The following is a 72,089-nucleotide window of genomic DNA, read 5'->3' as shown; positions in this document are numbered from 1 at the left end:
TCACAAAATTCAACACCCCTTCATAACAAAAGTCCTGGAAAGATCAGGAATACAAGGCCCATATCTAAACATAGTAAAAGCCATATACAACAAACCAGCTGCTAACATCAAACTAAATGGAGAGAAATTGAAGTAATTTCACTAAAATCAGGGACTAGACAAGGCTGCCCACTCTCTCCCTACTTATTCAATATAGTACTCGAAGTCCTAGACAGAGTAATCAGACAACGAAAGGAGGTCAAAGGGATACAAATTGGAAGGGAAGAAATCAAAATATCACTATTCCTAGATGATATGATAGTGTACTTAAGTGACCCCAAAAGTTCCACCAGAAAACTACTTAACCTGATAAACAACTTCAGCAAAGTGTAAGGGTATAAAATTAACTCAAGCAAATCAGTAGCCTTCCTCTACTCAAAGGATAAACAGGCAGAGAAAGAAATTAGGGAAATGACATCCTTCACAATAGTCCCAAATAATACAAAATATCTGGGTGTGACTTAAACCAAGCAAGTGAAAGATCTGTATGACAGGAACTTCAAGTCTTTGAAGAAAGAAATTGAGGAAGATCTCAGGAGATGGAAAGATCTCCCATGATCATGGATTGGCAGGATTAATATAGTAAAGATGGCCATTTTGCCAAAAGCAATCTACAGATTCAATACAATCCCCATCAAAATACCAATCCAATTCTTCAGAGAGTTGGAAAGAAAAATTTGCAAATTCATCTAGAATAACAAAAAACCCAGGATAGCTAACAACTATCCTCAACAATAAAAGGACTTCTGGGGGAATCACTATCCCTGAACTCAAGCAGTATTACAGAGCAATAGTGATAAAAACTGCATGGTATTGGTACAGAGACAGACAGATCAGTGGAACAGAATTGAAGACCCAGAAATGAACCCACACACCTATGGTCACTTGATCTTTGACAAAGGAGCCAAAACCATCCAATGGAAAAAAGATAGCAGTTTCAGCAAATGGTGCTGGTTCAACTGGAGGTCAGTATGTAGAAGAATGCAAGTCCATTCTTATCACCCTGTACAAAGCTTAAGATCAAGTGGATCACAGACCTCCACACCAAACCAGATACACTCAAACTAATAGAAGAAAAATTGGGGAAGAGTCTCAAAAACATGAACACTGGGGAAAATTTCCTGAACAAAACACCAATACCTTAAGCTATGAGATCAAGAATTGACAAATGGTACCTCATAAAACTGCAAAGCTTCTAAGGCAAAAAACACTGTCATTAGGACAAAACGGCAACCAACAGATTGAGAAAAGATCTTTATCAATCCTACAACTGATAGAGGGCTAATATCCAAAATATACAAAGAACTCAAAATGTTAGACTCCAGAGAACCATAAAACCCCATTAAAAATGGGATATAGAACTAAACCAAACATTCTCAGCTAAGGAATATCAAATGGCCCAAAAGCACCTAAAGAAATGTTCAACATCCTTAGTCATCAATGAAATGCAAATCAAAACAACCCTGAGATTTCACCTCACACCAGTGAGAATGGCTAAAATAAAAACTCAGGTGACAGCAGATGCTGGTGAGGATGTGGAGAAAGAAGAACACTCCTCCATTGTTGGTGGGATTGCAAACTGGTACAACCACTCTGGAAATCAGTCTGGAGGTTTGTCAGAAAATTGGACATTCCACTACCTGAGGATCCAGCTATACCTCTTCTGGGCATATACCCAAAAGATGCTCCAACGTACAACAAAGACACATGCTCCACTATGTTCACAGCAGCCTTATTTATAATAGCCAGAAGCTGGAAAGAACCCAGATGCCCTTCAACAGAGGAATGGATACAGAAAATGTGGTACATCTACACAATGGAATACTACTCAGCTATCAAAAACAATGACTTCATGAAATTCATAGGCAAATGGATGGAGCTAGAAAATATCACCCTGAGTGAGGTAACCCAATCACAGAAAAACATACATGGTATGTACTGACTGATAAGTGGTTAGTAGTCCAAAACCTCGGATTACCAAAGATACAATGCACTGACTACATGAAGCTCAAGGATGACCTTCTTGAAGTGAGGATGCTTCGATTCTTCTTATAAGGGGGAGCAAAAATATTAATAGGAGGAAATATGGAGACAAAGTTCAGAGCAGAGACTGAAGGAATGGCCATTCAGAGACTGCCCTAACTGGGGACCCAGCCCATACACATACAGCCACCAATCCCAGACAATATTGCTGATGTCAAGAAATGCATGCTGACAAGAGCTTGATATAGCTGTCACTTGAGAGGCTCTGCCAGAGCATGACAAATACAGAGACAGATGCTTACACCCAACCATTGAACTAAGAATAGGGTCCCCATTGAAGGAGTTAGAGAAAGGATTGAAGGAGCTGAAGGGGCTTGCAACCCCATAAGAACAACAATGCCAACCAAATAGAGTTCCCAGGGAGTAAACCACCGTCCAAAGAGTACAGAGGGACAGACCCACTGCTCCAGCTGCATATGCAGCAGAGGATGGCCTTGTTGGGCACCAGTGGGGGGAAGAAACCCTTTGTGCTGCCAAGGCTGGTCCCCCTCCCCACTGTAGGGAAATGTCAGGGTGGGGAGGGGGAACAGGAGGGTAGATGGACTGGGGAATACCCTCATAGAAGAAGCAGAGAGGGAATGGGATAGGAGGTTTATGGAGGGAAAACCAGGAAAGGGGATGACATTTGAAATGTAAATTTAAAAAAATCCAAGAAAAAAAATAAAAGAAAAAATTGTTACCTGCCCCATACCAGTAGACCCTTAGAAATTTCACTGAGGTAGAAGATTCTTGAATTTTGATTTGATTTGTTTCCCCATCCTTTGTCATGCAATGAATCCAGAGTAGATAAGAGTGCTTGCTATGCAAGTATGAGAACCTTAGTTCAAATCTTCAGTGACAATATTTAGGAAAACAATACACAAATTATAGCCATACATGCCTGTAATTCAAGAACTGTGGGGGACAGAGAGAGGAAGGGCTCATTAGTTGCCAGGTTACTGAAAAAACCTCACAGGAAAGTAAAGCAGAGAGTAATGCTGTAGAGCACCCAACATTCTCCTCTGGCCTCTGAGTGTATGTATGTCATGCCCACACATGTATTTGTAATATACATTCAATTAAAATGTAATAATAACATTTAAATGTATCTGATTAACATTTATATATAAATTCTGCCTTCCTCTATAGGACAGGTTACCTGAATTTCATCTGGATATTAAGAAAACTGATAAATAAGGCTTCTGCCCTCCTCCAGGGGCCTCACTTTACCACAGCTGATGCTCCTTTGTAGATTCTGTTGAAGACCTAAAATGCAGGAGTCAGAGGCAAGGTCTCCAGACATTGGTTAGTTTTCTTTATCGCTTCTTTTTTCCTAGTTCCTTAGCTACAATATTTAATTAAGGTCTTTTTTTCTACACCTTTATTAAATTGGGTATTTCTTATGAAATTACAATTGTTATTCCCTTTCCCAGTTTCCAGGCCAACATCCCTCCAAACCTTCCCCTCCCCTTCTATATGGGTGTTCCCCTCCCCATTCTCCCCCCATTACCATCCTCCCCCCAACAACCCCGTTGGACGGGTGTTCAGTCTTGGCAGGACCAAGGGCTTCCCTTGCCACTGGTGCTCTTACTAGGCTATTCATTGCTACCTATGCAGTTGGAGCCCAGGGTCAGTCCATGTATATAGTCTTTGGGTAATTTACATGATAACGGTTAATTAGATACATTTAAACATTATTATTAAATTTTAATTGAATGTATATTACAAATACATGTGTGGGCATGACATACATACATTCAGAGGCCAGAGGAGAATGTTGGGTACTCTACAGCATTACTCTTTGCTTTATTTTCCTATGAGGATTTTTCAGTAACCTGGCAACTAATGAGCCCTTTCTCTCTCTCTGCCTCCCACAGTTCTTTTTTTTTTTCTGATCAAATACCTTTACTTTTTTTCTTTTTCTCCATCATTATTAAATTGGTTATTTCTTATTTACATTTCAATTGTTATTACCTTTCCCAGTTTCCAAGCAAACATCCCTCTAACACCTCCCCCTCCCCTTCTATATGTGTGTTCCCTTCCCCATCCTCCCCCTCTTACCGCCCTCCGCCCAACAATCCCATTTACTGGGGGTGCAGCCTTGGCAGAACCAAGGGCTTCCCCTTCCACTGGTGCTCTTACTAGGCTATTCGTTGCTACCTATGAGGTTGGAGCCCAGAGTCAGTCCATGTACAGTCTTTGGGTAGTGGCTTAATCCCTGGAAGCTCTGGTTGGGTGCATTGTTGTTCATATGGGGTCTGGAGCCCCTTCAAGCTCTTCCAGTCCTTTCTCTGATTCCTTCAACAGGGGTCCCGTTCTCAGTTCAGTGGTTTGCTGCTGGCATTCGCGATGTATTTGCTGTATTCTGGGTGTGTCTCTCAGGAGAGATCTACATCCTGTTCCTGTCAGCCTGCACTTCTTTGTTTCATCATCTTATCTAGTTTGGTGGCTGAATATGTATGGGCCACAGGTGGGGCAGGCTCTGAATTGGCATTCTGTATATTTAAGGTAATTGGATCATTTGGGCTAATATCAACTTATCAATGAGTGCATACCTTGTGTGTTTTTCTGTGATTGGGTTACCTCACTCAGGATGATATTTTCTAGCTCCATCCATTTGCCTATGAATTTCATGAAGTCATTGTTTTTGAAAGCAGAGTAGTATTCCACTGTGTAGATGTACCATATTTTCTGTGTCCATCTAGGTTGTTTCCGCTTCTGGCTATTATAAATAAGGCTGCTATGAACATAGTGGAGCATGTATCTTTGTTATATGTTGGGGCATCTTTTGGGTACATGCCCAAGAGAGGTAGAGCTGGGTCCTCAGGTAGTTCAATATCAAATTTCTGAGGAATCTCCAGACTGATTTCCAGAATGGTTGTACCAGTCTGCAATCCCACCAACAATGGAGGAGTGTTCGTCTTTCTCCACATCCTCACCAGCGTCTGCTGTTGCAGTAGTTTTTGATCTTAGCCATTCTGACTGGTCTGAGGTGGAATCTCAAGGTTGTTTTGATTTGCATTTCTCTTATGACTAAAGATGTTGAATATTTCTTTAGGAGTTTCTCAGCCATTCGGCATTCCTCAGCTGTGAATTCTTTGTTTAGTTCTGAACCCCATTTTTTTTAGGTTTCTATTTCTTTTTTATTGTATTTTTTTAATTTACATTTCAAATGTTATCCCCTTTCCTCCACCCAACCACCCACCCCTTTCCACCTCCCTGCCCTGACATTCCCCTACACTAGGGGTTCTACTTTGGTGCCCAACAAGGCCATCCTCTGCTACATATGCAGCTGGAGCCATAGATCTGTCCATGTGTACTCTTTGGATGGTGGTTTAGTCCCTGGGAACTCTGTTTGGTTGATATTGTTGTTCTTATGGGGTTGCAAGCCCTTTCAGCTCCTTCTAGATTTCTGTTTCTAAAGATAGAAACTCACTTTTGCATTCCCTAACTGCAAATACCTTTGAGAAGCCCTGACTGTACCTCAGGTGCCTCAGCCCAATGTCACTTGATGAGTAGTCACATTATTTTGCATGAACCCCATTTTTTAATAGGATTATTTGTCTCCCTGCAGTCTAACATTTTGAGTTATTTGTATATTTTGGATATAAGCCCTCTATCAGTAGTAGGATTGGTAAAGATCTTTTCCCAATCTGTTGGTTGCTGTTTTGTCCTAACAACAGTGTCTTTTGCCTTATAGAAGCTTTGTAGCTTTATGAGATCCCATTTGTCGACTCTTGATCTTATACAATAAGCCATTGGTGTTTTGTTCAGGAAATTTCCCCAGTGTTCATGTGTTTGAGATTCTTCCATATTTTTTCTTCTATTAGTTTGAGTGTATCTGGTTTGATGTGGAGGTCCTTGATCCACTTGGACTTAAGCTTTGTACAGGGTGATAAGAATGGACCTATCTGCATTCTTCTACATGTTGACCTCCAGATGAACCAGCACCTTTTGCTGAAAATGCTATCTTTTTTCCATTGGATGGTTTTGGCTCCTTTGTCAAAAATCAAGTGCCCATAGGTGTGTGGGTTCATTTCTGGGTCTTCAATTCAGTTCCACTGATCTATTTGCCTGTCTCTGTACCAGTGTCATACAGTTTTTTATCACTATTGCTCTTTAATACTGCTTGAGTTCAAGGATAGTGATTCCCCCAGAAGTCCTTTTATTGTTGAGGATAGTTTTAGCTATCTTCGGTGTTTTCTTATTCCAGATGTATTTGCAAATTGTTCTGTCTAACTCTATAAAGAATTGGATTGGAATTTTGATGGGGAATGCATTGAATCTGTAGATCGTTTTTGGTAAAATGGCGATTTTCTATATTAATCCTGCCAATTCGTGAGCATGGGAGATCTTTCCATCTTCTGAGATCTTCTTCAATTTCTTTCTTCAGAGTTTTGAAGTTCTTATGATACAGATCTTTCACTTGCTTGGTTAAAGTCACACCGATGTATTTTATATTACTTGGGACTATTATGAAGTGTGCTGTTTCCCTAATTTCTTTCTCGGCTTATTTCTCTTTTGTGTAGAGGAAGGCTACTGATTTATTTGAGTTAATTTTATACCCAGCCACTTTGCTGAAGGCGTTTATTAGGTTTAGTAGCTTTCTGGTGGAACTTTTGGGATCACTTATATATACTATCATATCATCTGCAAATAGTGATATTTTGACTTCTTCTTTTCCAATCTGTATCCCTTTGATCTCCTTTCGCAGTCTGATTGCTCTGGCTAGAACTTCAAGAACTATATTGAATAAGTAGGGAGAGAGTGGGCAGCTTTGTCTAGTCCCTGATTTTAATGGGATTGCTTCAAGTTTCTCTCCATTTAGTTTAATATTAACTACTGGTTTGCTGTATATGGCTTTTACTATCTTTAGGTATGGGGATTGAATTCCTATTCTTTCCAGGACTTTTATCATGAAAGGGTGTTGAATATTGTCAAGAAGATGATGTTCCAGTTACATCTGCACCACCCAAAATGACTGTTATCAATGGGTGTGGAACCGAGATACAACAAAATGAGCCTTGGACATGTTCTTGATGATACCAATCTCACTGTCTGGGTTAACACCGGCCATCAAGCTGAAGATGTGTGATAGCATCACAAGGATGTCACTCACTCAGGCCAAGAGTAAAACTGTCACGCAACTCACTTATCGAAGACAGCATGTATCCATCTCTCCCACCCTCACCTCCCATACATACCCCTGATTTTCCAAAAGCCTGGACTTATACCTGCTGGGCATAGTAGAACCCAGGAGAGTTCAAGGCAAGTCTGAGCAACACAGTGAAAACTGGAGCTCCCCTCTCTGTCACAACAATACAACTGTTCTTCTTTCTTTTTGCCCTGCTTCTTCTGGGGTTCTGTCACCCTGACAGCACTTTCTTGATCTGGCCTTGTGGGAATGCTAGACATAGGTCCCTCCTGTGCTCTCACTGGGAGCTTCCAAAAAGCTTGTGAAGAAGAAAAGGAGACATGGAATGGAATGCAAAGGGAAGCATCTGGAGATGCATTTCTTCAGCAAAGTATGGTGGCTCACACAAGCAATCTCAGCACTGAAGAGGTAGAAGCAGGAAGATCACCAGAGTTTGAGGTCCGGTCTATATAGAGCCTCTCAAGTCAGTCTGGGTTATAGACGGCAGCCCCTGTTTTTTACCTTGTTTCAAACCACCATCTCCCCAGAGAAGAGCAACTCATTGTTTTCTGAGCACCGAAAGCTGAATGGGAATACAGCAACTCCTGAGGAGCTAGTGTCTCTGTGGTGCTGAGCCTCGTCTTCTTTCCTGTCTCTTGCTTGTGATAGGGAAGGATAAGGCCTTACAAGGCAGGAATGTGAGCCTATTCATCAGGTCTAGAGATCCAACGTCAACGACCTTCTGTACCATCTTATGGGAGGGTGATATCTTTGTTCCCAGGAGTTACTCTTCTTGAGAAACTTTGAGTTGTGTTCTGATTCTAAAAGCCCAACTTCAAGCATTCCTTATTTAATTATAATCAGTTCTTTATTGATTTGGAGTTGACTAATCATTTGCATGACTAGACTGTAAGGGGACAAAGTCTAAGAATATTGTTTTTAATTGACCAACTCCTGGCCTTCTCACTATGTTTTCTAACTGCATCCCATTGATAAAAATCTACCTCTGTTTGAAAAACAAGTTATCAGGATGTACTCCTTAGCCAAACTATCTGCTCTGAAGAATTTCAGAGCTTGAGCCCGTGGGTTTCTTCCATTTATTGTTTTACTTTAATAGTAAAACAATACAAATGCAAAACACAAATGCAAAGATTTGAATTATGAAGCACTGTGGGCAGAATACCCTAATGACTGTGAGGAGACTACTGAACTTCCTTGAGCCTCGATCTCCACATCTGTAAAATGGAAGTGACGTCACCACCTATTCCTGTAAGATTACTGGAGAATTCAACTCAGTGGATAAAGGTTCTTTATCCTGGGGCTGAAGACCTGAGTTCAATCCCTATGACTCACCTAGCTTAAAGAAACAACACACCTCCACAAGTTGTCTTCAGACACACACAAATCCCTACACCCACACACATAATTTTTAAAAAGTTTATTGGGGACATTAATTACAGCAAATATTAAGGACATAACAAACATGAATAGTCATTCCAAAAACATTATTTCAATAGCCATTTTAAGTACAACGATGTCAGTAATATCACTTTTTTCTCTGTTTTAACTGAAGCTAGATTATTCTTTCTCATTTCCAGTATTGTTTCCCTTCAGTTTACTTGTGTTTTCTCCCTTATCCCCACCCATGAATTTTTAGGCAGGTACCTGGTATTATGGCAGCTTTCCAGTTCAAGCAAAGGAGTGGAGAAATTTGCAGAAGTCATCCAGAGAGCAAATGACAATACTGTTTGAGTCCAGAGTCCTCGCAGCTAACCCAGACTTCACTCTTCATCCTGCCTCAGGCCCCTAACCCTACTGCTTCCCTTCCTGCCCCAGTATCACATATGCTTTAAGACCCAACTCAAGATCCTCCCTTGCCCTGATTTCAGCTTTTGGGCTGCAGTCCAGAACCCTCATGTACTGTCTTCTTATAATGTGAGCTATTCATACAACAAACATGTGGTGTCATTTGTATTTCTTTCTAGTCCTGTTGTTTGTCATGTTGTCTTGTACTAAACCCTAGAAGAAAAAAGTTTATGGTGATGGTAAGTTTTTAGTCAACTTGACATGACCTAAGGTCATCTGAGAAGAGGAACCTCAACTGAGCAAATGCCTCCATCAGAATGTCTGTAAGCAAATCTTAGTCACTTTCTTGAACAATAATTGATATGAGAGGCTCCACCCCAAAATGAAGGGTGAAACTTCTGGGAAAATAGTTCTTTTCTTTTTTTCTAATTCACTTTACATACACTCACTGCCCCCATTCCCAGCTACTCCGTCCCACAATCCCTTGAACCTTCACCTGAGTATCTGGTCACTCCTTCCAACTGGTTGTATGCCATTAACTCCTGACTGCATGAAGGCTCAAGGTTTTCTGGGGAAACTAGTGTAGAAGGCTAAAAGCTAAAAGTATAAGGAGGGAACTCATGCACCAGGGGGAAAGCAGTTATGTATTCTGAGTAAAGACTCCAGATATTCTCTAACACCCCCTTAGGAAAGATGTCTTTCAACAAATGGTAAATTAGTTACTGTTATGTCTCATGTTATTTTATTTTTTGTAATTTGTCTTTTTTATTTTATTGATTTTTTTATGAATTTCATATCATGCACCCCAATCCATTTATCTCCCCCTCCATCTATATCCACCCTCTACCCTTGGAACATTCCTCACGAAAGAAAACAAAAATTTGACAAATAAAGAACAAAACAAATTTTACTGTGGAAGCTGTAGTATATTATATGATATGTCCTTTTGCCCAAACAGCTTTGCATGCAAAGGAATGTTGCTTGCACTGAGTCACTGATCTGTCTTGAAGCCTCTGGCTTCTGCTGCACCATCAATAGAGAGTCCTCACTGGGACTCTTCTAAGATAACCTGCTGTTGTGTCATGAAGATCACTTCACAAGCTCCAACAGTTCATAGACGGACTAGATGTTGAGGTGGGCCAACTCAAAGCCCTGGATCTCAGCCTGGGTAGTAACTGAGCTGATCAGCTCACCAACTCTCCTGAGCCCTTGCCAACAGAGCTGGCTCTCTTACTTTGCCCAGGTGAGGGGCACGGCTTTCTCTCCTGTGTTCTTGTCACTCCATCATTGCCAGCTCTCACGCATCCATGGCACCAGGGACAGCTCTACTATGCTGTCCAGATGAGGTTCCTGGTGGCTATTCTAAATAACAAAGCCAATAAGGGACAGGGCCAGCTCTGTCCAGGTGTGGTGGAGGGTGGGGCCTTTTTAGTGCTCTGCCTGCTCACCTAGTTAAATTTTTTAATAAAAAAGATTTATGTAAAAATTAAGGGGATTGGGGATTTAGCTCAATAGTAGAGCACTTGCCTAGCAAGCTCAAGGCCCTGGGTTCGGTCCCCAGCTCCGGAAAAATAAGAAAAAAAATTAAGATGCTAAATAATTACAAGTGTTTAACTTTTTGACTTCTTTCTTGGTTCATTCATATATATATATATATATACATATACATATATATATAATAAAATGTTCTCCCTTTAAAGGCCATGGATATCTAAAGCTATTGCTAAAATGTAAACTATCTTTCTCTCAGTATCTGTAAGACCATTGCTTGGGAAAAGTGGGTACAGCATAGAACAGAGGACCTGTAAAATTCCAAGCCAAAACAGCTACTATAAAATTTGTAACAAAAAGGTTAAAATCTATACATTGGTAATCTTAATTTGCTGCTACATGCTTATATGTAAATTGAAATAACTCTCCTGTTATCTCATTTTAAGACTAATGTGACAACTATAGGTCTATAAGATATTTTGGATTTAGGGTAGGTTTTGAAATGAAAATGTTTATCCTAAAACTAAATATTATTTTAAAAAATCAAAAAAATGTCTAATAAATAAAATATATTTCATAAATAAGGCTTGTAAATTCCTGAGGTCACTCAGGTTAACAATAGTTGATTTAAAGATATATGTCTACTCTTTGCCTTTGTTAAGCTTTAGCTATTTGAATAAACTAAGCTACAAAAGCCTGTAATAATTTGTAATGGTACACTATAATGTTGTCAGTCTCTCTGTGGGCTGCATTTATAGTTTTTGTAAGGATCAAAGTCAGCCTATGGAATACAGTAATGTGTATTGATGGTAATGTGGGTTGATGTCTATATGCAGGTGAGGGTGGGCACAAGACAAGTCAAGGCCTGTGACTGGGCAGTGTGCTGAGATTCTTAGAGACTGGACATAGAGTACAGACGGAGGAGAAGGAAGGATGATGAAGAGAAGGACAACCCAGATCTGTGTGGCTTAAATAGTCACAGATAGCTATGGATAACTTATAAGAGGTGGATAATTACAGGACAATTTTTCTATCTAGATGGGCAGTTTATATCAATACCAATTGGCTCTGAGTTTATTGTGTGGACATTTTGTGGGGTGAGAATTTACTCATATATATCTGATTGATAAATTACAAGCCCCTAGACTTTTGATTTTGCCTGGTTGCAGGGATGAGTGACAACTAAACATGAGATGGTCTGTTGATGCATGGGGCTGGTGAGGCAGTGACCTGCCAAGGGAACTTAGCGAGGCAGGTGGAGATGTTGTGAGAGCTCAGGGCTAGAGAGTCTGCCGAGTCTGGCTTGGAATGTGAGCAGAGTCTGTATCAAGAGAGCCATGATCATTGGTGGTCTCTACATGGAGCTAGCCATAAAGGCAGGAAGATCAATGGGGCCAGAGAGTAACCAGCATTAGCATGGGATGGAAAAAATCCTTTTTGATTATTTAATGCTACAGGTGGTGCCCAATGTGGGGCAAGAAGCCATTATAAATTTAAGATTATCAGCCTAAAAGTTAGAGTTTTATCTTCTAAGTGAGAGAAAGGTGGAGCCCGGATGAGTCACGTGGACTCAGGCACGGGTACCATAAAACAAAGAAACACAGGGCTCAGCTCACAGCTCTGAGTCAGAGAACTGGAAAATGGAAGCTGCCTACCTCCTTGACAGATGTTGATTAGAGTATGATTAATGCAAAGTCTAGTTTATTTGCTTTTAGAATAGACTTATATAGAAATTTTGACTGAATCACATGGGGAATTTTGACCTTGGTTCAAAATTAACACAGGAAAAATAGAAGTCTGTAACTACAGGTAGAGAGCATAACAGATAGATGGTATATTATAGTCTGCAGGAAACTCATATTCTCTGTTGGTGACACCACAGGAATTTTGGGTTAATTTCCTGACATGACAGAATAGAAAAAGCCTAAGAATCAGATCCTACAGTATTTTAGTTTACTTCATTTGTTTTAGATTGTTTTAATTTTCAAACTGGGTGTGATGTTGAGTTTTGTGGTTACATTATTTCTCTGGGAGAGAATACAAGATACAAACTTGTCTGTTTGCTGACTATAGGATATGCTCATTTGGGAAGAAGGGTGTGTCTTTGTATTTTAGAAAAGGTGATTAGGCTCTGGACATCTTCCAGAGTTATATAGATCAGATTTGATAGAGGGAGACTCCCGGAAGAACTAGATTCCAGAGAATGAGAAAAAAAACCCAGATATCTTGATAATACTAACAAAAAATTTTGAGATTTATATATTACAGAATGTATAGCTTTGGTGAATCTCATCGTCAGACATGCCGAACTGACCTGCTTGAACTCCTGATTTCAGCAACTTTCAGCCAGATCCAGTCAAGACAGATACCAGAGTCTACAACAATTGGTGTGGCCTTCTTAAAGCCAAACAACTCCACTATTCCCCTCCCCAACCAAGGGATCTCAACACCTATGTTAAGCTTGAAGAAGTTATAAAGAGTCCTCTACACAATTACCTAAATTTTGGGAGGCTGGAGGTGGTTATTCTAAGGTTGTTTTTATGGGGAAATTAGAAATGGTCATAATTTAACAGGGAAAAATTAGCTAGAATTGATTGTACAGCCATAATCTTATTTGGTACAAATTTTTATAATTGTAAGTAAGTTGAAAATCCAAATGCTTCACTCCTTCTTTAAAAGAGGAACAAGAATACACTTGGCAGGGAATGGGGAGGCAAAGTTTAGAACAGAGGCAGACAGAACACCCATTCAGAGCCTGCCCCACATGTGGCCCATACATATACAGCCACCCGATTAGACAAGATGGATGAAGCAAAGAAGTGCAGGCCAACAGGCACCGGATGTAGATCTCTCCTGAGAGACACACCCAGAATACAGTAATACATAGGCCAGCAGCAAACCACTGAACTGAGAAAGGGACCCCCGTTGAAGGAATCAGAGAAAGGACTGGAAGAGCTTGAAGGGGCTCGAGACCCCATATGAACAACAATGCCAACCAACCAGAGCTTCCAGGGACTAAGCCACTACCTAAAGACTATACATGGACTGACCCTGGACTCTGACCTCATAGGTAGCAATGAATATCCTAGTAAGAGCACCAGTGGAAGGGGAAGCCCTTGGTCCTGCTAAGACTGAACCCCCAGTGAAGGTGGTTGTTGGGGGGAGGGTGGTAATGGGGGGAGGATGGAGAGGGGAAGCCCATATAGAAGAGGAGGAGGAGGGCTTAGGGGGATGTTGGCCCGGAAACTGGGAAGGGGAATAACAATCAAAATGTAAATAAGAAATACTCAAGTTAAGAAAGATTAAAAAAGAGTGTACATGGTTCCATCAAGTCTGAACTTTAGAGTTTACCTTAATCAGAACAAGGACTTCCAGTCTGTACCCCTGAACAAACTCCAGCCCAAATGCCTCTAACCCTGCCCTTCTGAGACTAGGTAGGACAGGAGTTGGGCATATGCAGGGTAGAGTGCCAGGTACCACTGCAGAAAATAAAACGTGTCTATGGTAGACGTATGCAAAAAGTATTCATCTTCATCTACCTGATTAGGAACAAAATATCTTAAATCAAATGACATTTAAACAATAGAAATATAGTCCTCACATTTCTGAAGGCTGAGGAGTCCCAGATGAGAGCAGCAGAGTTTGATGTTGGTGGACCCCCTTCCATACACATGCCCATCACCCACCAACAGGCAGAAGGACAACGTGTTTCCTGGTTCTTTCATCAGGGCATGGATCCCATTCATGAGAACTCCACCCACATGACCTAACCACACTCTAAATTCTCACCTCTATTACTAACATCTCCTGGACAGGATTTCTCTTTTTTTTTTTTTTTTAGTATCTTTTTTTTTTTTTTATTAACTTGAGTATTTCTTATATACATTTCGAGTGTTATTCCCTTTCCCGGTTTCCAGGCAAACATCCCCCTCCCCCCTCCCCTTCCTTATGGGTGTCCCCCTCCCAACTCTCCCCCCATTGCCGCCCTCCCCCCATAGACTAGTTCACTGGGGGTTCAGTCTTAGCAGGACCCAGGGCTTCCCCTTCCACTGGTGCTCTTACTAGGATATTCATTGCTACCTATGGGGTCAGAGTCCAGGGTCAGTCCATGTATAGTCTTTAGGTAGTGGCTTAGTCCCTGGAAGCTCTGGTTGCTTGGCATTGTTGTACTTTTGGGGTCTCGAGCCCCTTCAAGCTCTTCCAATTCTTTCTCTGATTCCTTCAATAGGGGACCTATTCTCAGTTCAGTGGTTTGCTGCTGGCATTCGCCTCTGTATTTGCTGTATTCTGGCTGTGTCTCTCATGAGCGATCTACATCCGGCTCCTGTCGGTCTGCACTTCTTTGCTTCATCCATCTTGTCTAATTGGGTGGCTGTATATGTATGGGCCACATGTGGGGCAGGCTCTGAATGGGTGTTCCTTCAGTCTCTGTTTTAATCTTTGCCTCTCCCTTCCCTGCCAAGGGTATTCTTTTTCCTCATTTAAAGAAGGAGTGAAGCATTCACATTTTGATCATCCGTCTTGAGTTTCGTTTGTTCTAGGGATCTAGGGTAATTCAAGCATTTGGGCTAATAGCCACTTATCAATGAGTGCATACCATGTATGTCTTTCTGTGATTGGGTTAGCTCACTCAGGATGATATTTTCCAGTTCCAACCATTTGCCTACGAATTTCATAAACTCGTTGTTTTTGATAGCTGAGTAATATTCCATTGTGTAGATGTACCACATTTTCTGTATCCATTCCTCTGTTGAAGGGCATCTGGGTTCTTTCCATTTTCTGGCTATTATAAATAAGGCTGCGATGAACATAGTGGAGCACGTGTCTCTTTTATATGTTGAGGCATCTTTTGGGTATATGCCCAAGAGAGGTATAGCTGGATCCTCAGGCAGTTCAATGTCCAATTTTCTGAGGAACCTCCAGACTGCTTTCCAGAATGGCTTTACCAGTCTGCAATCCCACCAACAATGGAGGAGTGTTCCTCTTTCTCCACATCCTCGCCAGCATCTGCTGTCACCTGAGTTTTTGATCTTAGCCAATCGCACTGGTGTGCGGTGAAATCTCAGGGTTGTTTTGATTTGCATTTCCCTTATGACTAAAGATGTTGAACATTTCTTTAGGTGTTTCTCAGCCATTCGGCATTCCTCAGCTGTGAATTCTTTGTTTAGCTCTGAACCCCATTTTTTTAATAGGGTTATTTGTTTCCCTGCGGTCTAACTTCTTGAGTTCTTTGTATATTTTGAATATAAGGCCTCTATCTGTTGTAGGATTGGTAAAGATCTTTTCCCAATCTGTTGGTTGCCGTTTTGTCCTAACCACAGTGTCCTTTGCCTTACAGAAGCTTTGCAGTTTTTTGAGATCCCATTTGTCGATTCTTGATCTTAGAGCATAAGCCATTGGTGTTTTGTTCAGGAAATTTTTTCCAGTGCCCATGTGTTCCAGATGCTTCCCTAGTTTTTCTTCTATTAGTTTGAGTGTGTCTGGTTTGATGTGGAGGTCCTTGATCCACTTGGACTTAAGCTTTGTACAGGGTGATAAGCATGGATCGATCTGCATTCTTCTACATGTTGACCTCCAGTTGAACCAGCACCATTTGCTGAAAATGCTATCTTTTTTCCATTGGATGGTTTTGGCTCCTTTGTCAAAAATCAAGTGACCATAGGTGTGTGGATTCATTTCTGGGTCTTCAATTCTATTCCATTGGTCTATCTGTCTGTCTCTGTACCAATACCATGCGGTTTTTATCACTATTGCTCTGTAATACTGCTTGAGTTCAGGGATAGTGATTCCCCCTGAAGTCCTTTTATTGTTGAGGATAGCTTTAGCTATCCTGGGTTTTTTGTTATTCCAGATGAATTTGCAAATTGTTCTGTCTAACTCTTTGAAGAATTGGATTGGTATTTTGATGGGGATTGCATTGAATCTGTAGATTGCTTTTGGTAAAATGGCCATTTTTACTATATTAATCCTGCCAATCCATGAGCATGGGAGATCTTTCCATCTTCTGAGGTCTTCTTCAATTTCTTTCCTCAGTGTCTTGAAGTTCTTATTGTACAGATCTTTTACTTGCTTGGTTAAAGTCACACCGAGGTACTTTATATTATTTGGGTCTATTATGAAGGGTGTCGTTTCCCTAATTTCTTTCTCGGCTTGTTTCTCTTTTGTATAGAGGAAGGCAACTGATTTATTTGAGTTAATTTTATACCCAGCCACTTTGCTGAAGTTGTTTATCAGCTTTACTAGTTCTCTGGTGGAACTTTTGGGATCACTTAAATATACTATCATGTCATCTGCAAATAGTGATATTTTGACCTCTTCTTTTCCGATCTGTATCCCTTTGATCTCCTTTTGTTGTCTGATTGCTCTGGCTAGAACTTCAAGAACTATATTGAATAAGTAGGGAGAGAGTGGGCAGCCTTGTCTAGTCCCTGATTTTAGTGGGATTGCTTCAAGTTTCTCTCCATTTAGTTTAATGTTAGCAACTGGTTTGCTGTATATGGCTTTTACTATGTTTAGGTATGGGCCTTGAATTCCTATTCTTTCCAGGACTTTTATCATGAAGGGGTGTTGAATTTTGTCAAATGCTTTCTCAGCATCTAATGAAATGATCATGTGGTTCTGTTCTTTCAGTTTGTTTATATAATGGATCACGTTGATGGTTTTCCGTATATTAAACCATCCCTGCATGCCTGGGATGAAGCCTACTTGATCATGGTGGATGATTGTTTTGATGTGCTCTTGAATTCGGTTTGCCAGAATTTTATTGAGTATTTTTGCATCGATATTCATAAGGGAAATTGGTCTGAAGTTCTCTTTCTTTGTTGTGTCTTTGTGTGGTTTAGGTATAAGAGTAATTGTGGCTTCGTAGAAGGAATTCGGTAGGGCTCCATCTGTTTCAATTTTGTGGAATAGTTTGGATAATATTGGTATGAGGTCTTCTATGAAGGTTTGATAGAATTCTGCACTAAACCCGTCTGGACCTGGGCTCTTTTTGGTTGGGAGACCTTTAATGACTGCTTCTATTTCCTTAGGAGTTATGGGGTTGTTTAACTGGTTTATCTGTTCCTGATTTAACTTCGATACCTGGTATCTGTCTAGGAAATTGTCCATTTCCTGAAGATTTTCAAATTTTGTTGAATATAGGTTTTTATAGTAAGATCTGATGATTTTTTGAATTTCGTCTGAATCTGTAGTTATGTCTCCCTTTTCATTTCTGATTTTGTTAATTTGGACGCACTCTCTGTGTCCTCTCGTTAGTCTGGCTAAGGGTTTATCTATCTTGTTGATTTTCTCAAAGAACCAACTTTTGGTTCTGTTGATTCTTTCTATGGTCCTTTTTGTTTCTACTTGGTTGATTTCAGCTCTGAGTTTGATTATTTCCTGCCTTCTGCTCCTCCTGGGTGTATTTGCTTCTTTTTGTTCTAGAGCTTTTAGGTGTGCTGTCAAGCTGCTGACATATGCTCTTTCCTGTTTCTTTCTGCAGGCACTCAGCGCTATGAGTTTTCCTCTTAGCACAGCTTTCATTGTGTCCCATAAGTTTGAGTATGTTGTATCTTCATTTTCATTAAATTCTAAAAAGTTTTTAATTTCTTTCTTTATTTCTTCCTTGACCAGGTTATCATTGAGTAGAGCATTGTTCAATTTCCACGTATATGTGGGCATTCTTCCCTTATTGTTATTGAAGACCAGTTTTAGGCCGTGGTGGTCCGATAGCACGCATGGGATTATTTCTATCTTTCTGTACCTGTTGAGGCCCGTTTTTTGACCAATTATATGGTCAATTTTGGAGAAAGTACCATGAGGAGCTGAGAAGAAGGTATATCCTTTTGCTTTAGGATAGAATGTTCTATAAATATCCGTTAAGTCCATTTGGCTCATGACTTCTCTTAGTCTGTCGACATCACTGTTTAATTTCTGTTTCCATGATCTGTCCATTGATGAGAGTGGGGTGTTGAAATCTCCCACTATTATTGTGTGAGGTGCAATGTGTGTTTTGAGCTTTAGTAAGGTTTCTTTTACATATGTAGGTGCCCTTGTATTTGGGGCATAGATATTTAGGATTGAGAGTTCATCTTGGTGGATTTTTCCTTTGATGAATATGAAGTGTCCTTCCTTATCTTTTTTGATGAATTTTAGTTGGAAATTGATTTTATTTGATATTAGAATGGCTACGCCAGCTTGCTTCTTCTGACCATTTGCTTGGAAAGTTGTTTTCCAGCCTTTCACTCTGAGGTAGTGTCTGTCTTTGTCTCTGAGGTGTGTTTCCTGTAGGCAGCAGAATGCAGGGTCCTCGTTGCGTATCCAGTTTGTTAATATATGTCTTTTTATTGGGGAGTTGAGGCCATTGATATTGAGAGATATTAAGCAATAGTGATTATTGTTTCCCTTTATATTCATATTTGGATGTGAGGTTATGTTTGTGTGCTTTCATTCTCTTTGTTTTGTTGCCAAGACGATTAGTTTCTTGCTTCTTCTAGGGTATAGCTTGCCTCCTTATGTTGGGCTTTACCATTTATTATCCTTTGTAGTGCTGGATTTGTAGAAAGATATTGTGTAAATTTGGTTTTGTCATGGAATATCTTGGTTTCTCCATCTATGTTAATTGAGAGTTTTGCTGGATACAGTAACCTGGGCTGGCATTTGTGTTCTCTTAGGGTCTGTATGACATCAGTCCAGGATCTTCTGGCCTTCATAGTTTCTGGCGAGAAGTCTGGTGTGATTCTGATAGGTCTCCCTTTATATGTTACTTGACCTTTTTCCCTTACTGCTTTTAATATTCTTTCTTTATTTTGTGCGTTTGGTGTTTTGACAATTATGTGACGGGAGGTGTTTCTTTTCTGGTCCAATCTATTTGGAGTTCTGTAGGCTTCTTGTATGTCTATGGGTATCTCTTTTTTTAGGTTAGGGAAGTTTTCTTCTATGATTTTGTTGAAGATATTTACTGGTCCTTTGAGCTGGGAGTCTTCACTCTCTTCTATACCTATTATCCTTAGGTTTGATCTTCTCATTGAGTCCTGGACTTCCTGTATGTTTTGGACCAGTAGCTTTTTCCGCTTTACATTATCTTTGACAGTTGAGTCAATGATTTCTATGGAATCTTCTGCTCCTGAGATTCTCTCTTCCATCTCTTGTATTCTGTTGGTGAAGCTTGTATCTACAGCTCCTTGTCTCTTCTTTTGGTTTTCTATATCCAGGGTTGTTTCCATGTGTTCTTTCTTGATTGCTTCTATTTCCATTTTTAATTCCTTCAACTGTTTGATTGTGTTTTCCTGGAATTCTTTCAGGGATTTTTGCGATTCCTCTCTGTAGGCTTCTACTTGTTTATTAATGTTTTCCTGTGTTTCCCTAAGTGTGTTCATGTCTTTCTTGAAGTCCTCCAGCATCATGATCAAATATGATTTTGAAACTAGATCTTGCTTTTCTGGTGTGTTTGGATATTCCATGTTTGTTTTGATGGGAGAATTGGGCTCCGATGATGGCATGTAGTCTTGGTTTCTGTTGCTTGGTTTCCTGCGCTTGCCTCTCGCCATCAGATTATCTCTAGTGTTACTTTGTTCTGCTATTTCTGACAGTGGCTAGACTGTCCTATAAGCCTGTGTGTCAGGAGTGCTGTAGAACTGTTTTCTTGTTTTCTTTCAGCCAGTTATGGGGACAGAGTGTTCTGCTTTCGGGCGTGTAGTTTTTCCTCTCTACAGGTCTTCAGCTGTTCCTGTGGGCCTGTGTCTTGAGTTCACCAGGCAGCTTTCTTGCAGCAGAAAATTTGGTCTTACCTGTGGTCCTGAGGCTCAAGTTCGCTCGTGGGGTGCTGCCCAGGGGCTCTCTGCAGCAGCAGCACCCAGGAAGACCTGTGCCGCCCCTTCCGGGAGCTTCAGTGCACCAGGGTTCCAGATGGTCTTTGGCTTTTTCCTCTGGCGTCCGAGATGTGTGTGCAGGGAGCAGTCTCTTCTGGTTTCCCAGGCTTGTCTGCCTCTCTGAAGGTTTAGCTCTCCCTCCCACGGGATTTGGGTGCAGAGAACTGTTTATCCGGTCTGTTTCTTTCAGGTTCCGGAGGTGTCTCAGGCCAGTGTCCTGCCGCTCCTGGGCCCTCCCCCACGGAAGCACAGAGGCCTTATACAGTTTCCTCTTGGGCCAGGGATGTGGGCAGGGGTGAGCAGTGTTGGTGGTCTCTTCCGCTCTGCAGCCTCAGGAGTGCCCACCTGACCAGGCGGTTGGGTCTCTCTCTCACCGGGTCTGGGCAGGATTTCAATATATGAATTCAGTGGGGTACAAACATTCAGATTCTAGCAGTGTTAAATGTTAGGACAGGAGATGTGGAAGAAAATGAATGCAGGAGAAAAGAGAGCGAACACTGGATATGCCTCTCTGTGTCCCAGCAACGATGCTGGAGAGAAGATACATCTTCCACAGAACCCTTCTGCCAAGCTGTAGTTATATTCACATGAGAGGGTGGGACCTTGGAGGGTCACTTAGCAGGAAGGTATAGATTTCTAAGGAAACTCAGTAGCTGTGTGTGGTGAGTGATCAGGCTTATGGCTAGGTGGCAGGAGACAGTGTATGGTGACGACAACGTTAGTCTAGGGTTACCTGTTACTGTAAATATTTTTAAAAGGAACTCCAACTCACGCAAGCACCTTTACCAGTGGGCCACATGGTGTCAGAGGTCTCATTCTGCCAGACAGACTCTGGCAGACTCTCTGGCCCAGAGTTCTCAAAACATCCCCACCTTACTCACTCAGTTCCCAGTTTCCATCCCACACTACCGCTGGCTACTCTCTGGGCCTGCGGCGATCTCTCGACCTCTCCTCCATGACTAGCCCCACCAGCAGCCATTCATCTAGTTCCCAAGGCGGGTCTCTGCCACACCAGTCCCATACAGAGACTTTCCATCTCCCAGCTCTCTGCTGGGAATTCACATTCCCAACAACTCATTAAAATCAAAACTCTGGAGGCTTCTAACTCATCAATCAGATTTATATCAGTAAATTCTCATCCCACAAAACGTACACACAATAAACTCAGAGCCAATTAATATTAATATAAACTACCCACCTACATGAAACAAATTGTCCTGAAATTATCCATCCCTTATGAGATTTTCATAGCTTCCTGTGGCTAATTAAAGCCACACAGGGATGGGTCATCCTACTCCTCCCCCATCTTTTCTTCTTCTTTTTCCTCCTCTCTCCTCCAAAACTCTATGCCTGCCTTACTTTTTCACTGCCACTCACAGGCCTGGCCTTATCATGAGCCTGCCCTCACCTGCATATAGACACCAATCCACAGTTGGTAACATGGACTAGTGGGTAGAGGAGCTAGCACAGAGGTTGGAGACCTGACACCAATCTCCAGATTCCACAAGGTGGCAGGACAGACCTGACTTCTCACACTGCAATGCTCTGATTGCTGATTTGGCCTGCATACTTGGACAGACAGACAGATACACTCGAGCAAACAGGACACACACACACACACACACACACACACACAGAGGCATGTACACATACACACACAGTAAAATAAACTAATTATTTTAAAGCTAATCTTGGGCTAGAGAGATGGCTCAGTCGGTAAACTGCTTGCTGAACCCCTGGATTCGATGCCCAAAACCCACACTGAGAGTGTGACAAACGATTGGCTTTCTTGGTGTCTTCCATGGCCTCTAGCCTACTGATGATGACCCAATCATGCCAAGTGTTCTTGGACACCCAGTCTCTCTGTGACCTGTGGCTCTGAGTAACTCCATGGAAGCATTGCTGTCTATGGCACTGCCTCTGTCACCTGTACACCTGACAGCTCCCGGGTTCTTCAGCACGGCACCAGCACCAGACCATAAGTCCCACAGAGTCTCTATTGCATTTTTGTTTTTTATTTCTTCTAAATTTTGGAAATAAGGTCTCTCTATGTAGCCCAGGCTCTCCTGAAACTCACCACATAGACCAATCTGGCCTCAAACTCACAGAGATCCAAGGCATGTGTCACCCAAACGTGGCCCCTTACTGAGGAGTTGAATTCAAGAGAGGTGAGGGAGCTGGAGTGACTGTTGAGTAGCCCCGGTGAGAGCCCCTTATCCATTTCTGTTCAGAGAAATCATCTCAGGGTCTAACTCAGCTTTTTACAGGGTGATTCATTTAGATGGTCAAAAACTATTTTAAAGGGTTCTATCTAAACCCAAAGTACAGGTAACTGGCACTAAACGAGAATGCCAAAACAAAGTAAGGGCCTTTTCAAGAATGAGCATTCCTTGGGATTTTACATGTTGGGTTAGAAGATGGTTCCCTGATTATGTGTGTACTGCTCCTGCAGCAGACAGGAGTGCAATCTCCAGCCCCCATGTTGGGTGTCTCAGGACCAATGTAACTCCAGGTGCAGGTGGCCCCCACCTCAGGGCTCCTCTGGCATCTGCATTTTACAAGTACAAACTCACAGAGACACACACATGCACACAATTTTTAAAAAATACCTTTTAAAAAACACTTTATTACAGAAAGATTTTATTACTGTATGAAAATGAAAATGGTTTTAAAGTTTATAAATCTTTGTCAATAAAAATGTTATCATTAAGTATTCACATGTGTTTCCCATATAATTTTAAAAATATATTCTCTCACCTCCACCCCTGCCCGAGGACATGGCCTCTACTCTTTTACTTCTGTGAAAGACTTTGGGGTTCAGGCCAGGCTTGATTTGGATCTGGGGCAATCCCCTTAGCTCTGAGCTTAAAGGTAAGCGACCACAGGGGTGTGCCACCATCCCCAAGTTAAATCTAAGCATCTACTTGGATTTCCCCATCTCCCCACTCTGGCCCTGGCCAGGGGTTGAATCTCCATCCTAGAACTTACCACACATATATTTCCCCCTTAGCTACATTCCCACCATACTTTGGCTCAAGAGGGTCTATAATGAATTTCACATCTGCTATGTGGCACGCCAGTGGAAAGGTGGGTGCTCGTTTTTATACAGAGCCACAGTGAGATCAGGACTTTCATTTTGTGGAGTTTAGTGCGGTTCTCAGAGAATGGGAAGCCTAAGTACATGAAGATATATTTGGTAATACAAATCTGTTCTATAAGAACTGTCATGGAATGGCCCCACCAGCCTCAGGCACACACAGTGCTGGTATAGAGGTAACAGCAGTTAGCAAGATTCCTGAGGCTGGACTCCTTGTCTTGCCAAGGGCCTAAGAAAGAAGCCATGTTGGTGCCATTCAGCAAAGTACTGAAACGATAAAACCAGACACATGGGTGAGACACAAACAAGGCAGCGCAATATATCAACAAGTTTTCCAAGTAGCAGAAAGCAAACCTACTCTGAGTAGATCTGTTGTCATAACCAGTGAAATGAGACCCAACCGAACGAAGTTTGCCCCTTTAGTTAATGTTAGTACAGAACCCTGACCATTGTCTGCACGGGGCCCAGCTCCTAAACTCATCCAGTTAGAAATGTCATTTACACACAGTTGAGAGGGAAAAGGCCTTATAAATGATTCAGAATTCAATTTAATAAAAATATAAGCTGACTACCTAGGGCCACTTTCCTCTTGAGAAAGAAAAAACTGTCTATACTTCATTGGTATAAATTAATTAGACAAAGGTATTTCTCTTTTCAATTTTTTGATTTTCATTTCATTCAAACAGAAACAGAATTATGTCACTTTCACCCACTTTTCCTCCCTCCACCCCCTCCCACTTACCGTCCCTCAAATCCTACCCTTTATTCTTACATGCATAGACAGACAGACAGATCCCAATTATATGTCCATGGGCAGGAGTGGGTGTGTGCATAGTGGAGGTGCCTGCAGAGGACTTAAGCATGGGACCCCTCTAGAGCCGGAGTTCAGATAGTTGGAAGCACCCAGTATGCATGGGGAACTAGGACTCGGGTCCTCCCCAACAGCAGCCTCCTAGTCCCTCTGCAAGAGTAGCATCTGAACTACGTGAGCCAGATGCCAGTTGACTTGTGAGTGGCATTGTTTGGTGTTTTCAGCCCCTGAAAACATTTCTTTTGGTTTCTAGATGCCAATGACTCTTAGATTATACCTTTAGAAAATCCACTGAGAACACCAATTAGGACCGACAAACAGAAGAACAATCTATCCAGTTTATAAATTCCGCTTTAGCAGTAAAGGAATTTAGTGACTTGCTTACTTTTACTTGGTTTCTTAACCTGTTATAGAGCTAACATCTGTTGTGTCTCATGCACCCCATACAGCTTCCATGGCGCTGTACTCACAGCCTTGCTCTCCCAACATACAGAAGTCCCCTTCGTGTAAGAGGATATGCTAAGAAGGAGCAGTAACCCTGGTGCTCGCCTACCTCTGGAAGAGCTCTCTGCAGCACACATATGTCTCATAGGTTCTACTGGTGAAATTTGTGTTTAAGAATGAGACACAGTCAGTTTCAGCACCTCTGGGAACATAGAGGATTCCTGCATGGAGGAGATAAGAATGACTTCAAGGAGGAAGATTTGGTACATGGCCCCCAAAGGTCTGTACTGCTTGGTTGGATGTAGATTAGGTGTCTGTGGGATGGATGGTTAGTTAAATAAACCTTCTGAGAGAGATCCTGTTATCTCTGCAAGAGACCATGCTTGGCCACCTACCTGCCATACAGGCACTGATGAAGGAAACACAGGCACCTGTGAAGAGGGCCCTGACCACAAGCTTGCACAAGTCACTCTTCCGTTGGGGAACCATGGATGCTGTAGGAAACAATAGAAAGCAATTGATATCTTCCTCACACAGCAAGGAGGTGTAGCCCATGAGTCCCCAATAGAAGAATGCAAAAAAAGAAAAAAAGCAGGTCCAATGAATAGTGTTCTTTGACAAATCATCTAAGGCTGTTAACCTTCCTTAAGAGGTGTATACATAAGTTAGTCTTGATTTATAACTCAGACTTCTCCTGGATCAAGGATTGTATATCTGACCCTTACCTCAGTGGTTCTGGAACACATTCAAGATAAATCTGAATCAAGCTGGGCTCTGAGCACCTCAAGCAGGCACAGGTGCCTGTGTTGGCCAGTTGAGATCTACACTGTTAAGTCCAGACTGGAACTATATGGACCATTTTAAACCCAGCTCAGAGTCACAGCTATCATGTGACAAACATACAGAAATATGGATGAGTGTTTAACAGAGAGAAAAAAGATAACCCAAAAGGAAATTGTTTCATCTTCACACGATTTAATCAGCTATCAATGACATAAATTTAGTGAATCTATCCCAGAATATGATAGCCATAAATGACATTTTAACATTCATTTCATATTTAATTGCTTCTTAGACCCATTTCTAACTTGGCTCTTCCAAGGGCTCAACTCGAGATTTTGAAAGAAACTCAGACACAGCACACACACATAAACAGAGACTCTCTCTCTCTCTCTCTCTCTCTCTCTCTCTCTCTCTCTCTCTCTCTTTCTCTCTCTCTCTCTCTCTCTCTCTCACACACACACACACACACACACCACAAACAAACACACACACATACACAGAGACTCTCTCTCTCTCACACACACACACATACACACACACACACACACACACACACACACACACACACACACACACACACGGCCCTGCAGGACCACTCCCTCTCTCTTGGTATTCCTCCAACCATCACCCAGAGTCAGCACCCTGAATACCTCTGCTTCAAGTACTAACTACTCCTCAGTACTCCGGGACTCTCGGCTTTTACCCAACGAGATATGATACTCACTGACTCCACTTATCTGATATGTCTCGTGTTTATATTTGGCATTTTTAAATTCCTGCACAAATATCGCTCCTATAAAGTTAAAAACTGTTGAGTAGGTTAATTTCAGAAAGTACTTTTGGCAGTTTAAGGAGCAAGATAGAAATATAATTTTCATAACCTCTTTCTTAAAAAGAAGATAAAAATAAAGCCCATTTGTGCCTTGGAGAAAGGAGAAGAGGGAGATAAGACATCGATTATAAAGGATATACGGTAGTCAGACTGACTGCGTTAGCTCTGAGTTATGTGTGGCCTAAGAAGGCCACTTCATTCCAGCTTCTCTAGGGAACCTCAGCTTTGCAGTGAGCTAAGGCTGGATCTGCCTGGCATGTAGAGGACCTGGGGGAATTGAACAACTCACTCAAGCCTCCCAGTGTGATCCCTATGGAAGTAAGATTGGCAAATCCACAGAGAGAAAATGTTGCAATGATTTCAGCCTTCACCTGGGGGGGAAACAAGTAGATAAATTTAGTCCTAGTAAATTCCAACCTAGGCTCAGAACCAGGTTGGAAGTTCCAGGGCACACCAAAACTTTCTTACAGTGCTCTAAGGAATCACAAATGGTGCTCAGAAAACAACCAGCCCCAGTTACAACCACTGTCATGATATGGTAATACTACACAACTCCTGACCCAACAGGATTCTTATTAAAGAGACAGAGAAAATGACCTAGATGCAAAGGCAGAGGCAAGAAAGGTTGTTTCATAGACGTTTGAATGTGCACATAAATGGAAGTAGGACATCCAGGAGAAGATATGTTCTTTGGACAGTCCCAATGTAAGGAACAGCAATCAGCTCATAGATCAAAGTTGGGTCAGAATGCAAAAGAGAAAGAACACAGACCTGAAGCAGAAGCTTGAGTACTGACACACATGCTTCTGCTTGTCTCGTGCTTAGGCTGGGACACTAAGAAACACCTTGGGCCCCCAATATTTGTGTGGCACATTGTGCCTTCCCTCAGATATGCTTCTCGCTCTGTTATTTGCTGGATTGTCACTTACAGAAATCCACTGTTTCTCGCCATTGATCCACTCTTCGACTCCAGAGAGACGTTTGTTCTTGTACTGAGACAGTTGTTGATAGGCCACAAATTCATTTATGAAGAATTTGACTCCCACTATCTCAGCCACCAATGGGCAGTCTGCCCACTGTACACCCATCATGAAAACCATTGGCCTTAGGACATAGGAGCAGATGACCTGAGGGAGAGAGAAAGAAGGGAAAGGAAGAGAAGACAACAAAGGTCAGGTGCCAGGAGTCACTCCAGACACTTAGGCTCCTCTCCTTTCTCCACCACCTTCTCTGCCTCAGGCTTTCAGCTTACAGAGGGTCAGGAAAACAAGCCCAACACATATAAGACTTTACCTGGAAAGTGAGTCCATGGATATCCACCATTTCCCCCAGCCAGGAAAGGGTAGAATTGATGAAGGCCAATACAGCCAGAAAGGCAATCAGGTTGGCTGCAACATTAGCAACAAGGCCTATGGCATCTGTGGCTCCGTTGCTCGCGGCTTCCAGAATATTCCTCTCTTCCCTGTGGTTATTGGGCATAGAGAAAGAATATGCTACCTACAGTAGTCTCAGCTCCTCAGAGAGGAGAAGCTCCATTGACCCTAAAGTGGAAGAAGTGGGCAGCCAGCCACTGTGAGGGGTGATGTGACTCCTTAGCAATTCTTTCTCTGAAGTGATTCAGATGCTCTTGCTATGAAAGTCTGATGCCTAGAACTTGGAATATTTTTATATAAGGCACTAATACAGGTGGGAAAGTTAAACCCAAACAAAACAAAAATTGAAAATGATTAGCTGGGAAGCCAAAATAGCAAAAGGGGACATGGGGTAACAGACCTTCTTCCTTTGGGGAAACTGGAAGTCTCTAGTGCACTAGGCTTCTCTAGGTAGCACACATCACCATCTCCTGAATTGTCCCCTGCTCACCCTCGAGGCAGCTTCACTCCCTCCTTGCTCTTGAACTTGGACTCTTCTACTTCTGGATATACCAGTTTGGACAAGGCAAGTGCACAAGGGGCAGCCATCACTGAGGCAGAAATCAAGGATGATGCATCAATCTGTAAAGCCAGATGGGGATTAGCACCACTATAGGGCTCAACATGGGTGCACCAAGAGCGATTCTGTTGACTGTGCCTCACCCCAAAGGATATGAAGGCTCCCAACACTGTGCCTGCTATAGTAGCAAAGCCTCCAGTCATCACTGCATGGATTTCAGAGAGGGTCATGTCTGCAAGGTAGGGACGGATGAGCAGAGGTGCCTCTGTCTAAAAACAAAGAGAAATAGTCACATACCGAGAGAGTATTACTCCTCATGTCAAACTGCTTAGCCCAGGAAGGGAATGGGCCTATCAGATACATGCCCTTCCAGCTAGTGGACAAAGTCCTACCCAATCATCTCCTTGCTGGTCTGTTTTCAAGTGTTCCTATATCATGTTATAGAATACTGTAGACAACTGGTGATCATTCACTTTATTTGCCATGCCTAAATCCATGCACCTAGCGAATAAATTATAGCATAGAGCTCACTTGTTGATCGCACACTAGATGCCTATAAAGCATGCATTAAAGGAACTGAAAATAGCTTGTGTAAGCAAATGCTTTATGAAATAATAAGAAAATACTGTCAAGCCAGCAAGAAAGTTCAGCCAGAAGACCTGAGGACAATATCTAGAACCCACATGGTAGATAGAAGGAAAGAAGAAACCAACATCTACAAGTTGTCTTCTAACCTCCACATGAGAGCCATGATACAAGAGCACTTACACACATACACACACACACACACACACACAGAGAGAGAGAGAGAGAGAGAGAGAGAGAGAGAGAGAGGTATTAAATAAGCACAATGCAATTTTTAATGAAACATCTGTAATTGCCTATTAATTAGGAAGATTCAGAGAGGAAATTTCCTAACTCAATCCATGAGGTCATTTATCCTTTAATAAGTGTCAGCAAAAGGATTTATTAGCTACTAAGAACATTCATGCAAGATTCCTAGAAGATTAGAGTCTAGGTTGAAAAATTCAACTGATTATAAATGATTTTAGCAATATGTAAGATCATGAAAAAATCTAGACATATTCTGAAAATAGATCAAAAGCAGATAAGTAACCCAAAGCTTTGGGAGAGAAAGACCCCAATGTTAATTTCTTACTCATTTGAAAAACAATTGTCCCTAATGTTGATTTGACCAGTCGATAGCATAGATTTAACACTGGAATGGTTAATGTTCATTATCAATAATTGATAGAATCTCCTTAAAAATGACTCTAGGGATGCCTGTGAGGGGTTATCTTGATAGGTCAGCCTGTGTGAGCTCATTTTAATTAGGTGAACTGAAGTGGGAAGACCCACTCCCTAGGCTTGGATCCTGGATGCTGGGCACCAACATCACTCTTCAGCTGCCTTAAGCTCCTGTCACCAAGCTCTTCCCCACAGGATGGCTGTACTCTCAGACTATGAGTACAATAATTCCCTTCTCTCTTTATATGCCTTTTTCCATGGTGGTTCATCACAGCAAAGGGGAAAGACACCCATTCCACACAAACACTTCCTCTTCTACCACACAGATAGATGCACTGAGAAAGATGCTGTGTGAAGAAGAGCCCTGCTAGTCCTGAGAAAGACAAGCCATTGCCTCCCCAGACACCTTGGAAAGCCACAGGAATTCACAGCAAGAAAGTAGAGGTAGCTCAGCCATTCTTCCTAGCTCAAGAGGGAATAAGGTTAGGAGACTAGGACTTTCACCTACAATCCTGTGTGAGAAGCTGCATCAGTGGCTAAGAACAACCTTCTAAATAGTGTGTCTTGACTGTGTGTTAGTCATCTAGGGTCAAGCAAGGAACTGAGTTTTCCAAGACCCTCTGAGGACTTTCATAAGGGATTGACTACCCCACAGTCTTCATTTCTCTGCTTTTCACAAGAAAAATGAGCACATCAAGATTCTTGGTGACACATGCCTATATGCCCAGCACTTGGGAGAGGGAGGCAGGAAGTTCAGAAATTCCAGTTCAAACTCAACCACATAGTGACTATGAGGTCAGTCTGGGCTACATAACACCATGTCTTAGAAAACCAGGAAGGGTTTCCGGTTACTCCCCTCACGGCAAGCTGGAACCCAACCCCAAGGTGCGACTTTAGGCCCAAGACCAGAGGTACGACCAACTTTTCTGCTCCATGTGACCTGCCTGGTGGACTTAGGACACACAAAGGCAAAATTCCTCTGGGACCAGACACTTGTGGTTTCTAGCTCTGCCTGAACCTCGCTGATCTTGGCCCACAGCTCCCTGCTCCCAAACACCATGGGAGAGAGAGCTGATTGCCCAGACATGTGGGGACTCTTGAGACCGCAGGGCAGGAGAGCCTTCCAGTACTGTGCACTTTGCCTACAACCCTGGCCCAAGAGGAAATTGTATGGGGATGCTGGGAACAGGAAGATAGGTGCACTCATGCTGCAGGAGCCCTACAGTCCACACTGGGCCCGAATCTGAAGGGACCCCGTCAAACAGCTCCAAGCACCCAAATCCCATGGGAAGAAGAACTAGACCTTCAGAGGGGTAGACACACCAGGGAAACCAGAGAAGACTACGCTCTGCCCACATTTCTGACACTAGAGGAAAACACCAAGCGCCATCTGGGCCCCCTGTGCACAGGGACCCGGGAGAAAGAGGGGGAGGCCTTTCTTGTAACTGCCCTCACAGAGAGCTGAACCCCAGCCTCAAGGAACGACTACAGGCCTGAGACCAGAGGTAATATCAACATTTCTGCTCCAAGCAACCTGCTTGGGGAACTTAGGACACAAGCCAACAGGAACAGCTGAAAGCCAATAGACAGGAAGGACTACATGCCTGAAAGCAGAACACTCTGTTCCCATAACTGGGTGAAAGAAAAGAGGAAAACAGGTCTACAGCACTCCTGACACACAGGCCTATAGGACAGTCAAGCCACTGTCAGAAATAGCAGAAAAAGGTAACACCAGAGACAACCTGATGGCGAGAGGCAATCACAGGAACCCAAGCAACAGAAATCAAGACAACATGGCATCATCAGAGCCCAATTCTCCAATCAAAGCAAACACTGAATATCCAAACACACCAGAAAAGCAAGATCTTGATTTTAAATCACATGTGATCATGATGGAGGACTTAAAGAAAGACATGAAGAACTCCCTAAGAGAAATGCAGGAAAACATAAATAAACAAGTAGAAGCATATAGAGAGGAATCATAAAAATCCCTGAAAGAATTCCAGGAAAATACAATCAAACAGGTGAAGGAATTAAAACTGCAAATAGAAGCAGTAAAGAAAGGACAAAGGGAAACAACCCTGGATATAGAAAACCAAAGGAAGAGACAAGGAGCCGCAGATACAAGCATCAGCAACAGAATACAAGAGATAGAGGAGAGAATTTCAGGAGCAGAAGATTCCATAGAAATCATCGACAAAACAGTCAAAGATAATGTAAAAGAAAAAGCTACTGGTCCAAAACATACAGGAAATCCAGGACTCAATGAGAAGATTAAACCTAAGGATAATAGGTATAGAAGAGAGTGAAGACTCCCAGCTCAAAGGACCAGTAAATATCTTCAACAAAATCATAGAAGAAAACTTCCCTGACCTAAAGAAAGAGATGCCCATAAACATACAAGAAGCCTACAGAACTCCAAATAGATTGGACCAGAAAAGAAACTCCTCCATTCACATAATAGTCAAAACACCAAATGCACAAAAGAAAGAAAGAATATTAAAAGCAGTAAGGGAAAGAGGTCAAGTAACATATAAAGGCAGACTAATCAGAATTACACCAGACTTCTCACCACAGACTTTGAAAGCCAGGAGATCCTGGACAGATGTCACACAGACCCTAGGAGAACACAAATGCCAGCACAGGTTACTGTATCCAGCAAAACTCTCAATTAACATAGATGGAGAAACCAAGATATTCCATGACAAAACCAAATTTACACAATATCTTTCTACAAATCCAGCCCTACAAAGGATAATAAACGGTAAAACCCAACATAAGGAGGAAAGCTAGACCCTAGAAAAAGCAAGACACTAATCATCTTGGCAACAAAACAAAGAGAAGAAAACCACACAAACATAATCTCACATCCAAATATGAATATAACAGGAAGCAACAATCACTATTCCTTAATATATCTCAACATCAATGGACTCAATTTCCCAATAAAAAGACATAGATTAAGAAACTAGATATGCAATAAGGACGCTGCATTCTGTTGCCTACAGGAGACACACCTCAGAGACAAAGACAGACAATACCTCACGAGAAAACAACTTTCCAAGAAAATGATCTGAAGAAGCAAATTGGCGTAGCCATTCTAATATTGAATAAAATCGATTTTCAACCAAAAGTCATCAAAAAAGATAAGGAAGGACACTTCACATTCATCAAAGGAAAAATCCACCAAGATAACTCTCAATCAAAATATCTATGCTCCAAATACAACGGCACCTACATACATAAAAGAAACCTTACTAAAGCTCAAAGCACACATTTCACCTCACAAAATAATAGTAGGAGATTTCAGCACCCCATTCTCATCAATCAACAGATCATGGAAACAGAAAGTAAAGAGAAACATAGACAGACTAACAGAAGCCATGAACCAAATGGACTTAACAGACATTTATAGAACATTCTATCCTAAAACAAACCACTTTCTCACCACCTCATAGTACTTTCTCCAAAATCGACCATATAATTGGTCAAAAAACGGGCCTCAACAGGTACAGAAAGATAGAAATAATCCCATATGCCCATTCAGACCACCACAGGCTAAAGATGGTCTTCAATAATCATAAGGAAAGAACGCACACATGTACATGGAGGTTGAACAATTCTCTACTCAATGATAACCTTGTCAAAGAAGAAATAAATAAAGAAAATAAAGACTTCTTAGAAGTTAATGTAAATGAAGGCACAATATACCCAAACTTATGGGACACAATGAAAGCTGTGGTAAGAGGAAAACTCATAGCTCTGAGTGCCTGCAGAAAGAAAGAGGAGATATCAGCAGCTTGACAGCACACCTAAAAGCTCTAGAACAAAAAGAAGCAAATACACCCGGGAGGAGTGGAAGGCAGGAAATAATCAAACTCAGAGCTAAAATCAACCAAGTAGAAACAAAAAGGACCATAGAAAGAATCAACAGAACCAAAAGCTGGATCTTTGAGAAAATCAACAAGATAGATAAACCCTTAGCCAGAATAATGAGAGGACACAGAGAGTATGTCCAAATTTAAAAAATTAGAAATGAAAAGGGAGACATAACTACAGAATCAGAGGAAATTCAAAAAAGTCACCAGATGCTACTACAAAAGCCTATATTCAAAAAAACTTGAAAATCTGCAGGAAATGGACAGTTTCCTAGACAGATATCAAAGTTAAATCAGGAACAAAATAAACCATTTAAACAACCCTATAACTCCTAAAGAAATAAAAGCCGTCATTAAAGATCTCCCGACCAAAAGGAGCCCAGGTCCAGATGGGTTCAGTGCAAAATTCTATCAGACCTTCATAAAAGACCTCATACCAATACTATCCAAACTATTCCACAAAATTGAAACAGATGGAGCGCTATCAAATTCCTTCTATGAAGCCAGAATTACTGTTATACCTAAACAACACAAAGACCACACAAAGAAAGAGAACTTCAGACCAATTTCCCTTATGAATATCAATGCAAAAATACTCAATAAAATTCTGGCAAACCGAATCCAAGAGCACATCAAAACAATCATCCATCATGATCAAGTAGGCTTCATCCCAGGCATGGATGGGATAGTTTAATATACGGAAAAACATCAACGTAATCCACTGTATAAACAAACTGAAAGATAAAAAGCACATGATCATTTCATTAGATGCTGAGAAAGCATTTGAAAAATTCAACACCCCTTCATGATAAACGTCCTGGAAAGAATAGGAATTCAAGCCCATACATACACAAAGTAAAATCCATATACAGCAAACCAGTAGCTAACATTAAACTAAATGGAGAGAAACTTGAAGCAATCCCACTAAAATCAGGGACTAGACAAGGCTGCCCACTCTCTCCCTACTTATTCAATATAGTTCTTGAAGTTCTAACCAGAGCAACAGAAAACAAAAGGAGATCAAAGGGATACAGATTGGAAAATAAGAAGTCAAAATATCACTATTTGCAGATGATATGATAGTATATTTAAGTGATCCCAAAAGTTCCCCCAGAGAACTACTAAACCTGGATAAACACCTTCAGCAATGTGGCTGGGTATAAAATTAACTCATATAAATCAGTAGCCTTTCTCTACACAAAAGAGAAACAAGCCAAGAAAGAAATTAGGGAAAGACACCCTTCATAATAGTCCCAAATAATATAAAATACATCGGTGCGACTTTAACCAAGCAAGTGAAAGATCTGTATGATAAGAACTTCAAGCCTCTGAAGAAAGAAATTGAAGAAAATCTCAGAAGATGGAAAGATCTCCCATGCTCATGGATTGGCAGGATTAATATAGTAAAAATGGCCATTTTACCAAAAGCGATCTACAGATTCAATGCAATCCCCATCAAAATACCAATCCAATTCGTTATAGAGTTTGACAGAACAATTTGTAAATTCATCTGGAATAACAAAAAACCCAGGATAGCTAAAACTATCCTCAACAATAAAAGGACTTATAGGGGAATCACTATCCCTTAACTCAACAGGATTACAGAGCAATAGTAATAAAAACTGTACGGTATGGGTACAGAGACAGGCAGATAGACCAGTGGAATAGAACTGAAGACCCAGGAATGAACCCACACACCTAGGGGCACTTGATTTTTGACAAAGGAGCCAAAACCATCCAATGGGAAAAAGATAGCCTTTTCAGCAAATGGTGCTGGTTCAACTGGAGGTCAGCATTTAGAAGAATGGAGATTGATCCATGCTTATCACCCTGCACAAAGCTTAAGTCCAAGTGGATCAAGGTCCTCCACATCAAACCAGATACACTCAAACTAATGGAAGAAAAAGTGGGGAAGCATCTTGAACACATGGGCACTGGAGAAAATTTCCTGAACAAAACACCAATGGCTTATGCTCTAAGATCAAGAATTGACAAATGGGATCTCATAAAACTACAAAGCTTCTGTAAAGCAAACAACATTGTTAGGACAAAACAGCAACCAACAGATTGGGGAAAGATCTTAACCAATCCTACAACTGATAGAGGGCTTATATCCAAAATATACAAAGAATTCAATAAGTTAGACTGCAGGGAGACAAATAACCCTATTAAAAATGGGGTTCAGATCTAAACAAAGAATTCACAGCTGAGGAATGCCGAATGGCTGAGAAGCACCTAAAGAATCTGTTTAACATCTTTAGTCATAAGGGAAATGCAAATCAAAAGAACCTTGAGATTCCACCTCAGACCAGTCAAAATGGCGAAGATCAAAAACTACAGCAACAGCAGAGGCTGGCAAGGATGTGGAGAAAGAGGAACACTCCTCCACTGTTGGTGGGATTGCAGACTGTAGCAACCATTCTGGAAATCAGTCTGGAGATTCCTCAGAAATTTGGACATTGAACTACCTGAGGACCCAGCTATACCTCTCTTGGGCATATACCCAAAAGATGCCTCCACATATAACAAAGACATGTGCTGCACTATGTTCATAGCAGCCTTATTTATAATAGCCAAAAGCTGGAAAGAACCCAGAGTCCCTTCAACAGAGGAATGCATACAGAAAATGTGGTACATCAACAAAATAGAGTACTATTCACCTATCAAAAGCAATGAATTTATGAAATTCATAGGCAAATGGATGGAACTGGAAAATATCATCCTGAGTGAGGTAACCCAATCACAGGAAAACACACATGGTATGCACTCATTGATAAGTGGATATTAGCACCAATACTAGAAATATGGTAGATGCACAGAACATATGAAACTCAAGAAGCATGACCAAAATGAGGGTGCTTCACTTCTACTTTAAAAGAGGAACAAGAATATCCTTGGGATGGGATAGGGAGGATAGAACAGAGGCTGAAGGAACACCCATTCAGAGCCTGCCCCACATGTGGCCCATACATATACAGCCACCAAACTAGATAAGATGGATGAAGCAAAGAAGTGCAGGCCAACAGACACCGGATGTAGATCTTTCCTGAGAGACACAGCCAGAATACAGCAAATACATAGGCCAATGCCAGCAGCAAACCACTGAACTGAGAATGGGACCCCCGTTGAAGGAATCAGAGAAAGGACTGAAAGAGCTTGAAGGGGCTTGAGACCCCATATGAACAACAATGCCAAGCAACCAGAGCTTCCAGGGACTAAGCCACTACCCAAAGACTATACATGGACTGACCAACCTCATAGGTAGCAATGCATAGCCTAGTAAGAGCACCAGTGGAAGGGGAAGCCCTTGGTCCTGCCAAGGCTGGACCCCCAGTGAATTTGATTGTTGGGAGTAGGGAGGTAATGGGGGGAGGATTGGGAGGGGAACTTCAATATATAAAGGGAGGTTGAGGGGTTAGGGTGATGTTGGCATGGAAACCAGGAAAGGGAATAACATTTGAAATGTAAATAAGAAATACCCAATTTAATAAAGATGGGGGAAAAAAGAGAAAGAAAAACACGAAAGAAGGAGGTGTGGAGGGAATGGAAGGGAAAATCCTCTTTGTAAATTTGTTCTGTTTAAAGTTCTTGGTTCTCGAGAGATTAGAAAAGCAGAAGGCTCCAGGGAACTTACCATTCCCACAAAGATGTTTCCTGCCACGGCCAGGGTCTCTGCAGCTGTGGTACCCATGGTGATTTGCAGGAACCAGGCAATCTACAAGAACCCAGACACATAAATCTTCAACATTAGTAGGAGTCTTGGATATTCTCCAGCAAAAGCCCTCCCCTCTATTCCATTGGGTGGTAAAGAAACGCAGGCCCAAAAAAATAGTATGGCCCAGAGTAACAGAAGAAGTTGCAAACATTAGCCAGACAGAACTCAGGCCTTGGGGTTTCTAGAACAAGCAAATTCAGCCCAGTATGAAAGAACTTTTTACCATGTTCTGCCTCCAGCCCATCTCAGGCCTGGGTAATCATTTGATACCAGGAGGCTTCAGAGAGATGGACTTTTCAAATTGGTTCTGTTTCTCCACATCCCACATATGAACTTTCTCCCCCAACGTAAGTATGAATTCATTCATTCTCCTGACAGACTCAAGCTGAAGGTCCTTTCATGGAAACCAAATGCCTTACCTTCTGGATCACCCACTGCACAAGGCCCAGGTAGTAGAGAATAGACATCACACATCCGAAGAAAATAATGATTGGGAGAGACTGCAACAAGAATGGAGGCAGTGTGTGAGACACTATAGTGAGTGTGCGGTGTGGGGCACACATAATCCCCGGCTCTCTGCCCCTGCCCTTTGCTGACATTGTCATGCCTGCCCACAAATGGGTATTACCTGAAAAGCAAACACATTTTGGACCAGTGTGTCACCAAAAACAAAACTGGATCCTTGTACAGTATATGCCAGGAAAGTCTGAAGTAGAAAGAAAAGGGATGAGAATTAGGATAGGTGGGACACAGGAAGACGGGATATGACTCAGGTGTGACCACCTGTGAGCCATGTCCCAAAATTGGTCATGAAATGACAGACTCAGCCAATCAACTTCTCTTCAGTTACATTCTCACCTCACCCCTTCTTCTTCCTCTCTTTACCCGATTCTGTGTACTGCCTGAACCTTATTACTCTCTACCTAACTGGATTCCGTATTCTCACCGGAACCCCATTACTCTTTCTCTTTACCGACCAGATTCTGCCACAGCATCATTAAGGCATAGTCCCAAAGCCTCCTGCTTCCTCAAATCCACATTCTTTGAGGTTCCCGGTAAAGAAAACTCTGACATCCAATTCCCTGTACCTGGATCTGATCTCCCAGCCATTGAAATGCATTAAATCCAGGTTCAGTTCTGATGACCAAAATCCCAAAGACGAACTGAAGGCCCAGGCCCCAAAACACTGTCCTCCAGCTCACCTGAGACCAAAAAGAAAATATTCCATGCATGAGTTACAGACTTTGTTCAGCCATTGCCTAATTCAACCATGTCCTGGGAGTGGTGCTAAGGGAGTGTGTGAACAGTCTGGGGTAATGTAGCTGTGCTGGCTAGTTTTATGTTAACTTGACACAAACTAAAGTCATCTAAGGGGAAGGAACCTCAGTTGAGAAATACCCCCATGAGATTGGGCTGGTGACAAGACTATAGGGCATTGATGGAGACCTAGTGACTGATGGTGGACGGCCCAGTCCATTGTGAGGGGTGCTGGTGGTCCTGGGTTCTATAAGAAAGCACCCTGAGCAAGCCAGGTTGAGCAAGGCAGTCAGCAGCCCCCTCCACTGGATCTACATCAGCTCTTGCCTCCAGGATCCTTGCTCTGTTTGAGTTTCTGTTCTGACTTCCTTCGATGATGAACAGTGATGGAAAAGTATGAGACAAATAAAACCCCATTCTCCCAAAGGCTCTCAGCCATGGAGTTCCACCAGGAAAATGACACAGGGAACAGGGAGACTGGTACAAAAAAATATGGTGATATTGTGGAGATGCAAGTATGTCTGTACTAATTTTTAAATAAGCTACATTATAGCAATGACACATGCATGCAAATAACTTATGCAAACATCATTCCTGTACAATGACATCTGATTCTCTGCCATGCTGTTTTCTTCCTTCCTTTTTTCTTTCTTTCTTTCTTTCTTTCTTTCTTTCTTTCTCCCTTCCTTCCTTTCTTTTTTTCCTTCTATTTGATTTTATATGTCTTTAATGCTGACTAGATTTCATATATACCACAATAACAATTAACAGTCCAAAGGTCTCTAAAAGCTTTCAAATTTGCATAAGAATAAACCTGTCAGAAGATTCCAAGAAAGGTTGCTTAGCTCTGTCTTTGCCATGTATACCTGACATGAGAACTTTGTAATTTCGACGTAGCCCTTGCTTGTGCTTCTATGCCCAACCTAAGTACCCCAAACTCACCGCACTGTGGTGTTTGGAGCAGGCAAAGAGGATGAGGATGAACATGCAGATTCCCGCAAAGGAGATCAGCTGCTCTGGCCTTTGAGCTGTGTCCAGAGCCAGCCAGAGAATAAGGCCGACAACAGCGGCTCCCATGAACACCCTGGAGGAGGGATGCCGAAGCTCAGTCACCGACTCAGGTAATGAGCAACAGAGAACTCCCTTAGTCGGAGGCTCAGTGAGAGAACGCAAGGGCTCATTCACTACACAGAGATGAACCTTGAGAATCCTCTGGCAGCTCCCTATCTTCTGCTCCCCAATTTACATGAATAAGTGTCTAATCAGAGACTACAAACCACATAACGTCTCATTTCTCATACAGACATATCATTGAAATGTGATATGCAGACTCATCCATGAAGGTGCTTCCAGTGACCAATAAAATACTGAAAACAGAAGACAATATTGAGCTGGTCCCGTACGGACTGCTACTCCTTTTTTGACCACTCTAAATGTTGGAATCAAATACATCATCTATGGACTTACGGCCTTTACTACATAGACTAGAGGCTGTGGATGTAGCTTAGCAGAGCATTTGCCTAGAATGTACAAGACCCTGGGTCTAATCCCTAGCCTACCAAAATGAATAAGGAGACAGTCATGGAGTGCAAACCTTAGGAAGCAGAGGCAGGAGGAATGTGATTGCAAGACTGGGGATTGGAGAACTGCCTGAGCAGCTGAGAACACTTATACTTGTGGTGGACTCAGGTTCAATTTCCAGCACCAACATGGTGGCTCACCAACCACCTGTAACACAGGTCACAAGGGATCTGATCCGAGCTTCTGAACACACTAGGCACCAGCCATGTATGTGGCACACACACATACATGTAGACAAAACACTCATACACATAACATTGAAAATGAGTTCATCTATGCATGTGAGGAAGTTGTTCCTAGACTCTAAGAGTGTCTCTCGACCTGTGGGTCAAGACCCCTTTAGAGGTTTTATATCAGATATCATACAAAACAGATATTTACATTATGATAACACTAATGTTATTACAATGCATAACTGCCAACATTACAACTAGATAGCGATGAGCCATTTTCTGGTTGGAGGGTCACCACAGCATGGGGAAGTACACTAAAAGGTCACAGCATTAGGAAGGTTGAGAACCACTGCTCTAAGGGGCTGTAAAGATGAAATCACATAGAGGGATTGGGAGGACTGGAGGGAAAGGGGCTAACACAGGGCAGGGAGAGGCCACCTGGCTAATAGGTTGATGTAAGTGCGAGCATCTGCTCTGACCATTCCACTGAGGAGAAGCATGGCTTTTCTCACTTCTGTCATGGCCGCTTGGGATTTCAGACTGAACTTCCTCCCTGATACGGAGTCCCATCTGCACCAGCAATGCTGACCCAAGTCTATGAGAAACTGGAGTGGGGCTCAAAGGCCTGTTGCTCTGTGCTCTCTGCACTTGCCTTGGTATAAGGTGAGAGCCTGCCCACTCAGGAGCTGTCAAAAGGGAACATACTAAAGAGATGGCTTTGATGCTCAGCCACCTCTTGTCCAAGTAGAGGCTTCCCTAGGATGGGCAAGGCCATGGGCTCAATCCCAGCACTCCGTGAACTAAGTACATGTGTAATTCTGGTACTAAAGAGGTGGAGGCAGGAGGATCAGCAGTCCAAAGACATCCTTTGCTACATCCTTGATATGTATATAAATCCTTTATATGTAGATAAAGAGTTCTGGGACCAGCATGGGCAAGAGACCTTGTTTCATGACAAAGAAAAGAAAAAGAAAGGGAGGTAAAAGGAGACAAGAAGAAGGCTTTGACGTCATCAGTGAGTTAATCCACGGACACGTTCACAGTTAAAAGGATTGTTAGGAGGTGGAGAAAGCTCTAGGAGCTGAGACCCAACTGGTGGAAGTCAATCACAGGGCAACCCTTGTAGGTTACTCCTTGTGCTGATCTCTGCCCTACTGACACCCTTGCCTCCTGGCCTCCATGATGTGAACAGCTTTACTTCACCTGCTCGATTCCCACCATAATATTCTGCTCTATCACCAGCCAACATTGATGGGGCTAAGAGACCACAGCTAAACCTCTAAACCAGGGAGCCAGAAGAGCCTTTTCATTGTTCTTAGGGATTTAGTGAACAGCAACAAAGTTGGCACACTTACCTCTTAAGCCAAAGTCTCAGGCGGGTGTTTTTCAAGGGCTTCAAGCATCTTATTGACTTTTTAGCAAAGAATTTTTTCAGAAAGTGGCAAGCCAGGATGAAGATGACAAGGCAGGTGATGACAAACAAGGCCAGTGCCCTCCGGAAGTTCAGGATGCAAGCTGCCAGGAGGTAGGCAGCATACGCTGTGAAGAGAAGGCGAAGGGTGGGAGTCAGGAAGGCTGAGCTTCCACACAGAAGGAGGCCATTCCTCTCTGCTCTGGGGAAGTCTCAACCCTTCCAGTTTAGCTGCTGCCCTCGCTCTTGCTCTCTCCCTTAGATGTGGTCCACAGCCACTGTCAGACTCTTTGGAAATCAGGCTTTTTATCTTCTTCTTCTTCTTTTTTACCCCAGCTGTGTCGAAATGACAATGATCAAACTTTGTCTTGAGTAAAACCGTGTAGGGAGGCTGGCTCTAGGAGGGAAAGCCACATGAAGCTTCCTCTGTGCCCCCGGATTCACCCAGAAGAATAACTTATGATCTCAGCATCCCTGCTGCACCTAATCAAAGCTCCGCACTCCACTGACAGCATACCATAAGCAAGGTTTTCTGTCTCTCAAAAATAATATCTAGCACTGATTTTAAGTACAAAGCAGTAAATATGTTGTGTATAAAGGCATCTTTCATAAATACTACAGACATGTGCTCTGAATCAAATCTAAGCACTAAAAACAAGGTGAACCAAAAATTTTTTTGTTAAAACTTTAAACCTGTCAAATAGTGTGCTTTTAAACTATAGCTTTTCTTTGGATTTTACTTATCCTTCTGGGTCTAAGACAATAAACTGTCTTCACCTACAGGCAGTTACGATCTGCACCTCACATAGCCTTTAGGTTAGTTTCTGAGTACTATTCATTTTCTCCCAGCAACAATCTTGACACAAGTTGACAACTGTAAAAATGCTCCTGTTTCCCCCCAATTCATGAATTCTCATGATCTCACCTAAACACAAGAGACCAAGCAGGATCTTTTTGAATAAAGCAGCATGTCTTTCGTAGAAACTTCTGGCCTTGGTGAAAGGCTGAAGAATCCTCCTGATGAGAAGACAAATTTAAATGTGAGCATTACTTCATCCTGTGTGCAAGACTTTGAATTTGATAGACCAGGCAAAGTTTATTCTTAGTTAATAAAGAAAATTAATCAGATGCAGATATTCGATAGTTCTCCAACAAGGTCCCCAAAGGCCAGCTCAAATTTTGTGCCTGTGCCCCAGGTCAGAAAGGCTGAGGCAGCCTGGAGGAGCTACGTCATTGGTGATTTACTACCACAGAAGCTGGTGGTGGTCTGTGTTTCCTAAGGACAGGCATTGCTTGGCTTCCATATTCTGCCTGTCCTTCTTAGAAGATATTCTATCACAGTACCCTAAAACCACACAAAGCTAGTACTTTGAGTAATTCTTCACACATTGGCAGGTAGGAGGGAAAACAGCACCAAGCTCAGTCTCTCGGTTGACAGGACTGAGAGAAGACATTCAGCAAGAACTACTCAAGATTGCTTTGTGTGGTATGTTTCATGTGTCTGGGCTCAAAGGACTCGCACATACTAACACCATTGACCCTCTAATGACCCTGGGGGTGGGTGCTGTTGCAATCTGAAAGCCAGGAAGCCAAGTAACTTTCCCAAGGTCACAGAGGTTATCAACAGAACTTGTCTCTGAGTAGCCTGGATTCTGTACTTAAACTCTCCATCACCATCCCAGCTGCACCTTACCTGACCCCATCATCTGCCTTTGCAACTCCTAAGGAGCACACTGGACCTATGTGTGCAAATAGATCCGAATCCCACACTTTTGGAAACTCCAAAGAAAGTGAGCCCAGCTAGAAGTGACCTGTCTGAGACTGTGGTGCTAAGGTATTAGCTACAGATGGTACCAGCAGCTAAATGGTCTGGGGTCTTGGTCCACACAGTTTGGAGTCTATTGGTGCCCATCCTACCTATCTTGGGTTGAACCCATTGTAACCATAGGTCCTACACCCTTCCTTCTTCAGTTCCACCTCTCTCCCCTTAACTTCTGAATGAAGTCTGACCCTGGGTTGTCTCAGCAAGTTGTACATTCTCAGATACAGGGAAGTAAAAGAGAGAGGGAAACTATCCGTATCATGCTTGGATTGTCTAAGGCCCTCACCTCAGGAGGACGTTTGGGATCTACAGGCCCCTGCCACCATCTGTGCTTAGTGGACAAGTAGGGAGTCAGAAAGTTTACAGTGTCGGCACTTGACAGCAGTGAAACTCTTATAACACTGGAGGAGGTTGTTCTTGCCAACTGAATATCATTCACAAAGCACTCATTTTGACCCGTAAGTTCCAGCTTTTAACTTGCTCCTACAGGTCCTCTCTCCACCCTGCTTAGGTCCTGAGAGTTCAATCAGTGAGGACATACCACTGAACTCCAAACCCTTTGGCTTATCTAGTGGGTTTCCCCCATGGGACCTCACAAGACATCACAATACAGAAAGTTCCCATCTAAGCAGGGAGGGATTCTGGTCTGAGCACACTACCAGGTTCTCTTGCACTACACCCTTCTGGTCTAGGGTTAGATTGTGCTCCCTGATTCATGGAGCTAGGATCACAGGCAAGTGTAAGCCACTGGGTGTGCCTTCTAGGTACTGAATGTGGGACCTCTGAAAGAGCAGTGCATGTACTTAATTAACCACTGAGCCAACTCCCCAGCACTCTTTTTGTTTCTCCCTTAATTCTCTCTTTAAGTTAGTTTTGGGCTTTATTATATTATTTTCATATGCCTGTCATTATACTTTAATTGCACATAGTAGTCTCTTTATGAGTAAATTCTCTCTACTTTAAATATGCTACCTATCTCCTAATTCACAAGGTGAAGCTGACTTGAAACTATATCCAATTAAGTACCTATTGGGCAAAGCCACTGCAAAAAAGAAAGGAATATACATGAGCCTAAGAGTCATTAGAAAGCACAGGCTTAGGGTTTCACCTCTTCACCACAAACCACCATTTCCTGGAAAGGTCAATGAGTACTCAGAAATTACCAAAATGTTTGCAAAACTCATGAACAATGGAATTCTAGAATACCAGGTTAGAACTGAGTATTAAAAAGAAAACGATGGAGCAGCTCTCTGCTCCCAAACCCTGTGGGAGAGAGACCTCACCGCCTGATCAGGTGGGCACTCCTGAGGCTGCAGAGCGGAAGAGACCACCAACACTGCCCACCCCTGCCCACATCCCTAGCCCAAGAGGCAACTGTATAAGGCCTCTGGGTTCCCGTAGGGGAGGGCCCAGGAGCGGCAGGACCCCTGCGCCTGAGACACCGCCAGAACCTGAAGGAAACAGACCGGATAAACAGTTCTCTGCACCCAAATCCCGTGGGAGGGAGAGCTGAACCTTCAGAGAGGCAGACACGCCTGGGAAACCAGAAGAGACTGCACTCTGTGCACATCCAGACACCAGAGGAAAACACCAAACGTCATCTGGAACCCTGGTGCACGGAGGCTCCCGGAAAGAGCGGCGCAGATCTTCCCAGTTGCTGCCGCCGCGGAGAGGACTTAGGCAGTACCCCACGAGCAAACTTGAGCCTTGGAACCACAGGTAGGACCAACTTTTCCCCTGCAAGAAACCTGCCTGGTGAACTCAAGACACAGGCCCACAGGAACAGCTGAAGACCTGTAGAGAGGAAAAACTACACGCCCGAAAGCAGAACACTCTGTCCCCATAACTGGCTGAAAGAAAACAAGAAAACAGTTCTACAGCACTCCTGACACACAGGCTTATAGGACAGTCTAGCCACTGTCAGAAATAGCAGAACAAAGTAACACTAGAGATAATCTGATGGCGAGAGGCAAGCGCAGGAACCCAAGCAACAGAAACCAAGACTACATGGCATCATCGGAGCCCAATTCTCCCACCAAAGCAAACACGGAATATCCAAACACACCAGAAAAGCAAGATCTAGTTTCAAAATCATATTTGATCATGATGCTGGAGGACTTCAAGAAAGACATAAAGAACTCCCTTAGAGAACAAGTAGAAGCCTACAGAGAGGAATCGCAAAAATCCCTGAAAGAATTCCAGGAAAACACAATCAAACAGTTGAAGGTATTAAAAATGGAAATAGAAGCAATCAAGAAAGAATACATGGAAACAACCCTGGACATAGAAAATCAAAAGAAAAGACAAGGAGCTGTAGATACAAGCTTCACCAACAGAATACAAGAGATGGAAGAGAGAATCTCAGGAGCAGAAGATTCCATAGAAATCATTGGCTCAACTGTCAAAGATAATGTAAAGCAGAAAAAGCTACTGGTCCAAAACATATAGGAAATCCAGGACTCAATGAGAAGATCAAACCTAAGGATAATAGGGATAGAAGAGAGTGAAGACTCCCAGCTCAAAGGACCAGTAAATATCTTCAACAAAATCATAGAAGAAAACTTCCCTAACCTAAAAAAAGAGATACCCATATGCATACAAGAAGCCTACAGAACTCCAAATAGATTGGACCAGAAAAGAAACACCTCCTGTCACATAATAGTCAAAACACCAAATGCACAAAATAAAGAAAGAATATTAAAAGCAGTAAGGGAAAAAGGTCAAGTAACATATAAAGGCAGACCTATCAGAATCACACCAGACTTTTCGCCAGAAACTATGAAGGCCAGAAGATCCTGGACAGATGTCATACAGACCCTAAGAGAACACAAATGCCAGCCCAGGTTACTGTATCCTGCAAAACTCTCAATTCACATAGATGGAGAAACCAAGATATTCCATGACAAAACCAAATTTACACAATATCTTTCTACAAATCCAGCACTACAAAGGATAATAAAGGGTAAAGCCCAACATAAGGAGGCAAGCTGTACCCTAGAAGAAGCAAGAAACTAATCATCTTGGCAACAAAACAAAGAGAAGAAAAGCACACAAACATAACCTCACATCCAAATATGAATATAACAGGAAGCAATAATCACTATTCCTTAATATCTCTCAACATCAATGGCCTCAACTCCCCAATAAAAAGACATAGATTAACAAACTGGATACGCAATGAGGACCCTGCATTCTGCTGCCTACAGGAAACACACCTCAGAGACAAAGACAGACACTACCACAGAGTGAAAGGCTGGAAAACAACTTTCCAAGCAAATGGTCAGAAGAAGCAAGCTGGAGTAGCCATTCTAATATCAAATAAAATCAATTTCAACCAAAAGTCATCAAAAAAGATAAGGAAGGACACTTCATATTCATCAAAGGAAAAATCCACCAAGATGAACTCTCAATCCTCATCTTCGGTTGGTTTATATACAAGTGTGCAATTTCTAGGCTTGAAAGTAAAATGATGCTATCTGGTGCTGGATAGAGGAGCCTTATTTTTTATTATGGCAGCTTGCTATTTTTGTAACATGGTGATTTGGTTGAACACAATAAAGTACAGTAGTAACTGGAAAAAAAAAAGAAAACGATGATGGACTATACATCCAAAATAAAAAGAGGAAGAACTCAACCTTTTAAACTAATCAAGCAGTCATAGAAGCACATACACAAGTGTCCGAGAGCTCTGTATCTTGCCTGGTCCAGCATCTTGCCAACAGTAGCAAGCCCTTTACCCTACATAATGGTACAGTTTGAGGCTTAGTATCTGTGCTATAGCTAGACACTGAATTGAGAGGTTTAGCTCTTAGGTGAGTGAACACTGACACTTTTTGCCTCTACCTCCACACATTTCTATGGAAGCCTCTGGTATTGACTAAAGACAACCTTCCTGCAGGCTTACTGGCTCCACCCACACATGACAGGTGGAAGTCAAATGGGTGAGCATGGTCAGAAGCTCTAGCTAAGCATGACTTTGGTGGTCACCACATCCAGCAGCAAACCAGCAGCAAAGGTGTCCATGAGTTCTCTTAGTCAAACTATCTGCCAGGTGTAGAAACTCTCCTAACTCAGGGACACAGAGCCCTGCATAACTGCTGGGATCTGGGGCTCTTCATTTAACTCTTAATTCGTTCAGGTCAAGCTGTGGAAAACGTGAGGCAGCTTTCAGACAATTCAGTGTCTGTGAATGCAGACAGTGCAGCCCTGGCTGAAGAAAGCCGGTTTATTACACTGGCTTGAAGAAAGAAATAAAAGCAGGAACTGAAGAAGTCAATTCAGAATCACCTGATGGTGTGAGAAAACAGTGAGGATTGCCCAGCACAGGTGTCTAGGAACTTTCACTAGAACAAAGGTCTTATATTACACCCAGTTAAATACCAATTAGACATGCTACTACAAAGCAAGAGGGGATATACTCTGGTACTCTAAAAAATAAGTCACAGGAAAGAGATGTTGTTGTTGTCACAAACCCACCGTCTGAAGTATCAGTTTCCATAGCCAAAGTTATGTACACAACTGTGTGGTGCTAAATATTATTTGGGTGTTTCTAACCCACCTTAGATCATTTAGTTCCCAAATAAAAGAAACATCCATTCATGTTTATAATAAGCCTTAAATCACTAGAGCTGAGCTCTATGCTATTTTGTCTACTTCCCTGTCAATGGCCTCGAGATATCACTTGCCATGTTCTCCCTGGGCTGCTCCTGCTCCAACTGCCTGGCCCTCATGGCCATGTGCCCACAGCACACCATGACACCTTCCTTCTTCCTCCTCCTTCTTGCTCTTCAAGAGGCCTCCTGAGGGAAGATGGACCATGAGCATATGGCCAAGAGAAACAACCGGTAACAAGATACATATGACTGAGATATTACTTAAAATAACTCCAAAGCCTACCCAATCTAGGCTTACAGATGGAAAATAAAATACCTGAATTGTGTGTCTTTAATACATGCTAGCTAGACTGAGTAATTCTTTTTACACAACTGGTTCTGAACTTAAGAACTGAATGATATTGTTGCATAGGAAACAGAAATTTACAAAGTCATCCAAAGGAGAATGCCAACTGAGTCTCAAACACAAACAGAGGCGAATAACCAGTGTGTAAAACCAAGAAAAAACTGAGCCAGTGTAAAGTCTATCAGGGAAGGCCAGCATGTTTAATTCAGAGGTGATAGCTATAAGGAACTGGAGAAGCTGGAGATAACAAGTTCTAAAGGTTCTGAGTCCAAATTCAGTGACACAAGACCTAAACCAATGAGACAAGACCTAAACCAGAACATAGTCACTACTGAGTCTTAGTAGATGTGTTGTCTGGGAGAGGACTTTCTGTCCCAAAATACCCACATCCTTGCTTGATACAGTCCTCACAGAAGATAGCAAATGCCTGATCTTTACCATGCTATGGAAAAGAAGCAAGACCAAAAGTCTTTAAAAAACAAGGTGCTGAGCTGGAGAGATGGTTCAGTGGTTAAGAGCACTGACTGCTCTTCCAGAGGTCCTGAGTTCAAGTCCCAGCAATCACATGGCGTCTCACAACCATCTATAATGAGATCTGAGGCCCTCTTCTGATGTGTCTGAAGACAGCTACAGTGTATTCATATAATAAATAAACAAATCTTTTAAAAAAACAAACAAACAAAGTACCAGGCAAGCTAGGTGTGGTGAGTCACTGCTGTATGCCCAGCTGAGCCCATAAGATTTTTGAGGCAAGCCTGGGTGACAGAATAAGAGTGCCTCAATAGATAGGTAGGTAGGTAGGTAGATAGATAGATAGATAGATAGATAGATAGATAGATAGATAGATAGATAGAAGGGTTGGTGGGTGGATGGGAGAATGGGTGGATGGATGGATGGATGGGTGGATGGATGGATGGATGGATGGATGGATGGATGGATGGATGGATGGATGGATGGATGGATGGATAAATAGATAGACAGACAGATAGATGTTGAGGTAAAATGGGCACCACCTGTTTCTGTAAAATTAAAAAAGTGCTCTCTTTTAATCTGCACTAAATCCAACACTGTAGTGCCCCATGACATTTGTTTGATATTTTCATATCAGTCAGTAAAGTGTCTCACCCGCAGATAGCTACTCTCTGAGCCTGGCAACAATCTCTCTCTACGTGGCTAGTACCCAAAGCAGGTTGCCACCAAGCCAGACATACACATCTCAATTCTGTGGCAGCCCAGTGTCTACAGCTGCCACACACTCTCTTGAATTAAATTAAATCATCACACGAAAGAACACACAACACAATAACCTCTGGTCCAATCCATAAGATATAATTGCTCACTTAAATAAGATGTCATTTGCTCATCTAGACATACAAAGCCCTGTATACATCCATCCCTTAAGAATAATCATAACAACCTGTAGATGTGCAGAGAGGAATCTTAACATCGTGTTCTCTCGACTGCTTTTCTACCATTCCAGTCTCCTCGTCCTCCTCCTCCATAAAACTTTTCTCCTGCCTGTCCTTCCTTCTCAACGACAGGCCTGGTTCTATCTTGTACTTGCCTTCACCTGCATAATGACATCATCCTACAGATAGATAGATAGACAGATGATAGACTGATATATTATACATAGATAAATAGATAGATAGGTGATAGATAAATAAAACAGATACATAGACAGATAGATAGATAGATAGATAGATAGATAGATAGATAGATAGATAGACAGACAGATAGATAGATAGACACATACATAAATACACACATATGTACATATATACACAGATATATAGATACAAAAATAAGTAGACGGATAAGCAGACATGAAGAATCTATACAGTGGGGTTTCCAACCTACCCTCATCTTCTTCTTCCATAACTCCTCTCTCTTCAAGTTGCATTTGTTCTGACAGAGAGTGGAGATTTCCAAGGGAAGATGTTCTATCTCATGACTATGCTCCGTGCACATCTCAGGCTGGGCCCTTGTGTTTATTTCTTTTGCAAGGAAAATTATAGGTGCTATTTGAATAACCAAGGAACAAAATATGAGGGTATAAGTCCTGCACCTACCACAATGGATGACAGGTAAGTCGTGTTCAGAAGGAAAGGAGAGTAAGCCTGGGTGGGAAGTCTGAAGCGCTACTAGAATTTCAAGAGTTCAAGCGCTGGAGGACCATCACTCCTGCTGTGTGTGATGGTGGCGGTCTCAGAGCAGCACATTAGTGTGCCAATTGGTAATCATCCTTGGTAGGTGAGCAAAAATATCTATAACATTCTTGTCTAAATTATGCTTAAAGAGGAAAAATAACTTGGGGGAATGAAAGAGCATCTTACGATACTTCCCAGATTATTCTCACACTCAATAAGAACAGAACTCATCTTCCTGTATCTGCCTTCAAGGTCCAGAGAAGACAGGTGTGTACAGCATGAACTTCCACTCATGTATTTAACAGCAAGAATATAATCCCAGCCCTCAGGAGTTTGAGGCAAGAGAATATCTGTAAATCCAAGGACACCCTAGCTTATACAGTGGATACCAAGCCAGCAGTAACTACATAGTAACACTCTATCACAAAGCAAACAGAAGAAAGAAAAAGAAGAGAGGGAAAAAAGAGCCAAAACCAAACAAGCAAACCAAAACAAACAAACCAGGACATTCCTGGGCAGAGTTCTGCTATGGCTCCAAGCAAACTTCCATGGAATTTACATTATTGACTGTTAAACTGCTAACCAAAGGATGAAATGTTGTAATTACAAAAATCGACTGTAATTACAAAGTCGACTGTTCATCTAGATAATTACACATAGTAGTGCTCAGTAAATGTTAGCCATATACTGTCATTACCACTGCTGTTGCTATTCTTTTCTGAATGTCATCCTGGCAGGCACTGATGGGCTTGTCTATGTCATGGGCTTACACTAAGTTAATTCTATAAAATATACACACGTTCACATGGTAACATGCAGTGATCCTGGTCCTGCCTGTGAGTTAAGCAATCGGAGAATCAGTAGCTTCAATCTGTTCCCAGTCACCTTTCTTCTCTGCCCTCCCATCCCCCAGGGTTTTGTTGCTTACTAAGTTGAACTCTAGAACACCCTTACCTCCAGAGAGAGGAATGCCCCAAGCCATCCTTCAGGCTATGTCCCTGTGTCACTTCCTCCAATGTTTTGCCTTGCTCAAGGTTTCTGACTTCCTAGAAGCACAGGTAAAGGTGAGATCAGCCATGCAGCCAGGGAATCCAGAGCCTGGGAAAGCAGCCACACAGCAGCCACCATACTGAAATACCATGAGCTCCAGGCCTGGGTTCTCCATGCCATTCTCCGATGTGTCCTGGGAAACGGATTTTCTTCCCTCTGACTTCACCATCTTTTGTTATCCTCTGCTGAAAAACAAACTCAGGCCTAAGGCTAGCTCATTTGTCACTCAGTCATGTGGGGAAAAGGAGACGTTTTAAGGTCAGGTCCTCTCAGAAAACAAACCAAATCTCTCTAAGGAGTCTGATGCTTCCATTAAGAATAAGAACCGGAGAGATTGGGAACAGAATAATAAAATAAATAACAAACGGTAGAATTTGATTTCTTGCTGCAAATGATTTTGGAGAAAAAAAAAAGGCAATTCGGCAGGCAAGAAGTAAAGGGTAGGGAGGAACTGGAAGGAATCCATGGGCCTCCCAGGGCCCCAAGACCTGGGTTAAAATATAACCCATTTAGTCCCTGAAATCAAGGGTCACATACCAATGTTCTTTATCTGTTTCCTAACAGGCCCCACTGAGCTATGCTGAAAGGAACAAGAGGGAAGAGAATATCTGAGGAAGCCCTGGGTGTCCAGTATTGCTGGGGGAAAAACAGGAGAGAACAGTAGACTGCTTTAGGTAGGGTTCTCTAAGGAACAGACCTGATAGAGTGTGTATGAAGAGAGGACTTCCAAGAATGACTTACAATGTGCTAGGTGGGGCCGCACAACCTAGTCAGACAATGCCTAGAACCTGGGAGCTGCTCAGGTTACAAAGCCAGATGCCTCAGACTTCCAAATCTGGCGCCTTGAAGACTCCGGGAGAGCTGCTGATCTTCAGAACACACTGGATCCTGGAGAAACTGGAGTCTGATGTCAGTGGGGATGGACAGCTGCAGCAGGGATTAATACTCTCACAAGCAGGAAGTGGAGGTTTCCCTTCAGCAAGACTTCTGGGCAAGGAACAGAACAGTTTCACCACAAGACTTCCTTTTATGTAGGTGGTTACCATTGAAAAGTGCCACCCACTCTAGGGGAGGGGCTTCTTGAAAACGTGTTTCTTAGTTGAGCTTAACATATACTTATCTCATTACCAGTGAAAATACACCATTTTTCCCAAAGAATAACTGGCAAGCTCCCTGGAGGAATGCAGTCTTTAGTGTCTTATAGCTTAACTGTGACAATATAAATTTAAGAACATTTAATTACTGATATCATCTCAGTCATTACTAGCTAAAAGAACAGAAAAGGAAAGAAAACACAGATATTTGCTTAATATATGCATCTCTTTAGTCAAGCATATTCTGAACAAAATTGGGACAGAAATACTCATTGCAATAATAATCCTCATTTCTATAACAGATCTTGTACCCTTAGCTGGAGTTATAACTATCTTCTATACCCGTTCCCTAGTCCCTCCACCCTCAGCAAGCACCTCAGGCTCTCTTGGTCCTTTACCTGGAGGAGTGATCGATGCCTTTACTCTTGAAGGGTCTCAGTTAAGTATCATCCTACCTGGGTTGAGCGGTGTAGTTTCCCATTGGCTTTAATCACAATGCAGATCCCTTGCGTTTGATATGCTCTTGCTTACCTCTATTGTGGGAAAACGTCCATTTTCCCTTTGGTCTGGGTCAACCACTCCTCCTAACTATTTTGCTTCCAGAGTGGCTACAGAGTAGTCTTAGCTTCCAGATCAGTGGAATGTCTCCTGTGTCTTCTCGCTAAAGCAACCCCACTTCTGGAATAAAGACAAAGAGCATAAACGTGTGGGAACACAAAACACAAGTTTGGCTACTGGCTCACTGCAGATGCTGATGAGGTACCCTTTCCATTTCCACATCTCCATGCTGGACCTGAGTAATGGAAGAAACCATATATTGGGCACTGATTGGAGCATATCACACCTTCTGGAGAACCTCGACATTCCAACCTACTGCCAATTGGCTGGCTATATAACTGCATCTTTTCAAGGTGGAACTGAAGATTAGTTCTTATTAGCATATATCAATTACATATAAAGGATGGAGTTCATTTTAATATTCTCATATGTGAACATAATGTACTTTGATCCTATTCAGCCCCATTATCCTATTCTGTCTCCTCCACTCCCACTAATACTCCTTCTCTTCCAAACTAGCCACTCCTCTGCTTCCACGTCTCAATTTTATTGTAACAACCCAGTGGATTTCATTAGGGTTTCTTGACAGGGCCATGAGCACCTTGTCAATGACTATACCTGAAAAAGAGGTGTCTCCTTCCCCTATCAACCACTACCTGATAAAGATAAATCCTCAGGAAGCGGTAGGACTCCACTAAATAGATTATCAACAGCACAGGATACTGATAAGTTTTTCTAAGTAATCATAACTGTAGTGAGTCCAGGAGTGCAGCAATTATACCATGCCCAGAAGTCATCACCATATCAACATCACCAACTCCCTTCCTCAAACTCATAGATTCTTCCCCTCCTTCTTTCTGTGATACTCAGAAGTCTTATATGTGACTGAATAGCTATCTCATTTATTGCTGGACAATCAGTGGTCATTTGCTCTGAGTACATTGACCAGTTGCCTCTCTTCACACACCACTGAACACTGCAGAAGCTACTATCTTATGAACATAAACAGTTATATTACAGCGCAACTTAATGGGAACATCATGTCCATTTAGCAAAGCAACAGCAGTACTTCCCCATTGGGAAATATAACCTCCCTAACCACAGGCTATGAATTCCTTCCTGGTGGTGGACATAAAATGTAACCAGATAGCAGTTGGGTATCCCCTACCACTGATGTACTAGTGGGCTTATCTTATCTAGCCTGTCAGTACTGTTGCACACAGGGTCCACAGCTAAGTAAGAGTGTTGGGAACAATTCTCTCCAACAGCCTATGTAACACCTTCTAGCTTCTTAAGTGATCACCAGCAAGGAAGAGTTTTCCAGACAAGTTGTAGCTTGATTTTCTATGTCTTGGTGATCAAGAAGTGGGGCATCTTCAGCAATCTGATTTTACTATCTAGTCCTGGTGAGCAAACAATAGCAGATGCCTGTCTTGCCCCCCCCCCTTCCATGAGACTCCCTGATCAGCAATCCAAAGGGAGGTGTCATCCCTGACACAGGCTTTTGCTAAGTAACCCATGACTCAGGGTTATTTAACAGATTTTTCTACTTACATAAAATAAATCTATTTAAACTATTAATTAAATTTTGTTCCTCTATCAAGACTCATGTTTCTTTGTGGTGTTTTCATGCACCCTTTGTTTGGGTTGACTCCTTTCCTCTGTGTCTCGGTCACACCTCCTCATACCTCTTCACTCCCAGCATTCCCCTTTCCACTTTCATATCACGGGCATTCTACTTCCACTAAAGATTCTATTTCCCCCTTCAGCATGTGATCCTTTCTAGTTTCCTGGGATCTACACAGTTACTTTCACATAAATGTACATATCTAAAGGTTAGAAGACAGGATCCACCTTGAGGGAGACCTGAGTTCCAGTTACCTCAGTATAGTTTCTCCTCCTATTCATTTTTGGCACAGTAACTGTGTCTTTACAAAGCGATTTACTCAAGTCAGCTACTTCAAGATGATGGAGAACATGGCGGTTTGAGTGAGAAATGTTCCGAGTGGTCAACAGTTGGTAGTGCTATTTGAGGAGACTATGGAATGTTTAGCCTTGCTGAAGGAAGGACATCTCGAGGCGTGGTGTTTCAGGGCTTACAGGCTCACCCACCTTCCTGTTTCTCTCTGCTCCCTGTGTGTGACTGAGACGTAAGCTCCAGTTCCCTGCTCCTGCTGCCACACCTGTCTGATGCCATGCTGACCCTGCCATTATGGATGTAGATATCTGGAAGCTTAAGGAAAAATAAACTTTCTTTAAGTTACTTTTGGTCATGGTATTTTTTCACAGCGATGGAAATGTTACTAATACCACCATCATCATACTTCTTTACATATATATGTTTCTTTGGTCAGAAACAATATGTGGAATACTATAGAAGCACTTATTAATCCAAAAATGGTACTTTATCTGAATCATTGCCTTCAGAAAAGGAAAATCCATGGCCAGAAGAAGTATCTCTTCTGGTAAGAACAAATCACTGATATTTTTACTATAGAAGTAAACTGATGCAGTCCACCTGTCACCTAGTTTTGGCTCGTCATGCTGCAGAATGGTGTGACATCAGGAACACAGCGTTCATCTCTGTTGTTGCCAGATTTAACACTGAGCAGAAACTGTACCAGGTCAGTCATGGTGAAAAGGAGTACACGCTGCTAAACCCATGTATACCATCCATCTGTGCCACCATTACAAGTATGTTCATGTGTCCATGAGACAATAATGAGGAAGGAATAAGAGGTGAATTAGTACTCACAGAACAGTCAACCTAAACTTGGTTATTAAAATCCTCTGCTGATGTTAGGTTTGGTGAGCAATTGTGAGAGACACAAATATCTTCATATTTGGGGTAGTCTGTCCACATACTCTTTCCCTAAAGGTCTTTCACTCCAATTTTCCAATCATATGTCCAAGTCTCTGACTATCCAGCCAAGTCATTACCTACAGCAGTATGTAAACATCAGTATAGAATACCACATCTGATCATTTTTATTCCAAGCAAATTATAAGATCATGACCATGTGTACTCCCCAAAGTGCTTGCCCACTGTGAAAATTCCCTTCCCTAGTGTCCTTCATATCTGTTCCAGAATGGTATAGTGAAGCTACAGATATCCACTTTTGGGTGGACCCTGCACATCAATCAGAACCATCTGTAAAGTAGGCCGTTGTCTTCTGTTTCTTGGTCAATCAATCATAGAGCACATCCAACAGGCCAAAGGTACACCCTCCTTTGGGGACAGAAGGCATTAACAGTAATACACAGGCTTTGGTCAACTTCTTCATGTAATGTCATTGTTCCCCAAGAACCAGCTTAGATCCATTCATATGTATATAATATATTGCTGCTCTTGATGTGCAAGGATACAGTTTGGTGTGTTGGGTAGCACCCAGCTCATGATTGATAGTTCATATCACATGAAAATTGTGTAGATCACTGTCAAGTGCTCAGTTTCCACTAATGAAGTCATGCTAGCAAGTCAAGAACTGTTCCTCAAAGGCAGAACAGCAGATTACAATAGGGCTTTTTGCCAAAATTCCAAAAGCCTCCAGTGGGATTCACCTTCAGGGACCTTCCAAAGACTTCAGATAGTATCACTATTTGTCACTGATACCTCAAGTAATATCAGGTCGGCTAGTCATCCAGCACAATTGTACTAGCAGCCTGCACAGTAATCTGCACCTGTGAGAAAGGGTCTCTTATTCCAAGAAACTATCCAGAATAAGGAGCCTGTTAAGATACTTGAAATCTGTGCTGGAATAACACAACCAAGTAAAGAACAGACTGCCTCCAAATCCAAATACAGCCAACAAGCAGCAGGCTTATTTCTAGGTGGTGGAAAGGACCAAATACAACATCTTACCATTTAGCTTAAAAGAAATGCCTCTACCTGCCCCACACCACTGGGCTCCAAGAAACTCCACCGATGTAGAAGATCCTTGCATTTTGTCCACGTTCTTTCCCATCATGTGATGAGAACAAGTCCAAAGTGATGTCTTCTCCCTATTCTGTTGGTCCAATAGAAGTAATGTCCTCAATAAAATAGACTAATGTGATCACTGTGGAAGATTCTAGCGATCAAGATTATTGCAAACTAGGTTAGGACACTGGGGTGGAGAATTAGTGAGCTCTTAAAGTAAAAAGTGTCAAGGAAATAAAAGCACTTGCCAGGTCCATGTTTTCATACCAGGTGCCAGGAGGTATGCTAGTCTACTGAGAGAAAGAAGCCATGTCTGGTACAGCAGTGGCAATTGGAGTCACTGCTTAATTACGTTTGTGATAGACAACTGTCATTCTCTAAGATCCCTGTGTCTTTTGCACAGGCCAGTAGGAGATGAGGTGGGAGCCATTGCTCTGCATCTTTCAATTCCTTGATGATGGAACAAACTTCTGTAATCCTCTGGGCCTTGCACACCAGTTTTGACTCAGCATTTTCCCTGACAGGGGCAGCTCTATTCACTTGCATTTGGCCTTGCCAACCAGAGGTCAGGTTACCAATGTGGGGAATCCGCTAACACTTAAATGTATCTATCCCAATTATGCATTCTGGGACTGGAAAATAACAATAGCATAAATATAGGGAGACTCTGGACTCAGTGTGAGTCACACTTTGGCTAAAACTCTATCAATGGCCTGACTCCCATAAGCCTCTTCTTTGACTCTGAGCAAAATGCAGTTTGCCATCTTCTGAAAGCAATGTCAATTCAGAGCAGTGTCTCCTGGACCAGAGGAAGTTTGATCACCTCCTTTACTTCAATGTGACTTTACCCACATAAAAATTCTACTTTCCTGAGGGAAAGAGAAAAAGAAACACGGAAAATTTCTGACATTGTAGTAGGTTCTGTTCAAGGAGACCTGTCCTCCCATTGATCTGAGGGGATCTATGTCTGTAACTGACTCCAGATTGCAAATGAGTTGAGGGGACCTTGACTCTCTATTACAGTAATTCAATGTAACTTTCCTTTCCATTCTCTGAAGTTCCTTTGCTTATAGTGATCAAGCAAAAAAGAAGTTGACACAGTGACTACTGTACTTTTGGGGACACCATGATTATTAGGGAGTTCTTAAGTTTGTGTGAGTCAAGCCATTACTGTGCTGTTTGAGGAAGTACTTTCAAACTTGGATAACTGCCACAGGGACCTTGTTTCTCCCTGATCAGTTGAGATGGGAGATTGTGTCAGATGCAATTGACATAAAATTAATCATAAAATTGACTTTGGGAACAATGAACCAAGGACTGCCCATTGGACTTAGATTACACAGCCCGTCCCCCAACAAACAGGATAAAGAATTAACCACAATCTGGAAGTAAAAGTCACTAAAGGATGTGTATGGCCTGGTTCCCAAAAAGGTCACAGATGTCAGATCCCCCCTGCAACTGGAATTATAAATGGTTGTGAGCTGTAGTGTGAGAGCTGGGAAAAGAACTTGGGTCCTCTGGAAGACAGCCAGTGCTCTTGGCCATTGAACAGTCAGTCTCTCCAGTACCCTTCTTTCTTATACCTGGGATGCTATTGGAAAAAGCTGTCAACATTAACAATGGGTCATCCCTCTTCAAATAATCTGGTCAAGAAAGTTCCTCACAGGTGTGCCTAGCTTCTTGCATCAAAAAAATAAAGTTGATTTCATATCCAGTCAAGTTGACAACCAAGATTAACCATCAGAAGTCTGCCCCTTGACAACTTGATACCCACTCACCTGTCTTTCTGTCACGCTTAATTCCCAAATAAAAACAGTAACTAAATCATGAATCTGCCTAGCATGATGTAACTGTCCCACATTAAAGCCATAAGCATATTTTTTTCTTCCACAATAGGTGGCAAACTTGCTTAGGAAACATTTAGTTTCTTAGTGTCCCATAACCTGAATATGATAATACATATTTACAACACTTAATGACTTATATTATCTCAATGTTAGAATAAATGGTAAAAAAAAAAGTGGGGGTGCTGGAGAGATGGCTCAGTGAGTAAGCATTTCCTGCTCTGGAAGAGGACAAGAGTTCGATCTCAAGCATCAACATCCATTGGCTAACAATCACCTGTAACCCCAGCTCCAGGAGATCTTAGTTAGGGTTTTACTGCTGTGAACAGACACCATGATCAAGGCAAGTCTTAAAAAGGACAAAATTTAATTGAGGCTGAATTAAAGACTCAGAGGTCCAGTCCATTATCATCAAGGTGGGAAACTGGCAGCATCTAGGCAGACATGGTGCTGGCAGAGCTGCCTACATCTTCAACTGAAGGCTGTTAGTGGAAGACGCACTTCTAGGCAGCTAAGATATTGGTCTTAAGACCATGAAAACAGAGACACCTACTCCAACAAGGGCACACTTCCTCTTTTTTATTTATTTTTTCTCTATCTTTATTAAATTGGGTATTTCTTATTTACATTTCAATTGGTATTACTTTTCCCAGTTTCCAGGCAAACATCCCCCTAACCACTCCAGCTCCCTTTCTATATGGATGTTCCCCTCCCCATCCTCCCCCCATTACCACCCTCCCCCAACAATGCCGTTCACTGGGGGTTCAGTCTTGGCAGGACCAAGGGCACCCTTTCACTGGTGCCCTTACTAGGCTATTCATTGCTACCTATGAGGTTGGAGCCCAGGGTCAGTCCATGTATAGTCTTTGGGTAGTGGCTTAGTCCCTGGAAGTTCTGGTTGGTTGGCATTGTTGTTTATATGAGGTCTCAAGCCCCTTCAAGCTCTTTCAGTCCTTTCTAAGATTCCGTCAATGTGGGTCCCGTTCTCAGTTCAGTGGTTTAATGCTGGCATTCGCCTATGTATTTGCTGTATTCTGGCTGTGTCTCTCAGGAGAGATCAACATCCGGCCTGTCGGCCTGCACTTCTTTGCTTCATCCATCATATCTAGTTTGGTTGCTGTATATGCATGGGCCACATGTGAGGCAGGATCTGAGTGGGTGTTCCTTCTGCCTCTGTTCTAAACATTGCTGAACCCCATTTTTTAATAGTGTTATTTGTCTCCCTGCAGTCTAACTTCATGAGTTCTTTGTATATTTTGGATATAAGCCTTCTATGAGTTGTAGGACTGGTAAAGATCTTTTCCCAATCTGTTGGTTGCCACTTTGTCCTAACAACAGTGTCCTTTGCCTTACAGAAGCTTTGTAGTTTTGTGAGATCCCATTTGTCGATTCTTGATCTTAGAGCATAAGGCATTGGTGTTTTGTTCAGGAAATTTTCTCCAGTGCCCATGTGTTCGAGATGCTTCCCCACTTTTTCTTCTATTAGTTAGAGTGTATCTGGTTTGATGTAGATGTCCTTGATCCACTTTGACTTGAGCTTTGTACAGGATGATAAGAATGGATCGATCTGCATTCTTCTACATGCTGACCTCCAGTTGAACCGGCACCATTTGCTGAAAATGCTATCTTTTTTCCATTGGATGGCTTTGGCTCTTTTGTCAAAACTCAAGTGACCATAGGTTTGTGGGTTCATTTCTGGGTCTTCAATTGTATTCCATTGGTCTATCTGTCTGTCTCTGTACCAATATCATACAGTTTTTATCACTATTGCTCTGTAATACTGCTTGAGTTCAGGAATAGTGATTCCCCCTGAAGTCCTTTTATTGTTGAGGATAGTTTTAGCTATCCTAGGATTTTTCTTATTCCAGATGAACTTACAAATTGTTATGTCTAACTCTCTGAAGAATTGGATTGGTATTTTGATGGGGATTGCATTGAATCTGTAGATGGCTTTTGGTAAAATGGCCATTTTTACTATATTAAGCCTGCCAATACATGAGCATGGGAGATCTTTCCATCTTGTGAGATCTTCTTGAATTTCTTTCTTCAGAGGCTTAAAGTTCTTATCATACAGATCGTTCACTTGCTTGGTTAAAGTCACACCGAGGTATTTTATATTATTTGGGACTATTATGAAGGGTGTTGTTTCCCTAATTTCTTTCTCGGCTTGTTTCTCTTTTGTGTAAAGAAAGGCTCCTGATTTATTTGAGTTAATTTTATACCCAGCCACTTTGCTGAAGTTGTTTATCAGCTTTAGTAGTTCTCTGGTGGAACTTTTGGGATCACTTAAATATACTATCATATCATCTGCAAATAGTGATATTTTGACATCTTCCTTTCCAATCTGTATTCCCTTGATCGCCTTTTGTTTTCTGATTGCTCTAGGTAGAACTAGCAAAACTATATTGAATAAGTAGGGAGAGAGTGGGCAGCCTTGTCTAGTCCCTGATTTTAGTGGGATTACTTCAAGTTTCTCTCCATTTATTGAATGTTAGCAACTGGTTTGCTGTATATGGCTTTTACTATGTTTAGGTATAGGCCTTGAATTCCTATTCTTTAGAGTACTTTTTTCATGAAGGGGTATTGAATTTTATCAAATGCTTTCTCAGTATCTAATGAAATTATCATGTGGTTTTTATCTTTCAGTTTGTTTATATAATGGATTATGTTGATGGTTTTCCATATATTAAACCATCCCTGCATACCTGGGATGAAGCCTACTTGATCATGGTGGATGATTGTTTTGATGTGCTCTTGGATTCGGTTTGCCAGAATTTTATTGAGTATTTTTGCATCGATATTCATAAGGGAAATTGGTCTGAAGTTCTCTTTCTTTGTTGGGTCTTTGTGTATAAGAGTAATTGTGGCTTCATAGAAGGAATTCGGTAACATTCCGTCTCTTTCAATTTTGTGGAATAGTTTGGATAGTATTGGTATGAGGTCTTCTATGAAGGTCTGATAGAATTCTGCACTGAATCTATCTGGACCTGGGCTCTTTTTGGTTGGGAGATGTTTAATGACTGCTTCTATTTCTTTAGGAGTTATGGGGTTGTTTAAATGGTTTATCTGTTCCTGATTTAACTTCGGGACCTGGTATCTGTCCAGGAAATTGTCCATTTCCTGCAGATTTTCAAATTTTGTTGAATATAGGCTATTGTAGTAGGATCTGATTTTTTTTAATTTCCTCTGGCTCTGTTGTTATGTCTCCCTTTTCATTTCTGCTTTTGTTAATTTGGACACACACTCTCTGTATCCTCTGGTTAGTCTATCTATCTTGTTGATTTTCTCAAAGAACCAACTTTTGGTTCTGATGATTCTTTCTATGGTCCTTTTTGTTTCTACTTGGTTGATCTCAGCTCTGAGTTTGATTATTTCCTGCCTTCTACTCCTCCTGGGTGTATTTGCTTCTTTTTGTTCTAGAGCTTTTAGGTGTGCTGTCAAGCTGGTGACATATGCTCTCTCCTGTTTCTTTCTGCAGGCACTCAGAGCTATTAGTTTTCCTCTTAGAACAGCTTTCATTGTGTCCCATAAGTTTGGGTATGTTGTACCTTCATTTTCCTTAAATTCTAAGAAGTCTTTAATTTTCTTTCTTTATTTCTTCCTAGACCCAGTTATCATTGAGTAGAGCATTGTTCAACTTCCACGTATATGTGGGCATTCTTCCCTTATTGCTATTGAAGACCAGCTTTAGACCATGGTGGTCTGATAGGACGCATGGGATTATTTCTATCTTTCTGTATCTGTTGAGGCCTGTTTTTTGACCATTATATGGTCAATTTTGGAGAAAGTACCATGAGGTGGTGAGAAGAAGGTATATCCTTTTGTTTTAGGATAGAATGTTCTATAAATATCTGTTAAGTCCATTTGGTTCGTGACTTCTCTTAGTCTGTCTATGTCTCTGTTTAATTACTGTTTCTATGATCTGTCCATTGATGAGTGTGGGGTGTTGAAATCTCCTACTATTATTGTTTGAGGTGCAATGTGTGCTTTGAGCTTTAGTAAGGCTTATTTTATGTATGTAGGTGAAGGACACACTTCCTAATAGTGCCATTCCCTGGGCCAAACATATACAAACTCTCACATCCAATGTGTACTTTTGGCTTCTTCGTCAAAAAGCAGGCATCTGTTGCTGCAGTTCATTGACAGTTATTGATCATAGGAAAAAATATAAAGAGTAAGAAAAAGTCAGGAGGATATATAGAGAGAAACACAGGAAGTAGAAGGGAGGGACATTCAGTTTGTGGGGTTTTAAGAACACATGTAGAAGGAGAACTGGATTTTTGGTATGTGGCCTCAGGAGGAACGTCAGTTAGGTGCTTTCTCTGCCTCTCTGGGCTAGCAGACTTTCATCTGACTCCCAGTCATTATTGGTAAAATTGAACAATTGAGATTTAAATCAACAGATTTTAATTGAGATTTAAAAGAACAGCCTGTAGTTGTGTGGACTTATATTCAGGATTTCAATTCTATTCCATTGGGTATTATATCTGGTTTTATATTAATACCATGCTATTTTTATTAACCATAGCTTTATAGTACAGCTAAAAATGAAGAGTGGTGGTACCTTGAGCAATTCTTATATTATTCAAGAATATTTTAGCTATCTTGGGGTTTTGGTGTTTCTATGAAAAACTATTTTCAATTATTTCAATGAATTTGTTAGACTTTTATGGGAAATGCATTGGATCTGAGATTACTCTAAATATCAAGAAAACAACGCACCTTAAAAATGGGACATAAAGGCCTGGAGAAAAGACTCAGAGGTTAAGAGCCGTGGCTGCTCTTACAGAAGACACAGGTTCTGATCCCACATCCACATTTAGGCTCACAGTCATCTCTAACTCCAATTTCAGGAGATCTAATGCCCCTATCTGGCATTCACAAGCACTGCATGCAAGTGATACACAGATATACATGCATGATGAATTTTCCACACACATTTTAAAAAATTTTGTTTTCTTCCATACATGGATGGTAGCTTTTATACTTTAGATGTGTGTATCTCATTTGGAATACCCACAGAGGTTAATTATCTAGTAACGTATCATGGAAAGGGGAATCCTCCGAGGAAAGTTAAATAGAATGTAATGCTATAAAAAGATAAAGGAAAAATAATAAGTGATTAAATGGAGTATAGGATGGGAGGGCAGTGTAAAGAGGGGATATGGGAATAAGTAACTGTCTTTGTTAGGGTTTTACTGCTGTGAACAGACACCATGACCAAGGTAATTCTGATAAGGACAACATTTAATTGGGGATGATTTACAAATTCAGTTCAATATCATCAAGGCAAGAGCATGACAATATCTAGGCATAGTTCAGGCAGAGCTGAGAGTTCTACATTTTCATCTGAAGACTGCTAGCGGAATACTGGCTTCTGGGCAGCTAGGATGAGGGTTTTAAGGCCATACCTCTAAATAGTGCCACTGCCTGGGCCAAGCATATGCAAACTATGAGAATAACTAACAGTAAGGGTCTTTGAAAATGGTATATGGAAACCAAATTCTTTTAAATTCTCCTAAAATGCATACATATGTAATAGAGTTAAATAGAGTTACCATATAATGGGGTAGAGGGACAGTATCTCAACTAGACATATGTTATCAAATAAAAGCTCTATTACTGGGAATAGGGTACATTATTAAGAGTTGTTTACAAGTGGGTTCCCATGGAACCCTCCCCAAACCTTACAGGCTGATGATAATGCTGTTTGATTGTCCCCTACAACTTGATGACAAGACTGTATTGCTGAAAGCACCAGATACCTATGTCATAGAACATGGTGAAATACATAATGGTCCTCTGGAAGCTTTATCTACTATCTAATGTTCAAGGTTCTAGAAGTTGTTTTGCCTGCTACTGAAGGAGAAAAATCATCAACCTCACCTAGCTATGCATCCTGCAAGTCACAGAAATGACCTGTCTACCAGATATACTCAATAGTGTTCAAGGTTCTGCAAGTTGTTATGCCTCCTACTGAATAAGAAAATCATCAATCTCTCCTAGTTATGCATCCTGCAAGCCATAGCAATGATCTGCCTACCAGATATACTCACTGGTGCAGTGATAGTATGACTATTACAGGAGTAATAACTCTTTAAACTGGATTAAAGCCCTCTCTACAAGATAGAACCCATAGCTGACATGTCAATAAGCTCAAAAATCTGTTTGTGTAGGACGGTGGACTATGAGAGGAAGCCCGGTAAGGTCGAGCTAGGGCTTGAAGCTGCAAAGACCCAGGAGGGATAGTAGGAGCTTTGCCTGCACCTGACTCCAGGCCCCTGTCACACAACCACAACCCTCACACCTATAGACAGAACCATGGCCATCAGTTACATAGGGGCAGCACCCACGAGTCTTTCCTCATGTAGATGAGACATCTCAGGCCAAGCCAACAGGAAGCACCTGCTGTCAGACCCAACCTACCCCAGAGCTGTATATAAGATCCTATCCAGATAGAATGAAGGTGTGTGAGAATTACTCCTTTGTCTGAGAGCATCTGTTATCAGAACTGTAACACTGCCTGGGAAAAGAATGCTTTCTGAAGCTTTTGCCACCAGAAGCTCCCCTGTAGCACTCTGCTTACTAACCACACCAACCACTCACCCAGTCCCCACCCTCACTCCACCCTCCTCCAATCACCCCTCGCCCCACTTTAACCTCTGCTCAGCCCAGCTTGGCTTGGCTCAGCATAGTTCAGTGCAGTGTCTTGGAGCAACAGCAGCTGCTGGGGCAGAGGCACCAGATCAGTGGAGGCTGCAGCACTTCCCCCTGCTCAAGTCCTTTCTCCTTCTCTTGAACCCTTCCTCAAGGGGCGTGAGATGGAGCAGAGGTCTCTATGGACAGCCTATGGGACACAGACTGACAAGTTTTGATATGTAATAGTCCATAGAGGAAACCCTACCACTATTATTCTGCTAAATGAACACAGCAGTAACTTGACCCCTGGTGATATATTGCTATATCCACAGATCAGTGAAATCTTCTTCTTGTGATAGATAGCAATTAACACAGAGATCCACAACTGGTCCATATGCAGAAAATGGAAGACTTTGTAGTGCTCAGCCCTAAATAAGATATCTACATTATACCATCCCTTTCATGATCAAGAATCTATGTGGAAAAGACAGAAAGACAGACAGTAAGGGCCAGAGTGAGTGGATGACTTCAGAGAAGCCGTGTTATCTAGACATTATAGGCCATATGTGTATAAGAACTCAGATACTGTTACAGAATACACAGACGGCCAAGCTCAAGTGAGAAAAGGTTCCAGCATGAAAGAGGAAAGATGGCAGGAAGTCCCATTCCTGGCCAAGAAACTATTTATAACTGATAGTTCCTGGGAGGGAGAAAATCTATTTTCATGAAGGAAGTGGCATTGGGTAGATTAACAACATTTCAGGACAAGCCCCATGCTCAGAAGTAGTCTGCCAGCATAAATTGGACTCCAGGGTTTACTACATTTGGTTCTGTTTTTTAGAAAGAATAGGAAGCTGAGTATTTACAGAGGTAGGAGAGAACCTAGAAGGAGCTGGGGAAAGAAAAGAATATGATCAAAATATATTATATGAAATTTTCAAAAAAAAGTAAATGAAATCATTACTATTTTAGAAAGAACATTGTACTATTATATCAAAAATCCTGCCTCAGGATCCATATCCTCCAGTCTATGGTCAATCTTGATTGGCTGTAAGGTGGGTTCCTTGGTCAGAAGCAATGCTATATGGAGAGTGAATAAGATATTCTGTAAGTCCATAAATAGTTTTGATAGAAAAACTAAAAAAAGCAGGAAAAGTGGCATGAGAGATGGCTTAGTGCTTAAGAGCACTGAATGTTTCTTCCAGAGGTCCTGAGTTCAATACCCAGCAACCACATGGTGGCTCACAACCATTGATAATGGGATCTGATGCCCTCTTCTGGTGTGTCAGAAGACAGCTACAATATATATATATATATATATATATATATATATATATATATATATATCAAGAAAAGAAAATAAGCAAGCGTAATTTTCTATTTCAGTAAGAGGAAAATGCTGTCTTTTCCACCACAAAACTGGTGCAGTGTTGTCAACTTGCCCCCAGGTACACTGACTGATAACCCCAGGGTAGATACCGTATCAAAACCTTACTGTGAATCTCTTCTATTGGGAGGTTTGGCATGCAGCAAGCACCACAAGGACAGACTTGTAGAATAAAAATCCATGTTATTAGCCAATACATAACTTTTCTGACGGCACAGTCACCAAGGAAATGGACAGGGATGGCCACAAAAAGAAACTAACTGTCCACAGAGTAGTCCACTTGATTATTAAACTCCTCCTCCTCTGAAGTCACCTTTCGGTGAGCATTTATAGGGCACAAAATTATCTTCACATCCTTTGCCCATCTGAAGTGGTTACCCACATACCCCTTCCCCAAATGTCTTTCATGCCAATTTTCTATTCATACTTCCAAGTCCCAGGCCATCCAACCAAATCATTAACTACAGTCCATGTATCGATACCACATCTGGTCATTTTTATGCCAAGAAAAATGTATGATCATGATCATGATCATGTGTACTCCCTAAATTTCTGCCCACTGTTAAAATTTCCTGTCCCAGGTGTCCTTCAAAATATCACTATTCTCAGATGATATGATAGTGTTCTTAAGTGACCCCAAAAGTTCCACCAGAAAATGACTTAACCTGATAAACAACTTCAGCAAAGTGTCTGTGTATAAAATTAACTCAAGCAAATCAGTAGCCTTCCTCTACTCAAAGGATAGGCAGTTTGAGAAAGAAATTAAGGAAACGACACCCTCCACAATAGTCACCAATAAAATAAAATACCTCATTGTGTCTCTAAGCAAGCAAGTGAAAGATCTGTATGACAAGAACTTCAAATCTCTGAAAAAAGAAATTGAAGATCTCAGAAGATGGAAAGATCTCCCATGCTCATGGACTTGCAGGATTAATATAGTTAAAAAATGGCCATCTTGCCTAAAGCAATCTAGAAATTCAATGCAATCCCCATCAAAATCCCAACTCAATTCTTCATAGAGTTAGAAAAAGCAATCTGCAAATTCATTTGGAATAACAAAACACCCAGGATAGTGAAAACTATCCTCAACAGTAAAAGAACTCCTCAGGGAATCACCATCCCTGACTTCAAGCTGTATTACAGAGTAATAATGATAAGAACTGTATGTTATTGGTACAGAGACAGGCAGGTGGATCAGTGGAATAGAATTGAAGACCCACACACCTATGGTCACTTGATCTTTCACAAAGGAGCTAAAAGCATCCACTAGAAAAAAGATAGCATTTTCAACAAATGGTGCTGGTTCAACTGGCGGTCAGGATGCAAATCAATCCATTCTTATCACCCTGTACAAAGCTCAAGTCCAAGAGGAGCAAGGACCTCCACATAAAACCAGATACACTCAAACTAATAGAAGAGAAAGTGGGGAAGAACCTTGAATACATAGACACCAGGGGAAACTTCCTGAACAGAACACCAATGGCTTATGATCTAAGATCGAGAATGGACAAATGGGACTTCATAAAACTGCAAAGCTTCTTTAAGGCAAAGGACGCTGTCATTAGGACAAAACTGCAACCAACAGATTGGGAAAAGATCATCACCAATTCTCCATCCAGTGAAGGGCTAAGAAAATATATACAAAGAACTCAAAAAGTTAGACTCCAAATAAAAATACTATTTTAAAAATGGGGTACAGAGCTAAACGAAGAATTCTCAACTGAGGAATATTGAATGACTAAGAAGCACTGAAAGAAGTGTTCAACATCCTTAGTCATCAGTGAAATGCAAATCAAAACAACCTTGAGATTCCACCTCACACCAGTTAGAATGGCCAAGATTAAAAACTCAGGTGACAACAGATGTTAGCTAGGAAGTAGAGAAAAAGGAACACTCCTCCATTGTTGGTAGGATTACAAGCTGCTACAATCACTGCAGAAGACAGTCAGGTGGTTCCTCAGAAAACTGGACAATGAACTACCTGAGGACCCTGCTATACCACTCCTGGGCATATACCCAAAAGATACTCAGACATACAACAAAGACACATGCACCACTATGCTCATAGCAGCCTCTTTTATAATAGCCAGAAGCTGAAAAGAACCCAGATGCCCTTCAACAGAGGAATGGATTCAAAAAATGTGGTACATCTACACAAAGGACTACTACTCAGCTGTCAAAAACAATGACTTCATGAAATTCATAGGCAAATGGATGGAACTGGAAAAATATTATCCTGAGTGAGGTAACCCAATCACAGAAAAACACACATGGCACACACTCATTGATAAGTGGATATTAGCCCAAATGCTCGAATTACCCTAGATGCACAGAACACATGAAACTCAAGAATGATGACCAAAATGTGAATGCTTCACTCCTTTAAAAGGGGAAAAAGAATACCCTTGGGAGGGAGTAGGGAGGCAAAGTTTAGAACAGAGGCTGAAGGAACGCCCATTCAGAGCCTGCCCCACATGTGGCCTATACATATACAGCCACCAAACTAGATAAGATGGATGAAGCAAAGAAGTACAGGCTGACAGGAACTGGATGTAGATCTCTCCTGAGAGACATAGCTGGAATATGGCAAATACATAGGCGAATGCCAGCAGCAAACCACTGAAGTGAGAACGGGACACCCGTTGAAAGAATCAGAGAAAAGACTGAAAGAGCTTGAAGGGGCTTGAGACCCCATATGAACAATAATGCCAACCAACCAGAGCTTCCAGGGACTAAGCCACTACCTAAAGACTACACATGGACTGACCCTGGGCTCCAACTGCATAGGGAGCAATAAATAGCCTAGTAAGGGCACCAGTGGAAGGGGAAGCCCTTGGTCCTGCCAAGGCTGGACCCCCAGTGAATGGGATTGTTGGGGGAGGGTGGAATAGGGGGAGGATGGGGAGGGGAACACCCATACAGAAGGGGAGGGGGAGGGGTCAGGGAGATGTTTGCTTGGAAACCGGGAAAGGTAATAATAATTGAAAGGTAAATAAGAAATAACCAATTTAATAAAGATGGAGAAAAAGAAAAAAATAAAGATATTTGATCAGAAAAAAAAAAAAGAACTGTGAGAGACAGAGAGAGAGGAAGGGCTCATTAGTTGCCAGGTTACTGAAAAAACCTCACAGGAAAGTAAAGCAAAGAGTAATGCTGTAGAGCACCCAACATTCTCCTCTGGCCTCTGAGTGTATGTATGTCATGCCCACACATGTATTTGGAATATACATTCAATTAAAATTTAATAATAACATTTAAATGTATCTAATTAACCTTTATCATGTAAATTATGCCTTCCTTTATTGGACAGGTTACCTGAATTTCATCTGGATATTAAAAAATCTGATAAATAAGACTTCTGCCCTCCTCCAGGGGCCTCACTTTACCACAGCTGATGCTCCTTTGTAGATTCTGTTGAAGACCTAAAATGCAGGAGTCAGAGGCAAGGTCTCCAGACATTGGTTAGTTTTATGCCTCAGGCCCTCCTTCACTGGGTCTTCCCTAAGAATGCAACTCTAAAGTTACTATTTATAAATTTCAGACTATTTTGCAGGTCTAAGAATTCTCTAGGAACTTTTTTTTTATTTTTACACTCAAGATTTTACTCCCCTTCTGGTCCACCCTCCTACCATTCCACATCCCATACATCCTCCTTGCCCCATCTCCACTAGGATGTCCTTACCCCACCCACCTTGCCAGACATCTAAACTCCCTGAGGCCTCTAGTCTCTTGAAGATTAGATGCATCTTCTGTTACTGAACCCAGACATGGGAGTACTCTGCTGCATATGTGTTGGAGGCCTCATTTCAGCTGTTGTTTGCTTGGCGATCCAGTGTTTACGAGATCTCAGGGGTCCAAGTTAATTGAGAGTGCTGGTCCTCTTGCAGGGTTGCCGTCCTCAGCTTCCGCCAGCTTTTCCCTGGTTCAGCCACAGTGGCCAGCAGCTCCCATTGATTGGTTGGGTGCAATTATCTGCATCTGACTCTTTAAGCTGCTTGTTGGGTCTTTCTGAGGACAGTCGTGATAGGTTCCTTTTTGTGAGTGCTCCATAGCCTCAATAATGATGTCAGGCCTTGGGGTTCCCCTTGAGCTGGATGCTCTTTTGGAACTGTCCCTGGACCTTCTTTTCCTCAAGCTCTTATCCATTTCCATCCCTGCATTTCTTTCAGACAGGAACAATTATGGGTTAGAGTTTTGACTGTGGGATAGCAACCCTATCCCTCTCTTGATACTCTGTCTTTCTGCTGGAGGTGGGCTCTACAAGTTCCCTCTCTCCTTATAGGGCATTTCATCTAGGGTACTCTCTTTGAGTTCTGGGAGTCTGTCACTTTCCAAGTCTCTGGTACATTCTGGAGGGTCCTCCCAACTTCCTTCCTCCTGAGGTCACCTGTTTCCATTGTTTCTGCTGGCCCTCAGGGCTTCAGTCCTTTTCTTTCACCCAATACCAGATCATGTTCCCCTCCTCCCTGTCCCCTTTTCTCTGAGTCCCTCCCTCCTCTCCCCTTGTGGTTGCTTTCTTCTCCCTCCCAAGTGGGGTTGAGGCATCCTCACTTGGACCCTTCAGCTTGTTGACCTTTTTGAGTTCTGTGGACTGTGTCTTGGGCATTCTGTACTATGAATCTACATATTAGTGAGTATGTCAGGGGCCAGCCCTGACATTGTTCTTCTTTCTCCTGCTGGTTCTTCTTGAGGCAGCGGATAGGGAAAAGCGTCAGTGGAGAGTAAGACTTTGTCTTACAAGATACTTAGGGTTGCTGTATAATAATAAGTTTACTTATCTAAGTCTAAGTTACTATGTTACTGTAGCTGATTTACTTATCTATGTCTAAGTCACTATGCTCTGCTACTCTAACTGACCCGCCTTCTGTGTTCCTCTGAGGCAGAACACTGCAGTCTCTGGCATTTAGTACCTCATTCTAAAATAGCTGGAGATCAAGTAGAGGATTAATTGCTGGAGCCTTTTCCCTTTTGTCTCTATGCCTCTTGCTTGTCAGGCCAGGGGGAAGTTTGGAGCAATAAACTTCTATTGAACCAAGAGAAGTGAATAGCACTTGCAGAAGGAAAAACTTTTACATAACCAAATATGCATAAACATATATAATTCCACACACAAATTCCATAAATGTGCATTGATACATTTCCACTCAAATTCAGCTGGGCCC

At 41.9% G+C, this 72,089-nt stretch overlaps 1 protein-coding gene across 4 annotated transcripts; it reads right to left on the bottom strand.

The window, feature by feature from the left end:
- Positions 1-22,949: 22,949 nt before the first annotated feature.
- On the bottom strand, positions 22,950-52,486 carry LOC120101643 (sodium/nucleoside cotransporter 2-like). Of its 4 annotated transcripts, none has more exons than XM_087655186.1 (18): positions 52,228-52,486; positions 51,575-51,671; positions 51,391-51,482; positions 42,431-42,522; positions 41,450-41,633; positions 39,283-39,424; positions 38,172-38,285; positions 37,712-37,789; positions 37,503-37,583; positions 37,003-37,083; positions 28,386-28,511; positions 28,174-28,304; positions 27,604-27,772; positions 27,240-27,437; positions 26,600-26,681; positions 25,091-25,189; positions 24,805-24,916; positions 22,950-23,707 (listed from the first exon to the last, which is right to left on the bottom strand). In XM_087655186.1, exons 2-18 carry the CDS (start codon positions 51,653-51,655, stop codon positions 23,590-23,592), a joined length of 1,980 nt encoding a protein of 659 aa, XP_087511312.1. In that variant the 5' UTR covers positions 51,656-51,671; positions 52,228-52,486; the 3' UTR covers positions 22,950-23,589. The 4 variants fall into 4 exon arrangements, 2 of the variants coding, with proteins under 2 accessions (XP_087511312.1, XP_087511313.1); XM_087655187.1 differs by having other exon boundaries at positions 51,575-51,668; XR_015684582.1 differs by lacking the exon at positions 26,600-26,681.
- Positions 52,487-72,089: the final 19,603 nt, after the last annotated feature.

Source organism: Rattus norvegicus, chromosome 3, assembly GCF_021556685.1.
Source record: "Rattus norvegicus strain SHRSP/BbbUtx chromosome 3, alternate assembly SHRSP_T2T, whole genome shotgun sequence".
In the NCBI taxonomy this organism is placed as follows: domain Eukaryota; kingdom Metazoa; phylum Chordata; class Mammalia; order Rodentia; family Muridae; genus Rattus; species Rattus norvegicus.
This window is presented reverse-complemented; position numbering and strand designations above follow the sequence as displayed.

Bases quoted from the DNA above. Each gene is read 5' to 3' on its own strand.
- LOC120101643 (XM_087655186.1), bottom strand. From the start codon at position 51,655: ATGGTGAAGTCAGAGGGAAGAAAATCCGTTTCCCAGGACACATCGGAG. The intron at 37,790-38,171 runs GTACAGGGAATT...TTTCTACTTCAG, and splicing joins GGCTGGGAGATCAGATCCAG to ACTTTCCTGGCATATACTGT. The intron at 27,773-28,173 runs GTGAGCAGGGGA...CAATAACCACAG, and splicing joins GGAGTGAAGCTGCCTCGAGG to GGAAGAGAGGAATATTCTGG.